The following is a 72089-nucleotide window of genomic DNA, read 5'->3' as shown; positions in this document are numbered from 1 at the left end:
TCTGTATATTCAGCAAGCAGTAAAGGAAACAAAAGAAAAATACGGAGTAGGTATTAAAATCCATGGAGAAGAAATACAAACCTTGAGGTTCGCCGATGACATGGTAATTCTGTCAGAGACTTAGAAGAGCAGTTGAACGGAATGGGTAGTGTCTTGAAAGGAGGATATAAGATGAACATCAACAAAAGTAAAACGAGGATAATGTAATGTAGTCGAATTAAGTCGGGTGATCCTGAGGGAATTATATTAGGAAATGAGACACTTAAAGTAGTAAAGGAGTTTTGATATTTGGGGAGCAAAATAACTGATGATGGTCGAAGTAGAGAGGATATCAAATGTAAACTGGCAATGGCAAGGAAAGCGTTTCTGAAGAAGAGACATTTGATAACATCGAGTAGAGATGTAAGTGTCGTTTCTGAAAGTATTTGTATGGAGCGTAGCCATGTATGGAAGTGAAACATGGACGATAAATAGTTTGGACAAGAAGAGAATATAAGCTTTCGAAATGTGGTGCTACAGAAGAATGCTGAAGATTAGATGGGTAGATCATATAACTGATGAGGAGGTACTGAATAGCACTGGGGAGAAGAGAAGTTTGTGGCACAACTTGACTAGAAGAAGGGATCGGTTGGTAGGACATGTTCTGAGGCATCAAGGGATCACCAATTTAGTACTGGAGGGCAGCGAGGAGGGTAAAAATCGTAGAGGGAGACCAAGAGATGAATACACTAAGCAGATTCAGAAGGATGTAGGTTGCAGTAGGTACTGGGAGATGAAGAAGCTTGCACAGGATAGAGTAGCATGGAGAGCTGGATCAAACCAGTCTCAGGACTGAAGACCACAACAACAACAACATTGATTCCCGTGTGCTCTGAAGTTGTGAGATTGAAAAAAGACTTTACATTTCCCTCGTTAAACACTGCTGCAAAATACCTCGGAAAAAGAAATTTAACGTACAGTAATGTGGAATACCGTGCGACGTACAATCACATAAATGAAACGCAAGCGTGGTCGCCAGCACCCATCTTACCATAACCTATGACGAAGTAGCTTCGATATGCCCGTTTCACTATCAGCAGACAAAGTCACTATACTGAACACTTCCGCAGAACCTCACGGCACCAAGCGGAAGAAGAGAGTGTAATTTGTCTGTTGACTTTGTGGCGACACTAACTAATTTTGCTGTGTATCTTTCTTATTGGCTGGCTCGTGTCAAGTCCAGTCACCCCCTGAGATGTAGACTCACATCCTCACCCGTAGATAAGCTACCGTAGCAGACAGGGAAGTGGCTGCAGATTTCATTGAGAATGCCTGTCAACGAACGCATGAATACACAGCATGATACGTGTCTGACAGCAGACGACTTCCAACCTTTACATTAAAGATATCCCTGCCCATTTTGACATGTACTTCACGCTGTTATCATTGCTGTCTTTACACAGGGGCTGAAGATGGCGTAACGTAGCACTGAAACTGGTTGCTCAAACAAAATAACAAGTGAAAATTTAGACGGCTGAAATCGTTTTGATTCGACATTTTATACAGAACAACCGAGGTGCCGCAACCATCTGCGTAATGATGGACTTACGGAGACATCCTCCTCATAGATATGAGGGTTTGACGTATTTTTTTTGTTGGTCTAACCGGTCTGAGGTAACGTTTCTGTAAAATCTTCCCGACCTGATAAGATACTTCTTTAATAAAAGAGAAAGAGACAGGGTTCTCCAGCGTTGTGTTTTATTCTTATCCTTCGGCCAACTGTTATATACTTACTTTCGTTTTTCTTTGACAGAAGGCAGTTCAGTAGATAAGTTTTATCTGTGAAATGATTATCTCTGTTTATCACGTGTGAATTTCTACCGTGCCCCCATTTTCGCAGAATCTACGTCACTGTCCAACGTCCGATCCGTTCATCTGCTGGACTCAGCGGAACCAGAAGCAGATATGAAGATGCCCAGCGCAGCTTTTGTTGAAACGCCAGTAACGAAATACTGTAATGAACCATGGCCATACAACCGAAAGGTTTTCCAGTAGATCTGGAGATGTCCAGCGCAGCTTTGGATGAAACACCAGGAACGAAATACTGTAATGGACCAACACCATTCAACCGAGAGTTTTACCAGTAGTCGTTATTAACAAGAAAGGTTTTGTTTGTGGATCCACAAAATTTATAAAATTGTAATTAAACCTTTTAAGTAAATAACTTCGGTAATTTACATAAAATGTGGTCTACAGTTATATTAGCCAAATAAGTAAAACAAAACAAAAATCTAGTTTTACAGGATTGAACAGGTAAGACAGCGACGAAAAGCACTCAGACCAGGATCTCTGTACAAACGACCACTAGATAATCCTACACATATAAAGATACTGAAAACCGTATTAGTAAGAAAAATAATTAGTTAGCCACATTTGCATTCAGAGTGGTATTTCAAACTATCTTTCTATCATGGACCACTACTTACGAAGGTACGAACACAGAACGGAAAAAAAAAAATAGTATACCGATGGCAGACACACAAACAGCTGTGCGGCGAAGTCTAAGGACAAGGCAGTATTATAGTATTTAAACATCCACACCTTCACCGAAAAAGTCCGCCGGCGTCAAACTTGCAATTCGCGACCAGACGACAGTATCGATGAAGAAGGCCGGACTTAATTTATTTCATTTGCTGCCATTTACAAATGTCCTGCCACCTTGTGGCTAAGACAGGTCGTACTTTCACAATACGAAACTGTACATGTACAGAATGTGATTATTGTTTGTCACTTCTTACTTTTAATGGGGATTAATAATATTTCAGTTTTAAATAGTTACAAACTTAAGAGTAATTAAGAAACGAAAATCTTAAAATTGACAATTTACAAACAGAAGATAGGCAATAAAGAAGACAGAGAAGATTTATGACATATTATTACTTGTATCATAATTCGGAAAACAATTTCTAAAATATACAAGATTCTTGCGTTTAAGAAGGAGAAATAAAAGGTAATACATACTTATGAAATTAATAAAATTTTGGAGAGTCGAAATATAAGCCATAACCATATTTTAAGAAGGATAAGAACAGAAGATAGAAGGATGATAGTGGAGGGATGTCCCTTCACCATGTGTCTATGACGGTGTGTGTCTTGGAATTGTCCATCAAGTCGAGGACCACTAATCACAGCTCTTCATCTAAGTCTAGATTTCCAAATAACTAAACCTGAATCTGTAAAATTGTGTTTACAATTTGTTGTCAGTATATACACTCCCGGAAATGGAAAAAAGAACACATTGACACCGGTGTGTCAGACCCACCATACTTGCTCCGGACACTGCGAGAGGGCTGTACAAGTAATGATCACACGCACGGCACAGCGGACACACCAGGAACCGCAGAGTTGGCCGTCGAATGGCGCTAGCTGCGCAGCATTTGTGCACCGCCGCCGTCAGTGTCAGCCAGTTTGCCGTGGCATACGGAGCTCCATCGCAGTCTTTAACACTGGTAGCATGCCGCGACAGCGTGGACGTCAACCGTATGTGCAGTTGACGGACTTTGGGCGAGGGCGTATAGTAGGCATGCGGGAGGCCGGGTGGACGTACCGCCGAATTGCTCAACACGTGGGGCGTGAGGTCTCCACAGTACATCGATGTTGTCGCCAGTGGTCGGCGGAAGGTGCACGTGCCCGTCGACCTGGGACCGGACCGCAGCGACGCACGGATGCACGCCAAGACCGTAGGATCCTACGCAGTGCCGCCACTTCCCAGCAAATTAGGGACACTGTTGCTCCTGGGGTATCGGCGAGGACCATTCGCAACCGTCTCCATGAAGCTGGGCTACGGTCCCGCACACCGTTAGGCCGTCTTCCGCTCACGCCCCAACATCGTGCAGCCCGCCTCCAGTGGTGTCGCGACAGGCGTGAATGGAGGGACGAATGGAGACGTGTCGTCTTCAGCGATGAGAGTCGCTTCTGCCTTGGTGCCAATGATGGTCGTATGCGTGTTTGGCGCCGTGCAGGTGAGCGCCACAATCAGGACTGCATACGACCGAGGCACACAGGGCCAACACCCGGCATCATGGTGTGGGGAGCGATCTCCTACACTGGCCGTACACCACTGGTGATCGTCGAGGGGACACTGAATAGTGCACGGTACATCCAAACCGTCATCGAACCCATCGTTCTACCATTCCTAGACCGGCAAGGGAACTTGCTGTTCCAACAGGACAATGCACGTCCGCATGTATCCCGTGCCACCCAACGTGCTCTAGAAGGTGTAAGTCAACTACCCTGGCCAGCAAGATCTCCGGATCTGTCCCCCATTGAGCATGTTTGGGACTGGATGAAGCGTCGTCTCACGCGGTCTGCACGTCCAGCACGAACGCTGGTCCAACTGAGGCGCCAGGTGGAAATGGCAGGGCAAGCCGTTCCACAGAACTACATCCAGCATCTCTACGATCGTCTCCATGGGAGAATAGCAGCCTGCATTGCTGCGAAAGGTGGATATACACTGTACTAGTGCCGACATTGTGCATGCTCTTTTGCCTGTGTCTATGTGCCTGTGGTTCTGTCAGTGTGATCATGTGATGTATCTGACCCCAGGAATGTGTCAATAAAGTTTCCCCTTCCTGGGACAATGAATTCACGGTGTTCTTATTTCTATTTCCAGGAGTGTACTTTCTGAGCTTGGGTACAGAGTAGTGAGATTAATATTATTTTTTAGCTATTGTGTTGTCCATTTAGGGTAGTTCTTCATTTTCATTTACGGTCGTGTCGAGATCAGTATCATCACGTGAATCCGTGTCGGAATCAGTGCTGTTTTCTACCCTGTGGATTCCTTCTGGCCGCCCGTGGTGGCCGTGCGGTTCTAGGCGCTTCGGTCCGGAACCGCGAGACTGCTACGGTCGCAGGTTCGAATCCTGCCTCGGGCATGGATTTTTGTGATGTCCTTAGGTTAGTTAGGTTTAAGTAGTTCTAAGTTGTAGGGGACTGATGACCTCAGATGTTACGTCCCATAGTGCTCAGAGCCATTTGAATCATTTGATTCCTTCTTGTCTCTGCATATTCGGACTGTAAAGCAACTGGTTCAGCAGTTGAAAATGGTTGCTTCTTGACCAATTGCTCAACCGCCACCCTAGACCTTATGAAACTTTTCTCGCTGTCGGTGAACGCTCGCTGTACAGTCACCCAATACAGACACCCCTGTCTCGATTTGTCCTAACAGCTGAGTCGTCTGTGACACCAAGCGACGCGGCAACAAGGCGATGACAGCGCAATCGTTAAAATATGTTTTAAGATCCAGCACACTGGTTGCCAAATGAATTATTGATTACCCTGCAAAGACTATAAAAAAACAGTAGTAGTGAAATAGGACTTGTGAATTCAACCAAATATTCTGTATGAAAAAGTGCGCGAAAGAAGGCTTGGACTGCAAAACAGTGATTTTTGTAACACCGTGATTTTACAAGACGGCCACCTATTTCAGTTTCTGATGGAATTTGTAGCAGGAAAAATCAGATCCCATTATAGAGGTTGTATCTGCCTTAGATCCACATATCAGAGACAAAAACTACTCACTGGACAAACACTAGGCGTACTGAATTTTCCTAAAATTTCTCTTTTGTCGAAAAGAGATGCGTTTACCGAGGAAAAACTACCAGGCTGAGACCTTCCAAAGTTGCCAATACATTGTAGTAGCATTACACTCATTACTGCCTGTAATTTCAAGATACTACGATCGACATCCACGAAGGGCTACCATTCGCCTCGCTCCGGCAGGGAAACGAGGCGATAAAGTGATGTCTTGCATCAGTGAAGCACTGTGATTTGTCATGCAGCGTTAAACGGTAGCAGACAGTGACAAGTAGCAAAACCGTTCCGCACTACCCTCCAGTAGTACACACACACACACACACACACACACACATATACAGGCGCGCCCGCGCGCGCTCACGCACGCACGTAACACGCTGATTCAGAGCATTCTTCAGGGTAAACCTACTATCAATCATTTTGCAACTGAACTGATGTACCATACTCCGCTTTCAATCTCCGTAAAATACCATACTGTGTGCATGCCACTCTCATGTCGCTGCCATTCTCACAAGGGAACCTCCCCATCGCACCCCCCTCAGATTTAGTTATAAGTTGGCACAGTGGATAGGCCTTGAAAAACTGAACAAAGATCAATCGAGAAAACAGGAAGAAGTTGTGTGGAACTACGAAAAAATAAGCAAAATATAGAAACTGAGTAGTCCATGCGCAACATATATAACATCAAGGAGAACGTTAGTCGAGTATCGCCGTGGTCCCGTGGTTAGCGTGAGCAGCTACGGAGCGAGAGGTCCTTGGTTCTAGTATTCCCTCGATTGAAAATTTTAATTTCTTTATTTTCGCGAATTTATGATCTGTCCGTTCGTTCATTGACGTCACTGTTTACTGTAATAAGTTTAGTGTCTGTGTTTTGCGACCGCACCGCAAAACCGTGCGATTAGTAGACGAAAGGACGTGCCTCTCCAATGGGAACCGAAAACATTTGATCACAAGGTCACAGATCAACCGATTCCTCCACAGAAAAACATGTCTGATATATTCTATACGACACTGGTGACGGCATGTGTGGTGTCACCGCCAGACACCACACTTGCTAAGTGGTAGCTTAAATCGGCCGCGGTCCATTAGTACATGTCGGACCCGCGTGTCGCCACTGTCAGGATCACAGACCGAGCGCCATCACAAGGCAGGTCTCGAGAGACGTACTAGCACTCGCCCCAGTTGTACGACGACGTTGCTAGCGACTACACTGACGAAGCCTTTCTCTCATTTGCCGAGAGACAGTTAGAATAGCCTTCAGCTAAGTCCATGGCTACGACCTAGCAAGGCGCCATTAGTTACTTCATGAATCTAAAGAGTCTCACTTGTATCATCAAGAAAGCTGTATACCAAAGGACGATATAAAAGTTAAGTGTTCTAGTAGCTACGTTCTTTTCTTTATCACATTCATTACGAATCCTGTTCCAGACTTCGCGCCAGTCGGCGTGTGTGTACGTGTGCCCTTTCGGCTACTTCACTGTGGACTGGCTGCCTTAACAGTCCACTACAGCATGTGCGTCACATGACAGGAATTTGTTGTCGACCCACCTAACTTGTACACTTGGCGAATGGGTAAAAAGATTCTTCTACCTTGCCCGATTTAGGTTTTCTTGTGGATGTGATAATGACTCCCAAAAAACTGATGAAAACATAATAGTTTGTCACATAAACTGAAAATAAAAAATTAAAGTTTTCACTCAAGGGAAGACTTGAACCAAGGACCTCTCGTTTCGCAACTGCTCACGCTAACCAGCGGACCACGACGCTGCGGTGCGGGTGTTATCCTTGATGTTGCATATCTTGCGCATGGACTACTCAGTTTATATATTTTGCTTATTTTTTTCATAGTTCCACACAACTTCTTCCTGTTTTCTCTATTAATGTGTGTTCAGTTTCTCAAGGCCTATCCACTGTGCCAACTTATAACTAAATCTGAGGGGGGTGCGATGGGGAGGTTCCCTTGTCAGAAACAAATAATGTTTCTATAGAATAGTACGTGAACTACTGTTCTCGCTCTTGGCGCTGATACTGATTTATAGCTGCTACGGTGATGTGAAACTAACGTAGTTGCTTTTACCTAAGAAACCTCCGTCTGAACAGGCCTCACAAAAACCAACGTCACCGACTGGCTGCCGTGTCATCCTCATCCGACAGGCGTCACTGGATACGGATATGGAGGTGTGCGGTCACCAGACTGGTCTCGCAGCCGTTGTAAGTTTTCGCGACCGGAACCGCTACTTCTCACTCCAGTAGCTCCTCATTTGGCCTCACAAGCGCTGAGTGCACGCCTGTTGCCAACAGCACTCGGCACGTCCCGGCGGTCATCCACCCAAGTGCTGACCAAGCCCAAAAGCGCTTAATTTCTGTTATCTGACTGGAACAGGTGTTAGCGCTGCGGCAAGACCACTGGCCTTTAACTAAATAACATATTTGCAAATCTTCAACTGGAGTTTCGATACCTAGGACAGAACCTTATCTCTCAAGTGAGATACTGTATCTGAGCATAGTACACTGTGTAACTGATTACCCTTTACCAGTATTGCTGATGAGTGCTCACTCCAAAACCATAGGCATCCAGTTACTTACAGCAATGAGGTTAGTTACTGATTGCGTCTAGTCTGCTCCATTGTACATGTTGCCAACACACAGCCGTATAGTCCTACCCCCCTGTGCGAAGATATGAAACATTCATAAAGGAACACAAGAAAAATCGTCAACGATGCTGAACTGTCAATCCACAAGGACGTAGCTCGCCTGGAAAGGAATGGGTCACGATCTCGAAACCCATTCCTGTGTCTTGCTCGGGCTTCAGATTCAGTGCCCAATGGTTCCAAGTGTGGAAGCAAAACCACCACCACTATTTCCGTGATGGAATATATCCGTCACAAATGAGCAGTGGTTTCGATATTCGTCGTCATATATGGAAGAACTTAAACAGAATTTGCGCGAAATACAGTATTTGCGCAGAAAAACCGGTACAAGAGGGGAAAACTTCCAAACAGGAAACTGCGAATGTGGAGCTCCAAGGCAATCCGTCTGTCACCTTGTCGAGGAATGTCAGCTGAGATCATACCCTTGGTGATTCAATTCAGTACTTGTTTTCAGTGCCCATGTTTTTCGAGTGGAGAGCTGCAGCCAGTCATAGTACATACATTTTAGATATTCTTTCTCTTTAAATTCCTTGTAATACCTGAGTGAAAGTGAAGAGGACTTACATTATCTACTGAACTGAATGAACAGTCTAATGAGTACAGACTGTGGATTGAGAGTAAATCGAGGAAGGACGAATGAAATGAGAAGTAGCAGAAATGAGAACAGCGAGGAACTTAAGGTCAGGATTGATGGTCACGAAGTAGATGAAGATAGGGAATTCTGCCACCTAGGCAGCAAAATTATTTTGTAGTTCCTTTTTCGTGAGGATACTGGAGTGATGTGTTGGAAAGACAGACTTGCAATTACCATACTTACCATACTGGGGCGGTGTGGCGATGCAAATGTCTCTGTGACCTCTTTTGTTGGCAGGAGGCAGTGTGTGAATCCCAATGGGTCAAAATGGCCTCCTCTGGGGATGCAGGGAGTTTTGCGCAAGTTGTGAAGCGGCCCACTCCGCGGCTGTTCGGTGGTGGACTGATGCCAACTCCCTTTTTGAATGCCACGATCACGCCTCAGGCCCCAGAGAATAACTGAGCATGATCTTTTCGCCTTCCTGCATATACTACGGCACCATCTGACCAGCATGGGAGAGTAAATTGCGTTCGCTCTAAAAATTTGGTTCAGCCAACACAACTGCATCACCCACGACGGCGTTCTTGGTGCATAAGGATGACCTATATGGAGAAACTGCTTCACTCCAGTACCAGCTTCGTTTTCGAAAATATTTTTCTTGAATGGAAAAGGAGAGATGTTACATCCATTTTCCCCCCTTCTTCATGAAGTTGGCAAAAGTTCTCAACCATCACAATGACAACAGCAAGTTTTCACCTCCAATTAGATTTTTGGCAACTCCAGCGTCGAGGGCTGTGAACTTTTATTCTGGGCACTGTGCTCCGGGCTGCTGCAGAGAGGGAGACATCTCCATCTCTGGTGCTGACCAGCGCTCGCCAGCTATTTAGGTGAATATTGGTGCCACTATTATTTTAGGATTATTCATATTCTGAGCATGTCCTTACCTACCTGCTTTGCCACGCAACTTGTCTTGCTTAATCCATACAAATTATAAAAATGGATCTATGTATGTATACAGGGTGTTACCGTAAAAGCGAGCAAAAATGTAGCGGGATATAGAGAATGCTCCACTTACCGATTTGAGGTAGGGAACCTGGGGTCGGAGGAGCCACCTTAAGAGGTATGGAAGTAAAGTTGTCTAGTGCCCGCCCGGCTAGCCGCGCGATCTAACGCACTGCTTTTCGGGCGGGAATGCGTGCCGGTCCCCGGCACGAATCCGCCCGGCGGATTAGTGTCGAGGTCCGGTGTACCAGCCAGCCTGTGAATGGTTTTTAAGGCAGTTTTAGACCTCAGCGAATGCGGGCTGGTTCCCTTTATTCCGCCTCTGTTACACTATGTCTGTGGTTGCTACGAGAGGGGGGGGGGGGGATGGGGGGAGTGGGGCTCCACTGGGAGCACAACCGCACAATTACCCTGGGTACAGTGTGTGCGTGGGGGAGGGGGGGGTGGACTGCTGTTGCCTGTTGTAGTGTTGTGAACCACTGAGGGCTACGGCGGGACGAAGCCTCTCCATCGTTTCTAGGTCCCCGGTTTAATATACAATACACACAAATTTGTCTATCGCTTTGTCTACCATTACAGTTTTCCAGCTTATTTACAAATGGTTCATATGGCTCTGAGCACTATGGGGCTTAACATCTGAGGTCATCAGTCCTCTAGAACTTAGGACTACTTAAACCTAACTAACCTAAGGACATCACCCACATCCATGCCCGAGGCAAGGTTCGAACATGTGTCAGTAGCGGTCACGCGGTTCCAGACTGAAGTGCCTAGAACCGCTCGGCCACATCTGCCGACGTTATTTACAAAAATGGTTCAAATGGCTCTGAGCACTATGGGACTCAACTGCTGAGGTCATTAGTCCCCTAGAACTTAGAACTAGTTAAACCTAACTAACCTAAGGACATCACAAACATCCATGCCCGAGGCAGGATTCGAACCTGCGACCGTAGCGGTCTTGCGGTTCCAGGCTGCAGCGCCTTTAACCGTTATTTACAACTGGCATGTGTACTAGTATACACAATTGTACATATCCATTCCTTGATTCCCACAAGGAAACAAGGAGGACGAGCCTGATTACTAGGGAGTCATGATACAGGGCCGGCCGCGGTGGCCGAGTGGTTCTAGGCGCTTCTGTCCGGAACCGCGTGACTGCTACGGTCGCAGGTTCGAATCCTGCCTCGGGCATAGATGTGTATGATGTCATTAGGTTAGTTAGGTTTAAGTAGTTCTATGGGACTGATGACCTCAGATGTTAAGTCCCATAGTGCTCAGAGCCATTTGAACCATGATGCAGGTTTTGTTTAATTTAGTTGTTCTTAAGGTGCCTCTGTTGTATGGTATTTACATTGTCCGATGACAGAACGTGCTATGAATCAACGACAGACCCATTCATTGCTCAGTGCTATTCAGAGACGTAAATAGGATGGAACAGAACTCACTGTCAAGCGCCTTGCGTATGTGGAGGTATCTTGCAATGCTCTCGCTACTGAAAGACTGTACAGGGAATAAAGTCACTTGCGTATGAGACCCCACTGGATATAGAGACGGAATTAGTTGCCAGAAGTGTAGCTGCCTGGTATGAGATTCGAAACACACCACGGATATTTGTCAGGGTGCGTTAGAATCTTATTCGCCGATTCCATGTTTGCATTGGGGTCGATGGCCTTCAGTTTCAGCACATTTTGGAAGATGCAATACAAATGGAACGTTCATTGCGTCAGTGATGGTCTTTGCAGTTAACTATAACTTATGTAAATAGAAAGTACACAGTTATGTGGTTTTATCTCCTTAAGCTGGCTTCTCCGACCTCAGGTTCCGTACCTCAAATTGTTCAGTGGAGCATCCTCATGTCCTCTTAAATTTTTCACGCTCTTGAGGAAACACCCTGTATTCTAAGCCACTGGACCGACTTCAACCAGACTTGGTACACATATCATTTACTGCCTACAAAGAATCAATATGGAGTAAGAACTACCTACCTATCATAGGGGTGAAGGTGTGGATGGAAAAGCAGTGTAGCCGACGGCGCGAGACTACTCAATCCTTAGTCATTCACTATTTGAGGATGAGAGTACGTAATTACTTGCAACAAACTTTACACGGAACTTCAAACCATTAAAAAACTAATTCTTACTGAGGACCCCACAAAATTATGAAAGAAAACCAGTTTGTCTCTTACTACACTTTTGTTGATCATGCAGTTAAACTACCACATGCAGCATGACGTTTGAATTTATTATTCTTTTACTACTGACTGTATTCGTGACACATTTTTCAGACAGTGTTAACATATACCACTGAATGTAGTAGAAAAATTACATCATTTTACGACAATGAGTTCAGGAGATACGACGTCATGAACACTGAGAAGGCGTGCTAAACTGAGATATGCATAACATTTTAAATTACTACTGGCTGTACATAACACATTTCGCAAACAGTAGCCACGGATACCGCTAGACGCTCCTGAAAAACTGTATTATTGCACGACATGTAGTTCATAAGGTACGATGTCATAAACATCGAGCTGCGTAACAATGAAATTTCATCACGAAATTCGCTAGCGATACAGGTGAAATATGTTTACAAGTACCTGTGAAATATGTTAAGTATGTGTGATATATATTTGGCATGTGTATATGCGGCAATGCCACGGGTAAAAAGGCCATCCTAAGCCCCTGGAACGATTTCAACCAAATTTACTACACATGTTAGTTCGATCTGAAAAGAAATACTGTGGGGATTAGATCCACTAGCCTCCTACTGAGGTAATGGCGATAACGTGGAGAGAGAAATAGGGAGGAGAAGATGGATATACAGAAAGGGGGAAAGAGTAGATGGACACAGATGGGGCGGAGGAGGAGATGAAAGAGGGGGGGGGGGGGAAGGACAGAGTGAAGGGACAGGAGGAGATGGATAGAGAAAGAAAAGTAGGGGGAGATCCACAGAGATAAAGGGGAGCAACAGATGGGCAGAGAAATAGAGAGTGAGGAGGATTTGGACGGAGAGAGTGAGTAGCAGCAGATGGATGGAGGGTTGGGAGGAGGTGGAGAGAAGGAGGAGAGCAGATGGAGAGAGTAGTGGGAAGAGATTGACAGTGAGACCAGCAGGAGGACATGGACAGAGAAAGAAGCGGGAAAAAGTGGACAGAGAGAGAGAGGTGGACGGAGTGTACAGAGAGAGCTGGTGGAGGATATGGACAGAAGGTGGGGTTGCGGGTAAGGAGGAAATGAACAGATAGCACGTGAAGTAGGAGATGGACTAATAGCACATAGGAGTAAACACATAACCAGGAACGCCGCGCACTTAGGTAGTTTGGGTCTAATTTGTGTCTTCTTGTAGCAACGTTAACTTTGATATTACAAGCTGCCCAGATAAGCATATCTTTTTGTGCTTAATGCTCACTTCACTGCTTGTTTTTATTCACTCACTGCGCTACTTTTCCGATTCCTCCCATCGTCACTGATAAGAAACTGACGTTAGAATCCCAGATGGGTCTTGCTTTATATACCGCTACCAATACCAATAGATAGCCCCACCAGTGGCGAATTTCAGATCATACCAAAAAGGCTTCGAACGGTCCACAGTGTTCCACAACATTCCTCAACATTCGACTGTGTTCTGGAATATTCCACAATGATCTGCATTATTCCGCGACGTTCCGGAACACTCTGGGATCTTGTGGAATGGTCTCGAATACTCTGAAATGTTCTGGAATGTTCTCGAATGCTCTAGAATGTTTTAGAAATTTCTAGAGGGCGAAACGTCCCAGCCATTACATCTTCAAGAGCACGCCCTTCTGGTCAAAACGGGAACATTCTTCTTGCATGTGGGATAGAGAGCTACCACACCACATAACTCCCTTGATCGTACCGGAACTCGTTTCTGAGATTTAGCGGCGTGCACAATGCACAGTTACTTTTATAATATATGTTGATTACATATCCAAAGGGTTCACTTCGCTGCGTCGGCAATGTCTTTGTGTACAGCGGCCAACTATAAGGATAATTTGCTGTCTCTTTCGTGAAAGCAACAAGCATTGCACTCGCTGATGTTTTATTACTACAAAGTTGTTTCATTAACAAACGGTCGAGTACTTTCAACTGGGTAAAGGTCATCGAAAAAGAAGAAGAACGTACGGCGTTATCAATTTCTGTTGAGTAATTCTTAGACTGACCTCGTAAATGTCCTGTGAATCTTCCAGTAGCCACACTATCTTAGGGGGCCACACAGAAGTGTGAATCACTCTATATGTTTAGCAGCCAGAACGGCACATCGTGGTCGACGTCGGGGTCGCTTATGACGAGAGACGAGTTAAAACGTCGAGCGACAGCGCAAATTTTAATTATTGCACTCAAGCCTCAATTACGTAATAGCGGCGTTGTGTCAGCCACGGAACAATTCAAATAACCCCGCTGCGAAATTTAACGAAATATCTCATTTTCATATGGTAATCAGAAATATTAGGGCGAATTTTTATTATCGGCCGGTGGCGTGTAGCACACATCCGCCAGCGCTGTAGATGGAATCGTTCCCAGGTTTTTGCTCACATATTGAACTGCAGTGGTTATTTAAATTGCGCTGTATCATCGGGATGTGTGGCAATAAACTGAATTAAACGGATGTGGTATGCGCTTATTTGTTTGCCCAAAAGAGTGGACATCTGCAGTCAGTATTTACTTTTCATTTATTTTCTTAACAAAAATAAAAAAAATAGAAAAAATATGTTTACCTTGCGGTAGAACTCACATTTTTCCGTACTGTGCAAGCACACTGATTTGGCGAACTGGCTTGACAGCCTGTGACTGCTGAAAGAAATATCCGACTGTAATGAGAAGTATCACAACTTGAGGGGTACGTAGTTATAATCGTGTTACGCAGTTATTCCCTGTACTTCCAAAATTAATGTTTCAGTCTGCATTTGAGTGTGCTGGGCTTGCACCAGGGTGAAATTTTAAGCCCACACTTGTATACTCTTTTTACACGTGATTTAGAACGAACGGTAACTCCTTCCAAAAACGTTTTACAGCATGTAGGCTATGTATGTGTTTATTCAAAGACAGACTCGTATCTTCAGCCCAATTGCTCACTACTATAGAACACATCGGTGAATGGCTGTCTAACACTAGACTGGAGGCATCGGCTGAGAAACTGGTGATCGTCATCTCTTTCAAAGAGATCGTGTTGTTTCTCACTCCACATGTAGAAAGTATACTTTCCCGATCAAATCTCATGCTCGATTTCTGACCATATTTGACCCTTGGATCAGCTGGGTGTTACAAAATCTGTCGTTAATAAATGGGAACAAAGATTACATATAATTCGCTCATCCCCACTTGTGTAGTAGAGAGGGCATCAAAGTATTGTACTCACAACGTACCGAGGTATTATCCGATTTATGTTGGACTACGGATGCATACGGCATCATAATGTGACTAAGATTTATCTCACAAAATTAGATATTCAACACTACAAAGCCATACCTACCTTCCTTGGAGGGATGCGTACGACGCCCGACTCGTAGAAACGCCCTTTTAGCGGAGCCTGAATCGATGTCGTCAAACCATTAGACGTCAAATGCTGGGCGCTAAATTTTTCATTGAAGGTATGGCCTTGGTATACAGTCCCGTCTAGAGAAGCATATACCTATTACTAACAGCCTACGACAGAAGAACTGAAATTCCGGCCAACTGCACCAGCTTTGGCTCTTGGTCGCATATCACACAGTCTATCCGATATTGTTTGCATTAGCCTTTATTTGAATGTGATAGTCACGCATTCATTTGCCATATTCCAGTCTGTAGCTGCAATAAGACAAGCTCAGTGAGTGCCATTGGAAACCGCCGTTTTAATCATCTCAATGAACCTCAGTGTTCTATGGGTGCATATGGTCCACCTCGGTAGGATCAGCGTGGCTGGATGCAATCGAAGTGGCCCGGTTTCAACACCCCGCTCAGGGACTGGGTGTTGTGTTGCTCCCAGCGTCATTTCATAATCACCGACACCCAAGTCGCTAAGTGTTGTCAACATAATATACCAAACGAAAAAACACCGTCAGAACAGGCCGTGAAGGTCCAACGATATCGACCGACCGCCGTGTCATCCTCAACCGACAGGCATTACTGGACGCAGATACGGAGGGGCACGTGGTCAGCACAACGCTCTCCGGCTGTTGGCAGTTTTCGTGACCTGTGCCGGTACTTCTCAATGAGATAGTTTCCCTTACAAGGGCTGCTTGGCAATAGCACTCGGCAGATCCAGAAGGTGACCCATCCAAGTACTAGCCAAACCTGACAGCACTTGACATGGAAGCAATGAGGCCTTTGTAGGTCATTGGAGAGAGCTGGCACCACATCTGTAACTCGCTACTGTGTTCCTCGGCCTCCACTGGAAAGGCTTTTTCGCAACCGGCAACCAGCAACAAGGCCCTATGGGATTCGTGCAAAGGATTGCCCTTTAGAGATGGGTGTGGCCGGTTTTAATGTTTCACGTCGAGGTTTGAGCAGATATCCACCTTGGCTCCTCCAGAGGCCCACACTGATTTTAGATTTGGCAAATTTTAAGAAAGACAGTACATCAGATTTTACTTTCAAATCTTTGTTTTTTAACATTTTAGACAGGCATCATGATTTTACAGTACTCTACACTGATGGATCCCAACAGGGGGGTCTTCTTGGCTGCTCAGTCGTGTTCCCCGACCGTGTCATCAGGATTCGCCTTCCCCAGGAATACACTGTTTTTTCCGCAGAACTTCACGCGGTCCTGAAGGCATTGGAGCAGATACGGTTTACTCGGGGCAAACACTTCCTAATTTGCTCTGACTCACCGAGCGCATTACAGTCACTGCAGAACCTGTACCCAGCGGAGAAGTTGGAACAGCTGATTTACGACCAACTGTACATCCTCCAACGACAGGGCAAGCAAGTGTCCTTTTGCTGGGTGCCAGGGCATGTGGGCATACGGGGAAATGAACAAGCTGACAGAGCTGCCAAGGACGCCTGCAGGTTACCGGATGTGACACAATGTTCTATTCCTTTGCAAGGTGTCGTTTCTGTGCTGCGGCGGAAGTATATGCAATTGTGGGAGGAGGAATGGCTGGCGGTGAGGAAAATAAGCTGCGGTTGGTGAAACCCACCATCCAGCCGTGGTGTTCCTCCTGCCGGTCACCTAGGCGTGACGAAGAGACCCTTACACGTCTTCGCATAGGGCACTCTTACGCATGCCTTCTTACTACGGCGAGAGGAACCCCCTCTGTGTGATGCCTGTGGCGTACGAATCACTGTACGCCACATTGTAGTTGAGTGTGATTTATATCGTTTTGTCAGGGCGGAAGTTAATATTCGTGGGGATCTGCCCTCGATTTTAGCCGATGACGAGGCGAGTGTCAAGAAAGTTTTAAGGTACTGTGATGTTTCTGGGCTTCAGCGTAGAATTTTAGGTTGGAATTTTTAGTGTGTTGCCGAGTGGCTTACCACTCCTTTTTTATTCTTGTAATAGGCCAGTTCCAAATATGCGCTATGTCTTTCATTTTACCCCTTCCCCTCCGTTCTCTTGCAGTTCTCCTCATTATATGCTGCTTTCCTCTTTGCTACTGTTGACGTGCAAACTGCCTCTGTAGACTTTCACCTATAATTTTAATCCTATTTCTGCACTTCTTGCATTTTAGTGACACTCGTCCGTTGTTGTTTCCGTTCGGGCGCTAAAGACTACACTGTTGAGCGCCCATAACACCATATCCATCCATCCACACTGTGTTCCTCGAACCACTCCTAACCTTGTGACATTGTGAATTATCTGTTGCAAAATGTCACTGCCGTCGGAAAACACGATCGTCATGGAGGGGTGTACGTGGTGTGCAACAAGTGTACGACGCTCCTTGGCCGTCGTGGTGCCTTGCACGGGCTCCACTGTAGCCATAGATGCCCACATGAATGTTCCCAGAGCATAATGGAGCCGCCGCCAACTTGTGTCCGCCCCGCGGTACAGGTGTCAAAGAGCTGTTGTCCTGGAAGACGACGGATTCGAGCTCTGCGATCGGCTTGATGAAGACGGTATCTGGATTAATCAGACCATGCAATGCTCTGCCACTGTGCCAACGTCCACTGCCGGTGATCACGTGCCCGTTTCAGTTGCATCTGCCGACGTCGTGGTGTTAACATGCATGGGTCGTCTTGCACTCTGGCCAGCATTAAAGTCTGATGTTACTTCCGTCACAGTTCGCCGCCTGTCCTGTTTCAGAAGTCTGCTCAGGCTACGACGTCCGACATTTGTACTGAGAGGTGGCTGCCAAACCGCACGACGTCTGAACGTGGTTTCGCCACGTGTTCAAGACACTCACCAAAGCACTCCTCGAACAACCTATAAATCGCGTAGTTTCCGAAATGCTCGTGCCGAGCCTCCGGGCCATCACAATCTACACTGCTGGCCACCGTAAATGCAACACCCTGATGGAAGCATCCGAATCAAGTGAAATTTACACCATGGGTTTACAGCGATGAGATATGCAACTGATTAGAATTTCAGCGCAGACGCACATCACGCGCGCCTGTGGCGCCACCTCATAGCGCCATTTAAGGCTTGGCGATTTCGACGAGTGTACGTTCGGCACGTGTGTTTACCTTGTGGTTGTTTCACAAGACGATCAGTTATGCCTCGTAGACAACAGCGAACATCTTTTGATCAAGTATCCAAGTTCGACAGAGGAAGGATAGTGGCTTACCGAGATTGTGGATTATCATACAGAGAAATCGCTAGTCGTGTTGGACGAAACCAAACAACTGTAATGCGGATATGTGACCGTTGGATGCAGGAGGACGTAGTCGATCGCATTCACCTCGGTGCACCGCTGCACGTGCTGATAGGCAAATTGTGCGCATGGCAGTGACGGATCGCTCAGTGACATCCCGAACCATAGCACAGTACATTGCGTCTGTAACGCATCATCCAGTGTCTGCGCGTACGATTCGACGCCGTTTACAGCAGAGTGGTCTGTCCGCAAGACGTCTATTGCTTCGTCTACCATTGACGCAGAACCACAGACGTCTCCGTCGCCAATGGTGTGATGACAGACGGATGTGGGCGGCAGAATGGAATGACGTTGTCTGTACTGACGAGGCACGCTTCTGTCTGCAGCACCACGATTGTCGGATTCGAGTGTGGAGACACCGTGGAGAGAGGGTGCTGGACAGCTGCATTATGCACTGCCACACTGGTCTTGCACCGGGTATTATGGTATGGGGCGGCATTGGATATTACTCTCGCACGCCTCTAGTACGCATTGCCGGTACTTTAAATAGCCGACGCTACATATCCGAGGTGCTGGAGCCAGTTGTCCTTCCTTACCTTCAGGGCTCGGCCACAGCCATATTTCAACAGGATAATGCGCGACCACACGTGGCACGCATTGTCCAAAGGTTCTTCGTCAATAACCAGATTGAATTGCTTCCCTGGCCGGCTCGCTCTCCGGATCTTTCGCCGATAGAAAACATGTGGTCCATGGTTGCTCAACGAGTGACCCAGATTACATCCCCAGCTGCCACACCAGATGATATTTGGCAACGTGTGGAAGCTGCTTGGGCTGCTGTACCCCAGGAACACATCCAACGTCTCTTTGACTCAATGCCGGGACGTGTGGCAGCGGTGATCAACAATGGCGGCTACTCTGGCTACTGATTCTGGCAGGAACCACATGTCACAGACGTCTGTAAACGTAATCATTTGATACTTGGTCAACATGTTATCTACAAAATAAATTTTGTTGTGCTACCTCTTGTCGTTCTTGGTGTTGCATTTACGGTGGCGAGCAGTGTATGTCACATAGATCGCGCGCCTTCCTCATCCTGCACACGGACAGCACACTCACACTACATGCACCTTGCGTGTGTCTGACGAGCTGTCATTCGACGCCAGGTGACGCTGTTGTCGCCAGGACAGATTTATATCGACAGTGTTCTGGCTGACTAGTGTATAATGGTTTTTCTTTTCTGTGCCCTCAGCTTTAAGTATGTAAGTCCTTAAACTACCTAAAAGTCTATCAGATTTTACGGCGGTGACTGTGGCAATTTTGGAAGCAATCAAGTTTGTGACTTCGACCTTCGACTTACAGATTTTAATCGTGCCCGACTCCAAAGACGTTCTTAAAAATATTCAGCGACGGATATGGAACAAAACAACCAAGCGTTATATTCCGGATATAATACTGCTATATGTTCACCGTAAACGGAGAGGGCAGACAATGAATCCGTTTGGGCAAATTCCCGTGCTCGCATCCGCTGTAAAGAGGGAAATGACGTCTTAGTTAAGCAAGTTGCATCTACAGGAACTGTTCTCGGTTTGAAATTGCACTATAGACACTACTTACGAAAAGCTAAGAGCCACGGAAAATAATAATGGCAGGAGACGTAGAATGTGGCACAACAAACGAAAGGTAGTCATTAAGCGGCTCTACAAATTCAAATTCATAAAAATAACACCAAGAAGGAGTTGTGCGACATAAACGAAAGTTAGTAGGTTTGCTTCTACATCTGAAAGATGATGTTTGTTCGATTTTCGAGCCAATCGCATAAGAATGGGGCTAGCATCTGAGTATGCAAATCAGGTTTGCTTCAATTACGCGCTGTAGGGGTAATGGGTGTCACCTGCCTTTGACATTGGAGATAGTGAGTTGATGTTAGTCGAGAATTCCTTTATGGTGACAAAGGTGCCATTACCACTACGTCAGTGGGGGTAAACGGAGTCGTGTAATAGAGCTACAAGAAGCTGTATGTTCCTTCGGCGATATTGCGGGAAGACTTGACAGGAATGTAGCCACTGTATGTGACTGCTGACAGTAGTGGTCACGAGAATGTGTCTGAATTAGGGATACAAAGATTAATAATTCTTTTTATACATTCGCTTGTCGCACCCCAGACCACAAGGCATGGGGTGGGTCAGTGTGCAGCGTCGTACCTGAAAACGGCCATCATTTACACACAGGCAAAATCTGCTTTCATCGCTGAAGACCCCGGTGTGTCATTCCATCTTTGAACTGATCTTCTGACGGCACCAGTCAAGCCGTGCACGTCGTGGCTGTGGCATGAATGAAAGGCATGTTCGTCGTTCTGCTGTTAATAAACGGTTCGCAATATTTCCTGTTTACACGCCTGTGCTCACAAGCCCTCTTATCTGTGCTGTGGTAGCTGTACGATCTGCCACTGCTGCCATTAGATTACGTCGATCCTGTCGGGCGTCTGTGCTGCGTGGACGTCCAGAAATTCGTCTAGGGGTCTGAGAATGTGACCACTGATACCAGCGTCGTTGCACAACTGACGCAGCATGTCCAACTCGTGTGGCAGTTCTCCAAAAGGGCCGTCCCACGACGCGGATGGCAACAATTGGATCACTTTGAAACTCGCTCGGTTGGCTGTAGGAAGCATGAGTTCGTCTCCATTTCATGGTTGCCTCCTTACTTCACACGTGTACATCACACTGAGCCTTCTAGTTGTGAGCATTCCCTATTACAGGATGGACACAGGTACTTATACCACTACGTTATCTGTTGGCGGACGACGCTGAAACCATTTTTTTTTCTTTATTGTGATTTTTATCACCTTACACAAGGCGGGCTGTCAGCAGCTGAGTACGCCGCTCTTCAGCCTTGAGAGTTACAATGAGTAATAAATAGAGGGGACACAGAGAATACAATCAAAATGGCGGGCAAAACAATGTAGACACCAAAAACAAAAAAAACACGGAGCCGTTCACGCCTGACGAGAAAACATCACTGACACTAGTTGACACGGCGCACAAAACAGGGATGATGGCGACGGTACACGTGAACAGTGGCGGCGTTTCGGCGAACAAACACTAAACACAAACGAAGGCACACACACGAGACACTAATGGCGATGACCTCCGGCGCGCGAATGTTCACTGTGCGTGTGCGAGTCCGGGGACCTGCCAAGAGAGGAGGAGGAGGAAGGGGAATGGGAGAGCGAGAGGGGAGAGCAGAGATGCCACGGGCAGGGGAGATAGGGGGAGGGAGAAAGGGGGAGGGGAAGCCCGGGGGAAGAGGGGTGGAGGGAGGGGACGGGGGAAAAGGAAAGAGAAAGGAAGGGAAGGGAGGGAGGGTGCCGAAAGGGAAGGACACCAGAAGTGGGGGAGTGCAGGGTCAAAGTTTATAGGAGGGGTAGATGGAGAGGAGAAGGACATCATCAGTGAGGGGGAGCTGGCGGAAGCCACCTTGGGAGAGGGTAAGGAGGGTGGAGAGATGGAGACCGGGTGCGACGTGGGAATACAGGCGCGGCAGCGGGTGGGGGTGAGAGAGGATCGGGGAGACGAGCAGGTGAGGAGGATCGAGTTTATGGGAGGTGTACAGGATCCGTATCCTTTCAAGGAAAAGAAGGAGGTGGGGGAAGGGGATGAGATCGTACAGGATCCGCGTAGGGGAGGGGAGACGGATGCGAAAGGCGAGGCGGAGAGCATGGCGTTCAAGGATTTGGAGGGATTTATAAAAGGTAGGGGGGGGGGCGGAGATCCAAGCCGGATGGGCATAACAAAGGATAGGGCGGATGAGGGATTTATAGGTGTGGAGGATGGTGGTGGGGTCCAGACCCCACGTACGGCCGGAGAGGAGCTTGAGGAGACTGAGTCGGGAGCGTGCCTTGGCTTGGATTGTCTGGAGGTGGGGAGTCCAGGAGAGGCGACGGTCGAGGGTGACGCCAAGGTACTTAAGCGTGGGAGTGAGGGCGATAGGACGGCCATAGATGGTGATGTAGAAATCAAGGAGGCGGAAGGAAGGGGTGGTTTTGCCTACAATGATCGCCTGGCTGAAACCATTATCAGTACTTCTATTATCCCCCAAGAGCCACATGCCATCATCGAATCAAAATCGACTTCGTCTTTCTAGGTATACTAATTTTCCTTTCCGGAAACGTATGCTATGTACGTATTATACGTGTACGGCGTTAAATACTTAGCAGGCTTATGGTCAATGTTATTTGTGTGGTTATAAAGCTTGAATTGTGTATTTAAAAGTTTCGTTTCTGTTTCACGTCGAGGGAGAGCGCAGTAATACAACGCTGGCGGCATCTAAGGCACTGCCGCCAAACAGGAAACTGTTGCTCACCAAACGAAGGCCATCGCGCGGAAGCAACTTCTGTCGCCATGTTTTGCCTGTGATTTACATCGGATTAAATGGGTTTAATAGTTTCTAACAAGCATAATAATGGACGATCAATGCTGTAAATGGAAAATGTAATGATGATTACTTAGTTCGTGTCCTGACTTCATACGACTAACATGCTTTGATACGGCAGAATTCTACAATACAGAAATACAAAATTTGGCCTCCCGAGCCGGCCGGTGTGGCCGTGCGGTTAAAGGCGCTTCAGTCTGGAACCGCGTGCCCGCTACGGTCGCAGGTTCAAATCCTGCCTCGGGCATGGAACTGTGTAATGTCCTTAGGTTAGTTAGGTTTAAGTAGTTCTAAGTTCTAGGGGACTGATGACCTCAGATGTTAAGTCCCATAGTGCTCAGAGCCATTTGAACCATTTTGAACCCATAGTGCTCAGAGCCATTTGAACCATTTTTTGGCCCCCCGATATGACAACTGTCTCAGTTCTCGCGATGTAGTAAAATATGTTGGTGGAAGTGACGTATCTTGAATTTGTATCTGATTTCATCACTAGAAGACTAATTACTTTATGGTGTAATCTAGTTGAGAATTTTTGAGATGTTCAAGTTTAAAGTGAATCGGCGATCGATAGATAAAAGCAAGGGCAGAGATAATATCTCACTTGTTAATTTAGGGAAGGCACGAAACTTTTGGGGAACTAGTGATATGTAAAATGACTGACATTTTGTCTGCCTCTACCGTCCGCTGTGGCCGAGCTGTTCTAGGCGCTTCAATCCTGAACCGCGCTGCTGTAACAGTCGCAGGTTCGAATCCTGCCTCGGGCATGGATGTGTGTGATGTCCTCAGGTTAGTTAGGTTTAAGCAGTTATAAGTCTAGGGGTCTGATGACCTTAGATGTTAAGTCCCATAGTGCTTGGAGCCATTGAAAATTAGTTAAATTGTCTAATTTCGAGCTTGCGGAAAGTTAATCACTGAAGTAATTCAAATTCTCTGCTGCCCGACACTCTGGCAGCCAAGTCTGAAACGTCCAATTTGAGTTACTACCCGTATCTGATTGAAAGTTTTTGTCATGTCGGTGTTAGGTAACACGGTTAGTGGTGGTATGTGGAAATAATAACATACGAAGTGGTGTGACACTCCAAGGTGCCCTTCCAATAAATATCGCCATATCTGTCGGGCGCTATGAAAGCTCCAAGGCCGGGATAACGAATATGTCAACCTATGGGAAAAAAGGTGGTGTCTTGATGATTCAGCGGCGAAGCCAGCACAGAAATGGATTCGTAAACCAGAGGAATGTTGCAGCGAGTTGTGCGAAAAATATCGAATGGAAGAAATAATCAGAGGCGTGAAATACAGTATGTGGATTCATAGAAAATGTGCAGGACTAGGGTAAGAAGGCAAAAAGATTGTAATGGCTTCAGGTAGTGACGTCAGAATTATAACGTGGAAGACTTCTTAAACATAGGTTAGTGTATGTATCGTAGTTTATAAGGGTCGTAGAATTTGTGCACCTACTGGTACAAATTAGCAAATCAGTTCCTAACTTGTACTACCTGCACGTATTTAAAACAGTGATTAAACAATATTGTAACTTCCTGTTTAGTGTTACATACCTTTAGTTAATATAAGCTTAGGTATGGTAAAAGACAAATAGCCACCATGAAACATGCATTTTCAAACATACGAGCATTAAACTCTTCCATTAACGTCTGATGTTGGCGTATCTGTACCCATAGACGTTGTAGTAAATAAATCACACGTTGTTTTCTACATCTGATACGAAACTTTCCCAGTACTCAGTTATGATACAGTTTTAAAATTGCTTCACGACAGATAACGCACAAAATACAATTCTTTGGGAAATGAAAAGTAGCTAGAAGATCAATGAAAATATAAAGAAAGTATCAGAAGTTATAGTAAAGCAAAGATTAACCTTCATTGGACATGCCTACCGAATGAATGAGAACAGACTAACGAAACAAATCTTGATTCGCTTCTAGAAAAAGAAATCGACAAAAGTGTGGATTTGCAGAAGTAAGGAAGCAACTAGAAAAATCACCACCAAAGACACAGAAAAACGAAAAGGAATATTTTTAAAAATGAAATACAGAATTTCAAGAGAGAAGAAACAGTAAATCGGGAACAACGTGGGCAGAAGGAAGGGAAAGATGTCGTGGGGAGAAGATGAAGGCGTACTGGAAAAATAGCAAACGAGAGAGAAACGAAAGGTATTGACGCTGTCATGTGATCCTAGTTGGTCAATACGAAGATCACAAATCGGCCACGAGGACTGCGGGTTAAGTTCAAATGGCTCTGAGCACTACGCGACTTAACATCTGAGCTCAACAGTCCCCTAGAACTTAGGACTACTTAAACCTAACTTACCTAAGGACATCACACACATCCATGCCCTAGGCAGGATTCGAACCTGCGAACGTAGCGGTCGTGCGGTTCCAGACTGTAGCGCCTAGAAACGCTTGGCCACACTAGCCGTCGCGGGTTAAGTAAAAACTTAGTTATGTGTAAAATTAGTTAATCCATTCCGGGAATAGAGAATCTTACCGATTCATGCCTTTAATCGGCATTGATACTGTCAAAATATGAATATTTTAATTTTAAGTTTGAAGTCGGATAACAAATGGTAAAGAAATGTTTTTTTATCTGTTATAAAATAAAAAATTATCAGTTTTCCGATTTTTTGCTTTACTTGCAATGTGAAACGTTGCTTCTTGACAAATTTCATGATTATAGATACATAGGAAGTACACTATAGGTTTTAATGAGTGAGTTTGTGAGTGTCAAAATATGTCATATAAATGGCCTATCTTTTTATTGCATTCACTTTGAAGCTACACCACAAGGAGACAACAGAACTTAGTATGTGGCATACAATTCAGCTTGATACGTGTACTCGTTCCTGAGCAAAAAGACATCTTGTCGGACGGGCAGACAGACAGACAGTCGGATAACATGTGAAAAAAAAATTATGTGTTATGTGATATATCGCGAACCTTGTTGCATGAAATTGTCACTAAGCACCTGCAGTTCAAGAAATTGTGCGGTAGGTGGCTGCTGAAAAACCTCACACAAAACGAAAGGCTTTGGAGCAGCGCTGAATTTCTGCAGCGGTATCATGATGACGGCGATGAGTTCCTCGATAGGATCGTCACGGGCGATGTGACATGGATTCGTCGCTTGACCTCGGATGGCAAGCAGCTATCAATGCATCGGCACCACAGTGGATGTGTAGTCAAGACGAAATTCAAGCAGATTGTGTTGGTGAAGAAAGTGATGTGCACGGCTTTCTGGGAGAGCACGGGCATTCTGCTCATTGAATTCCTGTGAAGAGGTGAAACAGTGAACGCTGACCGCTACCGTGAAACAATACGATATACCATTCTGAACAAGAGGCGTCGAATGCTTTCTGCAGGAGTTGTGCTGCTCCCTGCCAACGCCCGTCTTCATACGGCTCGGCGCACAGGAAGTGTTTTGTAAAAATTCGGCTGGGAGCTGTGTGATCATCCAGCATACAGTCCTTATCTTGCTGCTAACAGTTTCCATCTTTTCTTGCATCTCAATAAATTGCTGTCCTCCAGCCAGCGTTGTGATAATGGCGGAGAGCTCAAGGCGCCTGTCACACGCTGGTTCCATTCACAGGCGGCAGACTCTACGACACAGAAATACAAAATTTGGTCTTACAATATCACAAATGTCTCATTTCTTTTGGTGACTATGTCGAGAAAAAGCTCAAACATTGCTGTACCTGTTCCCAATAAAGTTTTCATGTAAATATGTTGTCTTCCTTAAAAAAAAAAAAGGGAAACTTACTTTCTGAATGCACCTCGAAATTACAAAGTAATAATTTTGGAATTTTTTCATTTACTTTTATTGACAATTTTCATGATTCTAGATCAAAGGGAAGTACCGTTTAGGTTCTAATAAGTGAACTTTCAGCATTGCACCGCGTCAGTAATCGTAAGTATCGAAATAATTATGAAAAATCCGCAACGATTGCACAAACTACCTGGTGTTTACCTTCTTCAGAAGGGCTAGCCTTTGACTATGCCTATTTAGGCAAGCTGTTTTATGTTTTGTTCTGAAGAAGGCATGGTTACCCACGCTGAAACCTAGGTAAACACCAGGTAGTTTGTGCAATCGAGGCGGATTTTTCATAATTATTCCAATAAGTGAGTTTGCCAGTATCAAAATATACGACGTAAGTGACATTATCTTTTGATAGCATTGACTTAGAAGCTTCCATTTACTACACCACTAAGGCAAAAAAAAAAAAAAATGAAAAAAAGTTCCTGCGAACCAACGTAAATTAACATTTTTCGGATTTTTTCTTTACTTGCACCACAAAGCCTTGCTTCTTGCCAAATTTCGTGTTTCTATGCCAGAGAGAAATACCCCACAGATTTTGTTGCGTGAAGCTTCTCAATTGATTAAAACTGTGCTGGAGCCAGACTCGTACTTGGGGTCTTTGATCATTCACGGATCACGAGCTGGGCTTAGGTAGCTCAGTCACTACAGCACTTGTCCGCGAACAGGAACGGTCTCCAGCTGGAGTCTCGGTCCAGCACACCGTTTAAATCTGCCAAGAAGTTTCATATCAGGGCACTCTCCGCTGCAGAATAAAAATTTCCTTCGTTGAGTGAGTTTGCAATTACTAAAATATTCCCCACCTTTTGATTGCACTGACTTAGAAGTACGCTTTTATCACACTGCCAAGTTATATTACACTTTAGTATGTGACATAAATTTCAGCGTGACACGTGAGACAAAGGTTTCTAGGAGTCGGACCGACAGCCAGACAATGTGATCCTCTGAGGTACAGAACGCTAAAAAAAGAAGCGGGAGTAAGTTGGCTGACGTTTTGTTTAGCAGGATACGGTATTCCGCTCGAGAATCTGCAGGCAGGATGCGGTACGAGGTGCGTGATTCACTCGGCGATACCTGGGCGGCCACCCATGAAGGCCTGCGACACATAGCGCCTCTTACGTGCCCCACAGGCTGAATATATGGCCGGCTAGTCGGAGTTCCAGCAGATGGACATCTGCGGTGGCGGCGACACGGCGCCGGCATGAGAATCGCGGCAGGTAGCAGGTAGGCGGTGGGCGTGGCCAGGCGTGCAGGTGCGTCACGTAGCGGGCAGCGCCGCAGCATCTGGACGGCGGCGGCCTCGGGCGATGGCACGCCGGATAGCGCACGGAGATCAAAGGGCGCCGCCGCGACGCCCCCTCCACCGCCTACTGTGTCCTCGGCGCTTTATCGTTGTGCCACTACCGGGGCCGACAGGTGCTTCCCTCTCTTCGGCCGCCTACTTCTTCACGGTGGTGGTCACAGATGAATCTTCTCGGTTGCCGAGTCGTGTCGATTCGAATCGAGATTCGGCGCTACGGTAAACTTTCACTACAGTGGTCGTCGCGAAACTAAGCTGACCGAGGTCATCTCTCCTACTTATACCATTGCCAGTTAATGATATCTACATCTACATCCACATACATACTCCGCAATCCACCATACAGTGCGTGGCGGAGGGTACCTTGTACCACATCTACATCTTCATGATTACTCCGCAATTCACATTTAAGTGCTTGGCAGAGGGTTCATCGAACCACAATCATAGTATCTCTCTACCATTCCACTCCCGAACAGCGCGCGGGAAAAACGAACACCTAAACCTTTCTGTTCGAGCTCTGATATCTGTTACTTTATTTTGATGATCATTCCTACCTATGTAGGTTGGGCTCAACAAAATATTTTCGCATTCGGAAGAGAAAGTTGGTGACTGGAATTTTGTAAATAGATCTCGCCGCGACGAAAATCGTCTTTGCTTTAATGACTTCCATCCCAACTCGCGTATCATATCTGCCACACTCTCTCCCCTATTACGTGATAATACAAAATGAGCTGCCCTTCTTTGCACCCTTTCGATTTCCTCCATCAATCCCACATGGTAAGGATCCCACACCACGCAGCAATATTCTGACACAGGACGAACGAGTGTAGTGTAAGCTGTCTATTAAGTGGACTTGTTGCATCTTCTACGTTTCCTGCCAATGAAACGCAACATTCGGCTCGCCTTCCCCACAATATTATCTATTTGGTCTTTCCAACTGAAGTTGTCCGTAATTTTAACACCCAGGTACTCAGCTGAATTGACAGCCTTGAGAATTGTACTATATATCGAGTAATCGAATTCCAACGGATTTTTTTTTGGAACTCTTGTGGATCACCTCACACTTTTCGTTATTTAGCGTCAACTGCCACCTGCCACACCATACAGCAATCTATTCTAAATCGCTTTTTACTGGTCTTCGGATGACCTTACTAGACGGTAAATTACAGAATCATCTGCGAACAACCTAAGAGAACTGCTCAGATTGTCACCCAGGTCATTTATATAGATCAGGAACAGCAGAGTTCCCAGGACGCTTCCCTGGGGAACACCTGATATCACTTCAATTTTAATCGATGATTTGCCATCTGTTACTACGAACTGCGACCTTCTTGACAGGAAATCACGAATCCAGTCGCACAACTGAGACGATACCGCATAGGCCCGCAGCTTTGTTAGAAGTCGCTTGTGAGGAACGGTGTCAAAAGCTTTCCGGAAATCTAGAAATACGGAATCAACTTGAGATCCCCTGTCGATAGCGGCCATTACTTCGTGCGAATAAAGAGCTAGCTGCGTTGCACAAGAACGATGTTTTCTGAAACGATGCTGATTACGTATCACTAGATCGTTCCATTCGAGGTCATTCATAATGTTTGAATACAGTATATGCATCTTCTCTCCCTGTTCCACTCCCAAACAGAATGAGGGAAAAATTACTGCCTATATACCTCTGTACGAGCCCTAGTCTCTCTCATCTTTGTGGTCTTTCCGCGGAACATAAGTTGGCGTCAGGAAAACTGTACTGCAGTCAGCCTCAAATGCTGGTTCTCTAAATTCCCTCAGTAGCGACTCACGAGAAGAATCGCCTCCCTTCCTCCAGAGACTCCCACCCGAGTTCCTGAACCATTTCCGTAACACTCGCGTGATGATCGAACCTACCAGTAACAAATCTAGCAGCCCGCCTCTGAATTGCTTCTATGTCCTCCCTCAATCCGACCTGATAGGGATCCCAAACGCTCGAGCAGTACTCAAGAACAGGTCGTATTAGTATTTTATAAGCGGTCTCCTTTACGGGTGAACGACATCTTCCCAAAATTCCACCAATGAACCGAAGACGACTATCCGCCTTCCCCACAACTGCCATTACATGCTTGTTCTACTTCATAACGCTCTGTAATGTTACGCCCAAATATTTAATCGACGCGACTGTCTCAAGTGCTACACTACTAATGGAGTATTCAAACATTACGGGATTCTTTTTCCTGTTCGTCTGCATTAATTTACATTTATCTATATTTAGAGTTAGCTGCCATTCTTTACACCAATCACAAATCCTGTCCAAGTCATCTTGTATCCTTCTACAGTCACTCAACGACGACATCATCAGCAAACAGCCGCACGTTGCTATCCACCCTATCCAAAAGATCATTTATGAAGATAGAAAACAACAGTGGACCTACCACACTTACCAGGGGCACTCCAGATGATACCCTCACCTCCGATGAACGTCGGGAATGTTAGTAAATATGCCGAAAATAATGCTACATAACTGTTCCGAATACTATGAAATACTTTCCAAAAGAAAATTATTATTGCTCGTTACTAATAAATAAATAAAAAGTAACGTTACAGTTAATTTTCAAGAAAAAATATTCCTTTTTCATGGCGAAAAAACCAAAATCACTAAGAACTAAGGACTGAGGAGAAGTACGAACATCCTCAAAGTGTATAGATAAATGCGATACACATTTTATCGCGGGAACGTGAAGCTGTTCCAAAATAAAAAATGAAATATCTCAAAAGGTGTGAAATAATTTCGCCGATGTAACGAAAAATTTCATCACTGATGAATTTACGTTGTGTTGAACTTCATAGTAACATTTGTAAGTAGCCCATTTTTATGTTGGTAGCGCTATAGACTATGTTAATATCGCTGACAGCGCTCAGCGCCATCGTCAAGAGATTCTGTGGTTGGACAGATTGGAATTTAACGAGTGGATAGAGAAGTACGTGGACATGTTTTTCTTAGTAAAGACTCTCTGTTGACAGGATACGCAATGTAATTTGAGATTAAAATTTCTTATAAGAAAACATGCAAGGAAATGTATGATAATGGATGTATGGTTGATAATGTTTGGGTAGTGGAAATATTTACAACTATATAATTTTTGGAACTGAATGTTACATGAATAAGGTAAAATTTTCTAGATATTTTGTTCTCTCTTCAACAAAATCTTTCTTTTGCTAACCATTTGCCTCCCAGTAGTTAGAGTCTATAGTAGTTAGAGTAGTTTCATTTAGATGGCTGTAGCTGCTACGTACTGTAATTGCTGTAGTTCGTGGTATGAACATTTTCTGTGAGGTAAGCGATTTATGAAGAAAAAAAAATAGGGTTTCCACTATCGGGATTCGTGAATGACATGGGTTTAGGCAATTAACAGAGTTACAGACAGTTTGATATTTCTTTAATTTTTTGGATTTGTATAGGATTTCTTGTAGTTCAGGGATATTCTTTTGTGTTAATCTCTTAATTATTGGAAGTCATGTTGTCAATGTATAGCAGTCAGACTGCGTTGAGCTTGAATAATGTGGGTAATAAATGAGTAAGTTAAGTTTGAGTTTTCTCAGACAGCGAAAATTCTGTTGGTCAGTGCTTAGTAAATAATAATAATAATAATAATAATAATAAAATAACAGGATACCCCAGTCAGAATTAGAAAAAAATCAAACAACAGGTACAACAAATACTGGAACAAAAAATGTGCAATCAGAAGAAGAAGAAAATACAGTAATGGACTCAAACATCCCAGAGCAAACAAACAAAGAACAACACACATCAATTAAACAATCAGAGGAAAAGGAAATCTTAAGACAGCCACCAGAGCAAGTGACACACATGTTAGATATAGAAGAAAAATTTCAGCTGACATATACAGATTACAATGGCACAAATAGAGACATTAGACCATTCTTGCATAGACCACCAAATAACCCACGAGTTGAAACAACAATAACAACTATCAACACAATCATACACAACAAAATAAATGAAAATACAACTATGAAAGAGTTACAACTACTGGTTTATATAGGAGCACTCACTACACTAAATATACACACTAGGCAGAAATCAGAACCAACCAACACACAGAAGAAGCCCACAAAACCAGCATGGCAACACAGGCTACAGACCAGAATAGAAAAACCGAGGAAAGACATTGGACAGCTAACACAATTTATAAGAAATGAAATGTCAGACAAAAAACGAAAAACGTTAGGTAAAATCTCACAACAAGAAGCGATAGAGCAATTAGATGAAAAGAAGCAGAAATTACAAGCATTGGCCAAACGACTTAGAAGATACAAAGAAAGTGAAAATAGAAGGATACAAATCCAAACATTCAACACAAACTAAAAGAAATTTTACCAGACAATAGATAACACACACATTAAAATAGACAATACACCAAACATAACAGACATGAAACACTTCTGGAGCAACATATGGTCAAACCGGGTACAGCATAACAGGCATGCACGGTGGATACAAGCAGAAACAGATGCATGCAAGATGGTACCACAAATGCCTGAAGTGATAATTTTGAAACATGAAGTCACCCAAGCAATTAATTCTACTCACAAGATAAAATAGCAAATTTAGGGCTAAAGAAGTTCACCTCAACACATTCATATTTAACTAAATTATTTAACAGTTACATTGCAGAACCATACACATTCCCTGATACACTTACACATGGTATAACTTATCTGAAACCTAAAGATCAAGCAGACACAGCAAACCCAGCTAAATATCGCCCCATAAAATGCCTACCAACAATATACAAAATATGAACTTCAGTCATTACACAGAAATTAATGACACATACAACACAGAACAAAATTATAAATGAAGAACAAAAAGACTGCTGCAAAGGAGCAAGAGGATGTAAAGAGCAACTGATAATAGATGCAGAGGTGACATATCAAGCTAAAACTAAACAAAGGTCGCTACACTATGCATACATTGATTACCAAAAAGCTTTTGATAGTGTACCCCACTCATGGTTACTACAAATATTGGAAATATACAAAGTAGAACCTAAATTGATACACTTACTAAACATAGTAATGAAAAATTGGAAAACCACACTTAATATCCAAACAAATTCAAATAATATCACACCACAGCCAATACAGATTAAGCGTGGAATATACCAAGGAGACTCATTAAGTCCTTTCTGGTTCTGCCTTGCTCTGAACCCACTATCCAACATGCTAAATAATACAAATTATGGATACAATATTACTGGAACATACCAACACAAAATCACACATTTACTATACATGGATGATCTAAAACTACTGGCAGCAACAAATCAACAACTCAACCAATTACTAAAGATAACAGAAGTATTCAGCAATGATATAAATATGGCTTTTGGAACAGACAAATGTAAGAAAAACAGAACAGTCAAGGGAAAACATACTAAACAAGAAGATTGCATATTGGATAACCACAGCGACTGCATAGAAGCGATGGAAAAAACAGATGCCTATAAATATCTAGGATACAGACAAACAATAGGAATAGATAATACAAATATTAAAGAGGAACTAAAAGAAAAATATAGACAAAGACTAACAAGGATACTGAAAACAGAACTGACAGCAAGAAACAAGACAAAAGCTATAAATACTTATGCTATACCAATATTGACCTACTCATTTGGAGTAGTGAAATGGAGTAACACAGACCTAGAAGCACTCAATACACTTACACGATCACAATGCCACAAATATAGAACACATCACATACATTCAGCAACAGAAAGATTCACATTGAGCAGAAAGGAAGGAGGAAGGGGATTTATCGACATAAAAAACCTACATTATGGACAGGTAGACAGTTTAAGAAAATTCTTTCTAGAACGATCAGAAATTAGCAAAATACACAAAGCAATCACTCATATAAATACATTGGCTACACTACTGCAATTTCATAACCACTTCTACAACCCTTTAGATCACATAACATCAACTGATACAAAGAAAGTAAATTGGAAAAAGTAAACACTACATGGCAAGCACCTGTATCATCTAACACAGCCACACATTGATCAAGACGCATCCAACACATGGCTAAGAAAAGGCAATATATACAGTGAGATGGAAGGATTCATGATTGCAATACAGGATCAAACAATAAACACCAGATATTACAGCAAGCATATTATTAAAGGTCCCAATACCACAACAGATAAATGCAGACTTTGCAAACAACAAATAGAAACAGTAGATCACATCACAAGCGGATGTACAATACTAGCAAATACAGAATACCCCAGAAGACATGACAATGTAGCAAAAATAATACGTCAACAACTTGCCATACAACATAAACTAATAAAACAACGTGTTCCCACATACAAGTATGCACCACAAAATGTACTGGAGAATGATGAGAACAAATTATACTGAAACAGAACCATTATAACAGATAAAACAACACCACATAACAAACCTGACATCATACTCACCAATAAAAAGAAGAAATTAACACAACTAATCGAAATATCCATACCCAATACAACAAATATACAGAAGAAAATAGGAGAAAAAATTGAAAAATATATCCAACTGGCTGAGGAAGTCAAGGACATGTGGCATCAGGATAAAGTTGACATCACACCAATTATACCTCAACTACAGGAGGCATACCACAAAATATCCACCAGTACATCAACGCAATACAGCTACATCCTAACTTATATATACAACTACAGAAATCTGTAATTATTGATACATGTTCAATTACCCGAAAGTTCCTAAATGCAATGTAACATATACCGTACAACTAAAAGCAAGTCACGCTTGATCAAGGTCCGTGTCACTTTCCAATTTTGACCAGACATAACGTCTGAGAAAAGAAAGAATAATAATAATAATAATAATAATAATAATAATAATAATAATAATAATTAAAGACTTAGTTTCACATCCAGTGACAAAGTTGTTAGTAAAACTATGAATTTAATTTTGATAATACCTGTTGCATTGTGTCACCCACGAAACCGATTTATTTACAAAAGAGATTTGCGCGAGAGGGCTTGCACTTCACCGACAGGAATCTTGTTCCAACTGCTCACCTTAATAGGGCCGAGAATGTTCCCGTCTCGCGAAAAGATGAAATTTGCAGCTCTTACACACTCTTCGCCACTGCATCTATCGCCAAAAAACGGATATACGGACTGCGAAAGTCCGTGTAAGTGTTTTCATGCCAGCGTTTCACTTGTGATCTTGTCAATCACAGGGTGATTTCGTGTTGATGTTGCGAACTTCCAGGGACTGAAGCGCCTTGAACCACTCGTCCACAGTGGCCGGCCATGAAGAAAATAAACTGCGACATATCACCGAACTGTCACCCACAGAGGCCCCAAGGCGCACAGGCCAAGGTGGTATGAGCATGTTGTCTCAGCCTCCGAGATGCCTCCAGCTGCGCACTTGTTCACCTAATCACCATTGATGGCACAGTGATGCATGGCGTCTGTACCTGTGGTCCAGCAAAGACCTAATTGTCGTACGACTCACCATTGAAAGCACAACTAAAAGGTTCTCAATGTTATACTGATGTCACTTGCCTATGTAAATAAGAGCCAAGTCTCCCTCTGGAAGCGCTATAGAAATCTTTTGCAACGCTTCCCAGAACAGCAAACAATGCATTGTTCCTAGCTATCCTAATGGGACATGAGATGCTTGTAGCTGCATACGTGTTTACCAATGGCTGAAGCATAACTTTCAGAGGTGAGGGTCCATCGGAGGCCTAATTGTCAAGCAAGAGATGTCTGCGTAGCGAATCACTTGTACAGGCACAGATAAATGGCTGTCAGAGCTATACTGATGTTTCATGTCGTTGTAAATAACAGCCAAGTCTCCCTCTGGATGCGCTATAGAAATCTGTTAACGAAAATAGTCCAGAATAACACCAAATGCATTCTTCCTGATCCTCAGAAATAGTTAGTGGTCGCTTTTGTTGTTGTTTGTAGGAGCTTTCGTGTTGTTTCAGCTTGTCTGCATGGAAATCCTGCCCGAACAGGAGCTGTTTCCGAAAATAGCTCAGAATAACACCGAATGCATTCTTCCTGACGGTGCTAACGAGACATCCCATGCTACCCTTCCTGAAAATCGTGACGTCCTGCTTTTAACAAGCGTTTCGAAAGTGGTAAACATTCTCACTGCTATATAGAGGATCATACAGGGTGTTTCAAAAATGACCGGTATATTTGAAACGGCAATAAAAACTAAACGAGCAGCGATAGAAATACACCGTTTGTTGCAATATGCTTGGGACAACAGTACATTTTCAGGCAGACAAACTTTCGAAATTACAGTAGTTACAATTTTCAACAACAGATGGCGCTGCTGTCTGGGAAACTCTATAGTACGATATTTTCCACATATCCACCATGCGTAGCAATAATATGGCGTAGTCTCTGAATGAAATTACCCGAAACCTTAGACAACGTGTCTGGCGGAATGGCTTCACATGCAGATGAGATGTACTGCTTCAGCTGTTCAATTGTTTCTGGATTCTGGCGGTACACCTGGTCTTTCAAGTGTCCCCACAGAAAGAAGTCACAGGGGTTCATGTCTGGCGAATAGGGAGGCCAATCCACGACGCCTCCTGTATGTTTCGGATAGCCCAAAGCAATCACACGATCATCGAAATATTCATTCAGGAAATTAAAGACGTCGGCCGTGCCATGTGGCCGGGCACCATCTTGCATAAACCACGAGGTGTTCGCAGTGTCGTCTAGGGCAGTTTGTACCGCCACAAATTCACGAAGAATGTCCAGATAGCGTGATGCAGTAATCGTTTCGGATCTTAAAAATGGGCCAATGATTCCTTTGGAAGAAATGGCGGCCCAGACCAGTACTTTTTGAGGACGCAGGGACGATGGGACTGCAACATGTGGCTTTTCGGTTCCCCATATGCGCCAGTTCTGTTTATTGACGAAGCCGTCCAGGTAAAAATAAGCTTCGTCAGTAAACCAAATGCTGCCCACATGCATATCGCCGTCATCAATCCTGTGCACTATATCGTTAGCGAATGTCTCTCGTGTAGCAATGGTAGCGGCGCTGAGGGGTTGCCGCGTTTGAATTTTGTATGGATAGAGGTGTAAACTCTGGCGCATGAGACGATACGTGGACGTTGGCGTCATTTGGACCGCAGCTGCAACACGGCGAACGGAAACCCGAGGCCGCTGTTGGATCACCTGCTGCACTAGCTGCGCGTTGCCCTCTGTGGTTGCCGTACGCGGTCGCCCTACCTTTCCAGCACGTTCATCCGTCACGTTCCCAGTCCGTTGAAATTTTTCAAACAGACCCTTTATTGTATCGCTTTTCGGTCCTTTGGTTACATTAAACCTCCGTTGAAAACTTCGTCTTGTTGCAACAACACTGTGTTCCAGGCGGTGGAATTCCAACACCAGAAAAATCCTCTGTTCTAAGGAATAAACCATGTTGTCTACAGCACACTTGCACGTTGTGAACAGCACATGCTTACAGCAGAAAGACGACGTACAGAATGGCGCACCCACAGACTGCATTGTCTTCTATATCTTTCACATCACTTGCAGCGCCATCTGTTGTTGAAAATTGTAACTACTGTAATTTCGAAAGTTTGTCCGCCTGAAAATGTACTGTTGTCCCAAGTATATTGCAACAAACGGTGTATTTCTATCGCTGCTCGTTTAGTTAGTATTGCCGTTTCAAATATACCGGTCATTTTTGAAACACCCTGTACATCCCAGCACAGAGGATGTCTCCTGAAAAAATGGAGCATTCTGATTGGCTCTTAATTTACCCCCCAAACTGATGCTGTTGCCAGTGCGGGAGCACTGTTCGACATCTTTTTCTGCAGACGAGACTTCCAACAGTAAAATTATTTTGTGATGATGATGAGGATAATGTTTGGTTTGTGGGGCGCTCAACTACAGGGTCATCAGGGCCCGTACAAAGTCCCAGTTTTCACACAGCCCATTTTTTTTCCACGCAGACCAGTATAACCATTGTTACGAATGATGATGATGATGATGAAATGATAAGGACAACAAAAACACCCAGTCCCCAGGCAGATAAAAATCCCCTACCCAGGCAGGAATCGAACCCAGGACTCCATGATCGAAAGGCAGCAACGCTAGCCACTAGATCACGTGCTGTTGACAAAACTATTTTCTGCAGATTGCCATATCGTGCTGACAGTTAAACCCTGCAAAAGTGGTCTACAGAATGTCAAATGCGGAAAGACACTTGCTCAATTACACTGTTTTGTCACTGTGGACGAAGATTTGAATATTACAGTGTGAAAACGATCTCCAACTCGGCAGTATATCACCAGGTACCATACAATTTGTATCCTGCACCATACAAAATCGCCCCTTCTGCATCATGCATATAACTGTCAACCGCCAGACTCTCGTACATATACCGCGATGACAGACAGCATACGCACATGCACCGTACATACTCCTTGTCGCACTAGCATTTCCCGCGAGGTGGGGCAGTCATCCAATGCAGTTGACCGTCATAGTCATCCACTTCCACACACAAACTGGCCAAACGTGTGACCAGAGCGCCCTCAGCGGACCAAAGTCACTCTCTGAACTGCTGTCTGCATCGGTTACTCTCAGTACAAAGGCGTTACTGTTTCTGGCCCCAATCTGCTTGCCTGCTTTCTACACTCATCTCCAGACTCTGGAATTACAAGAACATATGTAATTTCACATGGTTTGCGAGAATATCATACTATTTTTGTGATATTTCTCGAAATCAAGCACATAGTAATATCTCTTCCATAGCAGTATCGTTTGCACAGTATGATTCCGAAGATATGGACTGGAAATTATTTCTCTAGAAACCAGAAACTTCAGCGAGCTGGAGCGTGCTGTAAACCACTGAGTAACTAGCAACTTTTCTCGTCTGCAAATACCTTTATGTGAAAACTTGAAAAAAACTATAGGAAACTGATATTTCCACTTGCGAATACCGACGCTGGTGATATAACAGATCACAAATCATCCATATAATTTACAAAAATAACTAACGTGTCCCTCACGTCTACAGAAACAGCAAAAGTGTCTTCCACCCGACGTTCACCTGCTAGGTGCACACAGCACACGCCACAATCGATATCATCTCAACCAAATAAAGACGGGAAATTTGCAGAAGCAGTCAACCGGACAATTTTGAGGTGAGGGAATAATGGTCTAGTGCAAACACAGGTCCATATTAAATCTTCTCAAATTTCCATGGGGAACACACGTGACCACGAAGACTGTCCAACACATCGGAACCCTAGTTCGCCATTCGGCTGTCTAGAGGACTACACCGTTAGGTCAGGTACATTTCTACATCCCAACAGGTCTTTTCATTTGGACAGCTCCTGTCGTTAGCCAGAAACGTGAATCATTCTCGCCACAAACCACCGACGCCGCGTCCTACCCATCCCCAGATGGAATCGTCCTAGGAAACCGGCATCGTATGTATTTTATCACTGTACTTACAATTAAATATTACGATTGTGGTCTCAATTGCACGACATTCGATGAGTGATGCATCGTTACTACACCCTGCTGACGGCTGTGGCTCAGATAATTGAAATATCTGTACTATTCTTAGGACTTGACGTACTCTACCCTTTGCTATCACAATATTCTACGTGATATCCATACCTTGCTCACGATTGGCCATAGTCATTTTCTTTGCAGATGTTGGAACACACACACCCTTATCTTATCAGCCTGATGCTCAAGGCGAACCTAATTACATCCCCTGCTACAAAGTATAAAACTTTGGCAGTAACTGATTACTGGCGATACGAAACAATAATGACTGAAAGTCAATGATGGGTGGACATATAAGTTTTTCTTGTGAGTGATACCACAGAGTCTTTGAAAAGGAAACATAACTGTTTTAAAACGCGCCAGATGTTAAGAACTTGTGACCATCAGCTATGGTGGATGACCACCACACCTTATGGGAAATATCTAGTGCTGTGAGGAGTATATGCAGTGCATGTGCTTATGCTGTCTGTCTTCAGAGTATATGTACGAGTGTCTGGCAGTCGATAGCTACATAGCGTTTTTGTATGGCCCAGGATACGAATTGTGTATTTACTACATCGACACAGTGATATACTGCCGGATTGGCGATTGGTTTCACACTGTAATATTCAAGCTTCCGCTCTCAGTGGCAGAGCAGCGAAATTGAGAAAGTGTCTTTCCATATTTGACGATCTGTAGACCACTTTTGCGGGGTTTAATGTGACGATCTGTACAAAACAGTTGTACTGCTGAAAGTCTCGTCTGCAGAAAGAGATGGTGGACAGTGGTCCCGCACCGGCAGCAGCAGCAGTTTGTCGGGAATATTCAGTAATAGCCAATCAGAATACTCCATTCAAGGCATAGGAGCCTCTACACACTAGTGAGAACATTTACCATTTCAGAGATGCTTGTTGAAAGCAGGATGTAACGATTTCCACGAATAGTAACACAGGATGTCTTGTTAGCACCATCAGAAGAAATGCATTCGGTGTTATTCCGAGCTAATTTCGTTAACAGATTCTGAAAATATTGCAAAAGAGTCGCTACACAGACATCTCTTGCTTGGCAGTTAGGCCTCTGCTGGACCCACACCTCTTAAAGCTATGTGTCAGCCACAGTAAACAAGTGCATGGCTACATGCATCTCGCATGTCCCATTAGGTTCGCTAGGAACAATGGATCCTGTTCTATCCTGGGAAACATTGCAAAAGATTTCTATAATATGTCCACAGGGATACTAGGCTCTTGCTTAGACATGTGACGTCAGTATATAATTGAGAATCTTGCAGCTGCACTTGTGATTGTGAGTCGCTCAGCAGTTAGGTCTTTGCTTGACCGCAGGTACATAGGCTATGCATCATCGCACCAGCAATGGTGATTAGGTGAACACATGTGCAGGTGGAGGCTGAACGGACGTGCTCACACTGCCCTGGCCCTTGTGCCTAGGGGCCTCTTGATACATCACAGTTGACTTTCTTAATGATAGTTCGAAAGCGTTTTTATATGCGATAATTGTTTGTGCACTGCTTTATTTCAGCTGTTTAAGCGTTGTGAGCATGTTTGCAGAGTGTATACACGCATTATTTCGCCAGTTTTATGCACAGTGAATGCGTCTGTTGCATCAGTGTACTGCATTACTCTGTGAACAAGCCTCATAGGCTGTGCAGTGTATTATTTCGACAGTTTATAATTAGTGAGAGTGTTTTCAGAGCTTTTTACATGCACTACTTTTAAAATTTGCGAGTTGTTCGCATGTCTGTACATCAGTGTACTACACTATTTTGGTGATTTACGAGTAGTTTTCACGTCTGTAGGCTATTTACTGCGACGCTATTAATGTCAGGGTGAATGTTTCGTATCATTGTAATAAATAAACTATGTGAAATCAGTCCCTAAATAAATTGTTCCAAAATAAATAAAGTACACTCCCTCCTCTCTCCAGAAGCCCAGAACAGATTAAGTCCTTTTCCTGCCATTTCTCCCCAGACCGCCATGGGATGACAGCACCCTCTGGTGGCAGTACTGTGTACTAGTTCAGCTGGATTCTGGACTTAATGGTGAGCACACTGGATGGAGCTACTGCCTAGGACAACTCAAATTGTTTAAATAAACACTGCATGCAAAATAAAGATTTAATCTATCCTATCCAGCAGCCTAGCACAGCCTTTGTCCTTTTCCAGCCAATTTCGAGGAAGAGGTGTTGGTTGGATGACTTAGGTTAGGCGAGGTAGCCCTAGAGACCTATATTCCCGCCATTTTCTTGGGTTAGTGGAGGTAGCGCAAGTGACCTTTTTTCCTGCTATGATTTAAACTTCCCGACATTTTCTTGCGTAGGGTCAGTGAGGTGGGGAGGGTGTAGGCGATGGAGAAGGATAAGGGGTTAGGTTAGTGGTGGTAGAATCAACCTATTTTCCGCCAAAATTTAAGATTCCTCCCATGACGTCATTGCGATGTTGCTACATCTATCGCCGTCATCTTGGACCGCCATCTTGAATAAATTTAGCGACAATGCAACTTGGAGTGGCGTGCTTGTTGCCCCACTAGGTCCGTATATGAATGTATACTGTCTACTCTATTGGATGATGTGACATTTTTGGTGACTACGTGATGCTCAGCACTCTTGTCTGTAGTCCACGAGAGATTTTAGCCAGTGGATGTGTACTGTAAATATTATTGGATGACGTGCCAGTTTTGGTGACTCTCTGCAAACTTATCAGTGGTTCTCGAGTATTTTACTTGATGAGTGTGTTATTGATTTTGCTCTTTTCAAAACTCAAGTACAGATTCCTCAGGAGCTTTATTTAACTGACAATGTAGCTTTACAGCTGATGCCTGGCTCAAAATTTGTACTGAGGCAACTTTTTTCGCCCCCAGATGTCTGATGAAGCTTTTGTGAGAGTGAAATGCGTCACAAATTGAATAAATATATAGAACCATTTTGCAATCGAGACGGCCTATTCTTTCTTTAACTTCTCAAGAGATATTGCCATGCCACGAGCCGAAGGATGGTGTGACTTTCAGTCCCAGTTTTGCGTACAGCATCATGATGGACATATCCAGGTGTGGCGGGTACCGGGTGAAGGAATGTTTACTGGTCGTCATTCGTTATCGTCGCACTGACCGAACACTTGGCGTGACGTTACGGGCTGACACTCGGTGCACAAACGCGTCACTTCTGGTAAAATATTCTGCTTTTGTGGGGATAAAAGTGAAAGTGATCTTGGAGATTCGTGTTGGTGGAACGAGCAATATTAAACTATTTTTACGGTGTCGTCCGCATCATCACCGGTGAGTATGTGGCATAACTTAGCTACTAAGCGTCTTTCTCCTAGCATGCCTTTTCTGTATAAAAAATAACATTATCTCAAAAACGGACACCGCTGAAAAGAGCGAGAGAAAAGAGGGAGAGTTATATGCTTCAATACGCTGCCGGTATTGCTCTAATAGCTGGCAATGAATGTGAATTAAAAGCTCTTACAATTACTAAATCCCACGGAAGGGACATTTCTTCAGTCAGTTACAGGTAAACTTCGTTTTACCTCAACTCAGAAATGCTCTAATAGCTGGCAATGAATATGAATTAAAAGCTCTTACAATTACTAAATCCCACGGAAGGAACATTTCTTCAGTCATTTACAGGTAAACTTCGTTTTACCTCAACTCAGAAAATAATAATGTTTTACAAAGTCCGTTACATTTAAACAATAAATGATGAAAATAGCGTGGAATGAAAAGTAAGAAAATATAAAGAGTGACGAGAGCTGTACAATTACATTAACTTCGTCGAAGTGCTGAAGAAGAGAAGATAGAACTGGGAAGGCCATATCGCAAAAATAACAGAAAATATACGTACAATGGCATTCGGCAGGACAATAGGTGGAAAGAGAGGAAGACCCAGAATTAGGTGGTGAGATAATGTCTGGGAGAGCACAGCTTGGACGAACATCAGTACCGAATGGACAAACAATACACTCGACAGAAAGAAATGGAAGAGGCTCGTAGAGCAGGCGTATGGTCGATAATACCCTTGCCACGTCTAAAGTAAATGTACTGCATGTTTGGTACCGTGTTAAACATTAACAACTCCATTTAAGAAGAAATGTAATCACGAATTCAAATACTAACAGATACCCTATTATTTTTAAAAGCAATACACTTCCTAGGAAATTAAGTGAATTTTGAGCTCAAAATCTTAAGCGAAATAGTAATGACTGATAAAGTGTATAATTTATGCATAAAATCATACATGGCAGTAAAAATTACAGGCAACGGCCACTGAATCTCCAAAGAAGATGGTATAGGTATGCGTATTCAAACACAGAGATATGTAAACGGGCAGAATACGGCCCTGCTGTCGGCAACTCCTAAATAAGACAACAAGTGTCTGGCGCAGTTGTTAGATCGGTTACTGCTGCTACAATGGCAGATTGTCAAGATTTTAAGTGTTTGAACGTGGTGTTCCAGTCGACGCACGAGCGATAGGACACAGCATCTCCGACGTAGCGATGAGGTGGGGATTTTTCCGTACTACCATTTCACGAGTGTGCCGTGAATATCAGGAATTCGGTAAAACATCAAATCTCCGAGAAAGATCCTGCAAGAACGGTACCAACGACGACTGAGGAGAATCGTTCAGCGTGACAGAATTGCAAAAGTTCAGCAAATTGCTGCAGATTTCACTGCTGGGCCACCAACAAGTGTCAGCGTGCGAACCATTCAACGAAACATCATCGTTATGGGCTTTCGGAGCCGAAGGCCCACTCATGTACCCTTGATGACAGCACGACACAAGGCTTTACGCCTCTCCTGGATCCGTCAGCACCGACATACGACTGTTGATGACTGGAATCATGTTGCCTGATCGGACGAGTTTCGTTTCAGATTGTATCGAGTGGATGGACGTGTATGGGGATGGACACAACCTCATGAATCCATGGACCCTGCATGTCAACAGGGGACTGTTCAAGCTAGTGGAGGTCCTGTACTGGTGTGGGGCTTGCGCGAGAGTGAAATGGGACCCCTGATACGTCTAGATATGACTCTGACAAATCACAAGTACTTAAGCATTCTGTCTGATGGTGCAAATGGCTCTGAGTACTATGGGACTCAACTGCTGTGGTCATTAGTCCCCTAGAACTTAGAACTACTTAAACCTAACTAACCTAAGGACATCACACACATCCATGCCCGAGGCAGGATTCGAACCTGCGACCGTAGCAGTCGCACGGTTCCGGACTGCGCGCCTAGAACCGCGAGACCACCGCGGCCGGCTTCTGTCTGATCACTTGCATCAATTCATGTCTATTGTGCATTCCGACTGACTTGGGCAATTCCAGCAGGACAATGTGACACTCTACACGTCCAGAATTGCTACAGAGTGGCTCCAGGAACACTCGTGCGAGTTGAAACACTTCCGCTGTCCACCAAACCCTAGAAATGAATATTATTGATAATATCTGGAATGCCTTGCAACGTGATGTTCAGAAGAGATCTCCACTCCCTCTTACTCTTACGGATTTATGGACATCATTGCAGGATTGATGGTGTCAGTTCCCTCCAGCACTAATTCATACATGAGTCGAACCCATGCTACGTCGTGCTGCGGCAGCTCTGCGTGCTCTCGGGGGTCCTACACGATATTAGGCAAGTATAGCAGTTTCTTTGGCTCTTCGGTGTATAACAGTATATAGGTTGTGTGATTGGAGCACCACCAAATAGGACGTCAATAGATTGACAGCTCTTCCATTGGAGGAAAACCTCTAGAATGCCCACGTAGAATATATTTCAACACTGTGCGAAATGTTTGGCATAAAGACAGTGTATTGACGCGAGAGCATAGAACGAACATTCTCATTATAGTTCATTTTACAGCGAATAGTCTGTAAAGTTTAATAATACTTACCATGATGATATAAAGATTCAGTTTCTACGTATCTCTATAAAAAGCAATCCCACGATGACTTCATATTATCGTTTCATCTCGATCTGTAATGCGTGACTGGAAATATCCATCGTTAATTAAACAATAAATTTAGGCAACATTGCCCTTGGAGCGCAGTAGTAGTAACTTTGATTTTAACAGCAGTCGAGATCGCAATTACATTTGTTTGTGTTGACCGTGTTTATTTATTATGACAGTGGACGATCGTGGTATCACGTGAGAAACCGAGGATCCGCCAGCAACAGCCATAGGGGACCCAAAAAATTTGAGGATGCTTTAACGTAAGCCGAAACTGGTTATAACAAACAAATGTAATTGCGATCTCAATTGTCATTTTAATCAAAGTTAAACAAACCCGGAATACTCTCCGCCACATTTGTTTGGGTATTTTTCTGATTAAAGATGACAAATGAAGTTGCGTGAAGCACGGATAATACTCCAACTTTAAAACGTTCCAGTGCATAGGTTACAGTTCAAATTGTCTTCAACAAAGGGGAATCGAAATCCATGTCTTTTGCAGTGTATAAGAGAACTAGACATCTATTCTGCTGTGAAGTGGCTACTCTTTAGTGACCTTGCGCTGACCTACGACGAACAGTTCTTGTGTCACAGACCTGTCGTTGAAACTTTGAACTCGTGTCACATTCCACGCCATTTATGCAGAGGGATATGTATGATCTGATTCAAAACACCCAAGATCCATAACGGTGTCTTTATGACATTATGTGGTAATCAAAGATCAACGCAATTCCCATCCCGAAAATGTTAATTCGAGTGAGACATTCGTGAGTGTAATGTATTGTCATTCTACAAACAAGATGTCTTTGGAGGAATGGTCAGTATTCAGAGATATGACAGTAATGATATTTCTAAGTAAAACGTCTAATAAACGTGGGTTTTAAATGCATACTATTAGAGCTATGAGAGAAGAGATTCTGACTCTAAGCTAGAAACAGAAGTGGTGATACTTTCTGCAGGACCTGAACATCATTTTTCTTGAAATTGCTCAAGCACGTACAGTGCAAGCCGTTACTGATTTGTTTGACTGATGGGGCTGCTAAGTGCTATACCACCTACTGCACTCCCCTGACTTAAGCCGTCGTGAGTTCAACTCGATTTCTAAACTGAAGGAAACGCTTCACAGCATTCGCTTTAGAACTGCTACAAATTCGTCGGGCAATAGACCGCGCCGCTCGAACTGTCAACGCAACTTGCACTGCTAAGAGTATGCTACGACTTCCACATCGCTGGAAACGGGTTATACACAAAGCTGGTGACTACTATGAAGGCAGTAAAACATTGAAACACGTATCTATTTTGTACGATCTGTAAATAAATAGTTGGCTCAGTAGATATAAAAAACCAAATTCTGCCGGTATGTAATGTACTGCGACGAAGCTTAGTACGAAAGGAAAGCTTCTTCTTTCAGACACGTACTTCTTACATTAATGTAAGATGAAAAAGGAACTTCGTGTTCACTAAAATGCATTTAAGGAATTTAGAATGAATTGTTTTGACCACTTAGAATCAATTCAGCGAACCTAAATATACATCCTGGAAAAAAATAACTAAAATTGTTATAACTGGATTCATATATGTCTGAAATAGACTACCAAAACCTTGCTTTAGTTGGCGTTGCTGTATAATCGTCATCTTCAGGTTCTTGTGTGCAGAGGATCCCGATATTACGAGATGATTCCACTTACTACAGAAAACATGTATAAGAGGTGACCTGATGATGGTCCGAATTAGGAACAGCCAGTACTAGTCGCAAGAGGGTGAAGCTGCAGAGAAAGTCGTTCACATCGAAGTAAGCAAACAAGCCCGAAATACGCCGAAAAGGAGAAAAGAAGAAATAAAATCTACAATTTTGCGGGCTACAATGACCAAAAAGGAATATACATAGTATACTGGTCCTCATCTTGCGATACTCGGGTAGAAACATCCCAATGCTACTCATAACACTACATAAAACTTGTATACAATGAACTGCTACGTAGCGTAGCGCAGCGGATAGACGGGTAGGGGTCAAGGTACCATCAGATTAGTTGGGTTGGGCGTACCTTGACTTGGATGGGAATAAAGCAGTCTGCCCTTACGGCTGACATGGTGCGTCAGCTTGACTGTCTGGCCAACGGGCAAACACGGGCGGGTTAAAAGCGGAATGTGTGCTCACCTCTGATAGGAATAGCTGAAACTGGATGAGATTTCTACCGTTGTCGATGGTACCGCGATACCTTCAACATTGCGCTGTTCTCTACAACAGTTACGGAGCACCTGCGTGGCTCCTGCTGCTCGTCTGCCAACGCATCCACAGACTACCCCCAGTGCTGGGCGGGATTTTTCTCTAATTTGCCCTTCCCTGTCATTTCCACTGGCGGTCGCACCGCTTCTTGCTGCTCCGAGCCCGGTAAATCTCCCAGAACCGCTGTCCCAGAGTCCCAGCCCCAGGTTCGTGTTGTTATTATTGTCATTTGCTGCAGCCCGAGGGCAGAGCCGAGCTGGCACTTAATGGGCGCCGGCGACTGCGTGCTCCCCAAATGACGAGGCTCTGCCGGGCCATTGTTCTACGATTGAATTAGCAGCCGGCGCCTTCTGGCCAGACCTGCGGGTGTTGACGACGCAGCGACAGGTCCCTGGCGCGACGCAGACACCTGCCGCACATTGTCGGGAAACAAGTGGGGGGTCCGCCCAGCCACCACCCCTTCTCAGACACGCAGCCCACCGCTCTGTATGTCGTCCGAAGGAGCAGCGGTGGCGTCACAGCCAGTTGTGCACTCAGTTATGAGCCGCTAAAGAAGGCCTATGCCGTGAATATAATGTACTCAATGTATAGTGCCTACTAAGAAAGAATGTTTTCTCAAGTTTATTCAAAATTAATCATATACAGGGTGTTCAACCTTAAAAAAGGCCCCATCAGTTTATTCTAAAGCAATGTTTTATTGGTAAATTTCCATAATAAGTTATTATACAGGGTGGTCCATTGATAGTGAGTGAGCCAAATATCTCACGAAATTAGCATCAAACGAAAAAACTAAAAAGAACGAAACTCGTCTAGCTTGAGGGGGGAAACCAGATAGCGCTATGGCTGGCCCGCTAAATGGCGCTGCCATAGGTCAAACGGATATCAACTGCGTTTTTTAAAATAGGAACCCCCATTTTTATTACATATTCGTGTAGTACGTAAAGAAATATGAATGTTTTAGTTGAGCCACTTTTTTCGCTTTATGATAATTCAATACAAATTAAGATGAAGCAGTGAAAAGAATTACTTTCTTAACCGATTTGCTTGGGAACTTACATGTCTAGCACAGAGATCGGGAGGTGTCTACTCACACTGCGTGGAATAGAGGAGATCGTAAACAAGCCACAAGAGGAAAGAAAAGAAAAAGGACAAAAATGCTACGAGTATGGCAGAGCACGGGACAAATCAAGCAAAAAGTGCTGTGTTAGGCGTGATAAATGGACCTGCCCTTATCATTTGAAAGTACGTTGTGTCAACTGTTTGTATACTGCGCGCTGAAATAATAATCTGTCAAAAAGTGATTTTGGAAATCTTGGTTTAACTGTTGTGTTAGTGAGGCTCATACACTGGTAGTGCAGTGTATGGTTCACAAACCACTGCAGTATAAGTTCATAACCGAAGAGCCAAAGAAACAGGTGCACCTGTCTAATATCGTGTAGCACACCTCCCCCCTCTCCCCCCACAGGACGCAGAACTGCCGCAGCACGACGTGGCATGGGCTCGACTAATGTTTGAAGCAGTGCTGGAGGGAACTCACACCATCAATCCTGCAGGACTGTGCATAAATCCGTACGAGCGAAGAGTTGGAGACCTCTTCTGAACAGAACGTTGCAAGGCATTCCAGATATGCTCAATAATGTTCATGTCTGGGGAGTTTGGTGGCCAACGGTAGTGTTCGAACTCAGAAGAGTGTTCCTGCAGACACGCTGTAGAAATTCTGGACGTACAGGATGTCGCATCGCCCTGCTGGAATTGCCCAAGTCCATCGAAAATGTACATGAATGGATGAAAGTGGTCAGACAGGTTTCCTACGTACATGTTACCTGTCTGAGTCGTGTCTATACGTGAGTCCCATATCACTCCAACTACTCACGCCCACACCGTTACAGAGCGTCCACCAGCTTGAACAGTTCCCTGCTAATATGCAGGGTCCGTTGTCTCCATACTCGTACACGTCCATCCGCTCAGTACAATTTGAAAGGAGACTCGTCCGATGAGGTAACTTGTCTCCAGTCATCAGTAGTCCAACACGAGTGTTGACGGGTCCAGGAGAGGCGTAAAGCTTGGTGTCGTGCTGTCATCTATATGAGTGGGTCTTCTGCTCCGAGAGCCCATATCGATGATGTTTCGTTGAATGTTTCGCACGCTGACACTTGTTGTTGGCCCAGCATTAAGAGCTGCACTTCTGTGACGTTGAACGATTCTCTTCAGTCGTCGTTGGTTCTTGCGGAATCTGTTTCCAGCAGCAGTGATGTCAGAGACTGGATGTTTTACCGGATTCCTGATACTCACGGTACACTCGTGAAATGGTCGTCCGGATAAATCCCCACTTCTTCGCTACCTCAGAGAGGCTGTGTCCCATCACTATAACGTCACGTTCAAACTCACTTAGATCTTGATAACGTGCCATTGTAGCAGCAGTAACCGCTCTAAAAACTGCACCAGACACTTGTCTTATAGGCGTTGCCGACCGCAGCACCATGTTCTGCCTGTTTACATATCTTTGCATTTTAATACGCACGCCTGTATCAGTTTCTTTGGCGGTTCAGTGTAACCGACAATAAAATAGGTTATGCGTGGATATTATAATACATGTAGCGCGTTCTCTTTTTGAACTGAGTAATTAAGTGAAGCCGACATCATTATGGATGTATATATTCCATTTTATATCATTGTTGTTAAAATAAGATTGAAAATGGTGGGTGACAACGGTCACCCACCCGACCGATAATGTATCAGAAATTCACGCGACTACAGCACGATTAATAGAATCTGTGTAGGAAACCATTTCCAGTTTGTTATCAAACTACTTGCCTTATAATCCTTTAATCCAGCCATTAATGTCAAGGTTTTCCCAGTAAACAGCGACGCGGTTGACGTTTTTGGTTTTCCTCTCAGTGGTGAGATGGTGAGATGGGGTGAGGGGGGGGGGGGGCGGAGTGTCGGACAATATTTAGCCTACTGCGGTATTTTGCCACAAACTAACTCGGTTCAAATTCCGATGGAAAGAGCGTAAACGTGGGGTGGAAACGAAAATATTGCCCCCCTTCCCCACTTGCCCCTGGCCAGCCTACCCAGCATTGTTGTTTTACGCGTGGTACGTGCGTGCGATATCTCGTGGAAAGCAATTAAAGCAGCCAGCGGGGCATTTGCGGAAAACAAACCTAATATCGGCCCCGGTCGCTCCTCACTCCAGTCCAGATTGAGGTCCTGTGTCGGCAGGTGCAGTAGAATTCCGCGCGCCGACGCTTTGTTTACTCTGGAGGGGAGCGGCGGTGAGGGGGAGGGAGGAAATTAATATTCAGTCCCGGCTCGTGCCGCTAGCGCAACGCAGCGTGTGTTTTTTCGCGCTTTTTACCTCTTTTTTGTCTTTTGTTCATATATGCTGGAAAGCTGGAAACGTTCATCGCGTTAACTCTACTCCAGCCTCACTCTCATCAGGTCGTCGACGGGTCCATACTGGCTTTATTTGGCAAGCGACTTAGCTGCCCTGGCAACTGTTCCGCACGTAGTTAGGGATGTTCTCCAGTTCCAGCACGCGCAGCATCATCTCTTCGCTTAACTCGTTTCATTATCTCGGATACCAGTTGAAAATACGAATTAGTGAAACGACTGACATTTACTAACAACCCTCAACGTTTTTAGTAGGATTATTTCTTTTTCCAGTTAATTAGGCGTAGACGAGCTGTATGTACATCTGTTTATGGGCAACCTTTCAGTGGTCCCAGCCAGCTTCACCGTTGTATTTACTCTACAACCCGAATTAGGCAGTGATTTATGTGTCGATTTGTGCTCAGGTGGGTTTGTGGAAGTTGACCATTAAATACAAAAGTAACCAAAATCTGCGCATGTGAATACCGGATTTTTTAAATTCCAAATTAAACAGAGATCAGTAGGAAACCGCCTCGATAACTGCAAGCGTTACCACACCATTACCGGGATTCAGGTTTACGTATGGCCCCGGACTTAATCCGCCCGTGGGTTTGACGAGGATTGCTTTCCGGGAAACCTAGATATGGTTTTAGTCGGTATCCCGCATACCGCCACAATTACAGGTTACGCAAACATTTAGCACTACGTTCGCAAGCTATCACATGCTATTACTCTACGCAGACAGTTGCGGCGCACACGTTCCGTCTCGGGGCGAGGGGAGAGAGTGATGGAAGATAGATAAGGGAAGGAGGACAAGGCAAGAAGGCCATTCGGCCACGCTCTGTCACTAATATTGCCAAATCAAGTAATCAGCATGTCGACCAGATGAAGATATGGGATAAAGTCAAGGAAAAATAAGAAAAACCGGAGATTAGTACACAATCGCCGGCCGCGGTGGTCTTGCGGTTCTAGGCGCGCAGTCCGGAACCGCGCGACTGCTACGGTCGCAGGTTCGAATCCTGCCTCGGGCGTGGCTGTGTGTGATGTCCTTAGGTTAGTTAGGTTTAAGTAGTTCTAAGTTCTAGGGGACTAATGACCACAGTAGTTAAGTCCCATAGTGCTCAGAGCCATTTGAACCATTTGAGTACAAAATCTGTGCTTAGTTCAGTTTCTGGAAGTTGCCCACTAAGTCTGACCAAAATTAGATAATTCGGACAACACCGAGTGATTCGGTGGATAAACCAGTACGTAAATATTTGTAACAAAACTTTGAGCCGTGCGCCTTTTCAGTAAAAAATCGAGGTCAAAGGGAAGAAATTGAGCAACATGTAACCAAATGTAAATGAAGTATCTTCATTCGGTACCCGTCACTACGCTGCTCAGTTACGCCAGGGGATCCTTCTTTTTTACTTTTCTATTTATTTATTTATGTATTTATTGCGGGAAAAAGGCGAACACAAGGCATTGCCTCAGTGTATAGGTACAAATTTTTATTTATTTATTAATTTTTTTTTAATTTTCTGATTTGAGACTGCGCGATCTCGTATCTGGTATCTGGTTCCTTAATCACTATACATCATATGCAGCAAGTCTTATTAAACAACTGTGCAATTTTTTTAACACTTACACGTACAATCGTTTTTATCAATTCCACTTTTAGAGTTGTATTTTGTCTTCAAACGTTTATTCTGTTTATGGAGCGCAGGCATTTGCTCGCAGATGAACAGCGACCGTTAAAAATTAAAACTGTAGAGAAGCCGCATACAGGTCGCATGTAACTCTTTCTTTATTGTTACATACTGCAACCAATCAACACGAGCGTATTAGTAACGTGCAGCTCTCGGCTATGTGCGACTGTGTTTAAGTAGTGTCTTTCCAGGGAAACGTATTGGTTTTGGAGGTTCTGTTCCATGACCTGCCCATGCAGCTTCAACACAACATCACATTTCATCAAGAGTAGTGACTGGTGTATTGTGACGAGCCAGTTGCTCGGCCACCATTGACCAGACGTTTTCATTTGGTGAGAGATCTGGAGAATGTGCTGGCCAGGGCAGCAGTCGAACATTTTCTGTATCCAGAAAGGCCCGTACAGGACCTGCAACATGCGGTCGTGTATTATCCTGCTGAAATGTAGGGTTTCGCAGGGATCGAATGAAGGGTAGAGCCACGGGTCGTAACACATCTGAAATGTAAGTCCACTGTTTAAACAGCCGTCAATGCGAACAAGAGGTGACCGAGACGTGTAACCAATGGCACCCCATACCATCACGCCGAGTGATACGCCAGTTTGGCGATGACGAATACTCGCTTCCAATGTGCGTTCACCGAGATCAAGATGCTGTAAACAGAATCTGGATTCATCCGAAAAAATGATGTTTTGCCATTCGTGCACCCAGGTTCGTCGTTGAGTACGCCATCTCAGGCGCTCCTGTCTGTGATGCAGCGTCAAAGGTAACCGCAGCCATGGTCTCCGAGATGATACTCCATGCTGCTGCAAACGTCGTCGAACTGTTCGTGCAGATTGTTGTCTTGCTATTCTATTGTCTTTATGTGATCTGTGAAGTGACTCACCCAACCAGTTATAGAGAGTCCCACAGTTTGACGTGGAATCCGACCGATGGTCCAAGTCAGTGTTTTTTACATCAACGAAAGTTGCCAGAGGTGAACGAAAGGTGACAGCTAAAAATTCTTGGTTTTACCTGGGGGTCTGTAGTCTGGCGTTCCCACTCTGAGCCACCGAGACCCAGTATTGTGTTTAAATGATTAATAATCGGCAAAGCTGTTTTTGACATACCCGAATAATAATCTTTATGGTGAACGTTAGAGAGACCGTAGTTGAAGGACATGTTAAGTTTCAGAAACAACGTGTACTACCGAATTATCAGGAAGCGAAAAAACAGAAAATTTCAGAAGCTTACACGGAGATCCGGAACAGAACTCACGAGCTATAGATTTCTGACACAAAGCTCTACATAGTGCAGTGTGTGGGAAGCGAATCACGAGTACTGAATAAGGGTAAATGACATACATTTGATTACCCTGTTCCCAAACTGCATGTCACTGACGTTTACTTTCTACCGACATTATTCCAGCGACGAAATTTTATCGGTGACATTTTTGCGCCGCTACTATGCAAGCAGTCACGATGTGGCGTCTGAGCGTGAGAATTACCGTTCACTGCTAATCATTTATACCTTATTAACTGAAATAAATCCGCCTGATGACAGAGGTGTAATACTCCGGAACACATAGGAAGAAGAACACTAACTGTCATTTGTTACAGTAATCTGCATTTTCATCTACGAAAGTAAGTCCAGTCGGTCGAGAAGTGGAATGTACTGAGAAAATCAAAATGTTTTTATTTGCAACCGGTAGCTACACCTTCCAGCTACTCATTACGTAATCTATTTTAACTATATATGACCATGCAGCTTTGCTAGAATTGAAATGATAATTAAATGAACACCCTAGCTGCAAGCAGGCGTTGATACACTTCGTTGGGGACATGTTGAAAATGTGTGAGTGTGTGGGAAGCGAATCACGAGTACTGAATAAGGGTAAATGACATACATTTGATTACCCTGTTCCCAAACTGCATGTCACTGACGTTTACTTTCTACCGACATTATTCCAGCGACGAAATTTTATCGGTGACATTTTTGCGCCGCTACTATGCAAGCAGTCACGATGTGGCGTCTGAGCGTGAGAATTACCGTTCACTGCTAATCATTTATACCTTATTAACTGAAATAAATCCGCCTGATGACAGAGGTGTAATACTCCGGAACACATAGGAAGAAGAACACTAACTGTCATTTGTTACAGTAATCTGCATTTTCATCTACGAAAGTAAGTCCAGTCGGTCGAGAAGTGGAATGTACTGAGAAAATCAAAATGTTTTTATTTGCAACCGGTAGCTACACCTTCCAGCTACTCATTACGTAATCTATTTTAACTATATATGACCATGCAGCTTTGCTAGAATTGAAATGATAATTAAATGAACACCCTAGCTGCAAGCAGGCGTTGATACACTTCGTTGGGGACATGTTGAAAATGTGTGCCCCGACCGGGACTCGAACCCGGGATCTCCTGCTTACATGGCAGACGCTCTATCCATCTGAGCTGCAAAGCTGCATGGTCATATATAGTTAAAATAAATATGGGTTCCCGGCCTTTGACCTTCTTGTGTGCGAACGCACACGCTATGCCCGAACTCGTACGGGACTTGGTAGATTAATCTGCCACGAGTAATGAGTATGATGGGCAAACATCTAATAGGCGCACTACGAATGTAGTGTTGTGGACATGTTGCGAATGTGGATCTCACGGGGAGCGTGCAAGGGATAAGTCCCTGCAGACGCACTATCCTCTGTGCCCGCGGTGGCTCAGATGGATAGAGCGTCTGCCATGTAAGCAGGAGATCCCGGGTTCGAGTCCCGGTCGGGGCACACATTTTCAACATGTCCCCAACGAAGTGTATCAACGCCTGCTTGCAGCTAGGGTGTTCATTTAATTATCATTTCAATTCTAGCAAAGCTGCATGGTCATATATAGTTAAAATAAATATGGGTTCCCGGCCTTTGACCTTCTTGTGTGCGAACGCACACGCTATGCCCGAACTCGTACGGGACTTGGTAGATTAATCTGCCACGAGTAATGAGTATGATGGGCAAACATCTAATAGGCGCACTACGAATGTAGTGTTGTGGACATGTTGGGAATGTGGATCTCACGGGGAGCGTGCAAGGGATAAGTCCCTGCAGACGCACTATCCTCTGTGCCCGCGGTGGCTCAGATGGATAGAGCGTCTGCCATGTAAGCAGGAGATCCCGGGTTCGAGTCCCGGTCGGGGCACACATTTTCAACATGTCCCCAACGAAGTGTATCAACGCCTGCTTGCAGCTAGGGTGTTCATTTAATTATCATTTCATTACGTAATCGCCACTCCTACTTATTTGTCGTAGCGTTGACCCAACTTTCGAATACCCTCGTCATAGAAGGCATTCGCCTGCGATTTCCACCAGTTCCTTCCCCTGGTCTACAGCTCGTTGTTTCTGCCAAAACGTTGTCTCCATAGCCAGCGGTTCATGGAAGCAGATACGAAACTCAGGGGGAACGATTTATGGGGTGTGTTGTCGGTGATCAAACACCGCCCATCTAAAACGCTGCAAAAGCGTCTTCAGTGCACCTGCAGAGTGAGGCCGAGAACTGTCATGAAGAAAGAAACGCATTATAGTTATATGGTTTGCATGACATCAGGCGAAATTTCTATCCACACCCTCATACTTCGTAGGAGACTCTGTTTTCTAGGAATGTGTACGTGCCACTGGGCGCTTAGAACTGAAAAGACCGACGTCATACGATTAATCAGATTTCTAGAGACAGTGCCCAATACATCTATACAATGTTCAATGCGATTTTCACCGTGCTTTTCATTTCGCAACTGTTCGAAACTTACTTTCCGAATAGCCCTCGTACACCTATGCTATGCAGTACCATTGTATATCTGTTAGATTTTCTGCCGGTTACATTGCACTTTCTACATCTGGTTAGATTATAAAATCATGCAACATGTGTTATGCTCGCGACTTATTACGTGCTTGGAGAACGAAGCTCTGCGATATAGAAACCAACCTGGATTCTTTAAACAGGGATCTTGAGAAACTCGGCTCGCTCGGCTCAAGAGACGCAGAACTCTGCAGATATAGGCGTTCAAGAAAATGCTGTGTTCTTTGATTTCCTCCAGGCATTTAGTACCGTTCCTCACTGTTGTTTAGTGAGAAAAATACGAGTTTACAGAATAAGAAAACAGGTTTGTGATTAGGTACTGGACCGCCTTGCGTCTTTCACCTAATGGAATAAAATGTACAGATGTAAATGTATTTTACAGATTATCTCAAGGGAGCGTCATTTGTGTTAATGATGCAGTGGATGACGCTCGAGGCACAGTGATGGTATTCGGGGACGATGCTACTGTCTTTAGGAAGGTTGAAAGACCAAAAGACTGTAGGGAAAAGCAGGACGACTTGCAGAGGATCCATCCACGACTTGTGAAAGGACTGGGAGCTGACCCTGAACGCAAATAAATGTAACGTACCGCATATGAATAGGCGGATAGGTCCGCTAATGTTAGACCACCATATAGACGACAAACTACTGGGAACGATTCCTACCGTAAAATACGGCTAACAAGATACTCGTTTTGCCCTCTCTTGAGTTCTGTGCATTAATAACAGACCCTTAGCAAACGCTGTGAACAGAAGAGACAGAGAAGATCCAACACAGAATGGCTCGTTTCGCCACGGGATCGTTTACTCGTGTTGAGAACTTTACGGAGATGTTCTACAAAATCCAGTGGTTATAGCTACAAGAGAGGCATCGTGCACCATTGCAATGTCTACTGTTGGAATTTTGAGTGGTCACGCTTCAAGAAGAGGTGGGAAATGTAGTACTTCTTCCTACATCGAGCATTATAGGGACTTTGTCATGTGGAGCTTTACTAAGAATCTTTTTCTTCCCCGAGAATGGTGAATTGAATAGGGAAGGGAAAAAATACAATGATACCAAAAGTACACTCCACAACGCACCGCAAGATTGCTTGCTTAGTATAGATGCACATCTAACCATACAGTCACATTTGGGGCACTGCAGGAATGACACTTTAAAAGTCTCTCAAGGAGCTTAGTAAACAGATGTACAATTACTGTCATTTATCGCTAATCGATATTGTTATATTTTCTACCTCTATTTGGTGGTTATTTTGTTGACAGTACTGGACATGTCGGTTTGAGAGGAAGTCCCTGTGTTTCTTACACTCCTGGTGTGGTCTGAGGAACTTATTGTCGGCAGAAGGCAGCCAGTGAATCTCATAAGAAGAGGCGAGCCCACCTGGGAAAGGGACAGTTTACATGGAAGTGAGGCTGTAACGGCGTAAAAAGAGGCTGACCAATCGCAGAGACGCTGCTCTCGGCCAGAAGCAAGAAGGCGACCACGTCACATAACCGCTGCAACTACGACGAAATTTAATAGCACTGCGAGACACACAATCTCACGCTGTACAGTCTCAATGTGGGGCGGGAGTGGGAGGGGGCGGGCTCTCTTGCACGACTAGCAGTATGTAGCGTTTCTTTCAAACCTGCAGCTGGACCACGATCTCCGCTGAGAGCAGATACAGTCTAAATACTGATTCTGAACGTACCCTCATAAGGCAACAGGTGGGAACACGTAGGCACTCCGGAATATTACCAGACATAATTGTTTTGTTGGTGCTGGTTTTATGGTGAGGGGAGGCATAATGGTGCGCCTTTTCGGGGATCATTCGGCTGTGACCATTTCTAGGGATGACTACGCTCGACTGCATCAAAGGACTCAGGTGGAGGAGCTCTTGGACTAGCCAGCCTTTTCCCACGGCTTACATATCGAGCGCTTGTGGGATGCGGTGAGTAGACAGACGTATTGTGGCTCGTCCAAATGCACCAACGACCACCCAACAGTGGATCGTGCCGGTTGAGGAATAGAACGACCTACCGCAAGAACTCCTTACCAAACTTATGACCAGTACTGGAGCACGTTGCAGAGCGGCTGTTGCTGCTGATCATACAACCTATGAAGAATCATCTCCCACCTTTTGTAGTGTCGAGGGGACCATCATAAATCGCAGTGACTTCAGTGAAATTATTATCTCTGACTACGACGGTAATTACATACTTCTTTCAGTTACCTACAGTATTATACTATAGCAGTTCTTTATAGGTATGGTCGAAATCTGAGTGAGTTATGCTACTTGACAGTAACACATCATGCGGAAGTTACTGTCGTCCTTACGTTTTGCGCACCAGTGTGTTTCCAGTCACCACGGCGTTCGTACTACGGGAGCCGTAGTGTTACCTAAATTGTTCGCATAATACTTGTTCTTGACTATTTGTAATTGGGATTGCGCGGGATTGGTGGAGTCCATTTTCAAGCGCCTGCGAAGTGATGTAGTACAGATGGTCTGTCACTTCTGAGTCAAACCAACCTATGACTACTCGTTCCGCATTTCTTCAAGTTACGTAATATTACTACCTGTCTTGGATAGCGCACACATGAGCAACAAAGCAGGAGTAGGCATACGAGCGTTTTGTACGGACTCTCCAACGTAGGCTGTGTTCTTTCACTTTCCCTCCAATTAAAGCGAGTCTACCACCTGTTTTATGTGCGACTCAGCCTATGTGAACATTCCACGTCACACAATTTTCTCAGTATGAGATTATTGAAGGGCGATCTGTTTTAATTGTTAAAAACCATTCAAAAGCCAAGATCGCACAAAATATTTTTTACGCAAGACAACCGGTTTCAACAGTCTTTTCTGTTATCTTCAAGTGTTAAACATGTTTTTTATATCAAAATTGGTTCATTTTACACTGACCCCAGGCACAAGATGTCAAGTGTATAAAACTCAGCACATTATAAATGTTTCTCATCGCTAAAATATTTAGAAACACAAAGCATCTTGTTGTCTAGTTGATTTGGGGGGACAGTGGGGGGGGGGGGGGGGGGGCACGAGACCAAACAGCGACGTCATCAGTTCGACTGGATGAGGCAAGGATGGGTAAGGAAATCGGCCGTGCCCTATCAAGGGAACCATCTGGGAATTTGCCTGAAGTCACGGAAAACCTAGACCAGGATGGTCGGATACGGGTTTGAACTGTCGTCCTCTCGAATGCGAGTCCAGTGCACTTGTAAGATGGCAAGAACTATGCCCATTACATGAGGTCATTAGAGATCACCTAACTCACGTTGAGCGAACAGTAGGGCTGAACAATATGACTGACAACATACAATGCATCTTGTAGAGGGTATAGTATGGACGTATTCGAATAATTAATGTCGGGTGATGGTTTTAAAGTAATTCACACGACATGAAAACTTTGTGGAAACGAGTCGCTTTACTGGACTCTAGTTTACCCCAGGGAAGCATTTAGAGTCGACCGTGGCCGGCTGGGGAACGGCGAAGGCAAGCAACAACAGGCAGCTTAGGGCGGCTCAAGCTCTGAGAAAGCGGTAACGCGGCGCGGCCTCCAGCCGCCTTAAGATGAGTGACAGTGAGTGGGTGGTTGACCCCGACTTCATGCTGGTGTACCAGGAAACAGACGGAGAACTTGTACACCTGTTGATAAATGTCCGTTCTCCTGTTTTCAGGGAAACATGCCAGAAAGCCGCGCAAAGCTATGGTGGAGCAGTCAACAGAGGTCAAAATATGCGTGTTTGTGACTATAGCAACTTCACGCTGAATTCACGGTCCGCAGAGTCTGAAGTAAATCAGGTGAAGAGCGACAGAATGAAATACGCCAGCCTCCAATGGGAACGTAGGACTGAGGAATTTGAAGTACTCCACTGGGAGTCAGATGGGTGGCCTGAGAGGAACTAAATAGAAGAAGTTGAGAGGAAGGGAAATTTTGGGGAATTTGTTCACTTCCCAGAGCAGGCATTGGTCGGCGCTGGGAAGCGACCCGTAATTAATGCGACTTGCGCTGCAATTGGCGTAAGTGATTTTGCTGGAGGGGAAACCGAGGCGAAGAGCGGACTGGGAGAAGTCCCCGTAGAGGTCTTCCCAGCTTGCCTAGAGTGCAGACGTGGCATTCTGTACTCAGTTTGCCTGGGAAAGAGTGAGCATCTCTGCAGTTTAGGACTTAGGAAATGGGACGAATGAGCTTGGAGATAGGAAGTTTTGGTTCAGCTGTATACTGAGCAAGATAGCTAGGAGTGAATAGATGAGCGCAGCCTTGCAGCACCACGAGGTCGGCCGATGTCTGCACAAGGACGCCGCTGCGGTGATATTGCGCCCTCTCCGGCCACTGATTAATTTGTTGGATCACGTCGGGAAAGTATCCATGAGGGTTTCATGGGCTATGTATTGTAGAATTCTTCTCGCACTTCGCATTACGCCTGGGTCAATAGATATGAATTACTTTTGAGTTATCGCGCTTTACTGCACGCAAACGCAAATTATTACCACTGCCTGATAGGAGAGTCTTGTAATGTGATGATTGAAAGTCGGGAGTTAAAATAAATTTGTGCTAATTGACTGCTTCTGTTTTCAATCAAGTAGTTGAAATCCGAAGTCACTTTCTTAATTAATTTTATGTTCAACATTGGCATCTGGTGTTCAATAGCTGAATATAACATCAATGCGCGCCCCTTTTTAATTAAAAGTGATCAATTCTGAATAAATTAATGTCAACACTGCCACCGCAGTTCAATCAGGAGTCACAGGGCCATATTACTTTTTTGTGTTATCAGATATTGCGGCAGTTTTGCACTCTCTGTTGATCTGTTAGTCAATTAGTTGGGGTGAACACACGCCAAAACCAGCAAAGTGATGGGTGGAGTGTTACAAACCATTCAAAAACCAAGACCGCACAAAATACTTTTTTACGCAAGTCAACCGGTTTCAACAGTCTTTTCTGTTATCTTCAGGTGTTAAACATTTTTTTTTTGTATCAAAATATGTTCATTTTACGCTGACCCAATGCACAAGATGTCAAGTGTATAAAACTTAGCACATTACAAATGTTACTCATCGCTAAAATATTTAGAAACACAAAGCATCTTGTTGTCTGGTTGATTTGAGGGGACGGTGGGGGGGTGGGGGGTGGGGTGGGGGGGCAGGAGACCAAACAGCGACGTCATCGGTTCGATTGGATGAGACAAGGATGGGTAAGGAAATCGGCCGTGCCCTATCAAGGGAACCATCCGGGAATTTTCCTCAAGTCACGGGAAACCTAGATCAGGATGGTCGGATACGGGTTTGAACCGTCATCCTCTCGAATGCTTTTTAACAATTCCATGTCATGTCTGCAACTATTTGTTAGACCCAAGTATTTGTGTGAGATGACGATTGCAATGCTGTCACACTGACAATACCTTTCTTTCTTTTTTTTTTTTTTCGTCAGTCCGAAATGTTTCGAGAATGGATTTACATGGAATAAAGAACAATTGAGATGGTGGTTTTAATGCTGGAGGTGTTTCACGTAGTCGTCATAAGCACCTCGCCTCACGCACACGTTTATAAAGTTCACCGGACGTTCATACAACAATGTGTCACTTTGAAAAAAGTTCCTCTTTGGGATGTTGTTCAACGCGCTCCTCACATTCGCTTTATTGCCTATTATGTCGTGAAAGCGTTGACCCTCTATGCGAATTTCTGCAGTTTGTCGTTTTGTGGTAGCTTAGTATTAGTAACACCAAGTCTCGTTACCTATGATTTTTCTCGAAAGTAACTGTCCCCGTTTAGCATTTCAGTCAAGATACTGTAGGCGTCCACGCGTTGCTGTATTTGTTCGAGGGTCAGGATGTACTGGACAAACGCTACACACACTTCTCTCTTCTTCAAAAAATTCTGGAGAACATCTTTAACACTTGACTTAGAGATGTTGCTCCTTTGCGATTTGCGACACGGCAACGTTGACACCCTGTACCCGCTCGCGTTCACTACTTAACACTGCTTGCTCGCAAGTGACTGGCCAAATGCACACTTGTTCTTTGTTGTGTTTAGTTCAAGCTGCGGTCGCAGTTATTGTGCTGATGTCGCTTATACTCCAGGAAGATAATCATTCTCGGATATCTCCGGACGGTCAGTCTATAACGTAACATTCATGTTCATGTAGAGTAAGTTACCCATCTGAGTGCTTCTTTGAATTCTTGAGAAGATCTGATTGCATCTATGGGCTGTACTTCATAGACAATACTTCATTATAGACAAGTGCATTACCTGCAGGAGATGCCATGGTACTAATAAATAGGTCCTTAATGTACGACGTGATCAGTAAGGATCTTGTCACACTCCCCGAAGTTTATTTTTTATCTGTCTGAATCAGTACTAGACAGTCATTTTTGCTGTTATACATTTAATTTGTTTGAGTTTGATAGATTTTAGGATTATTCTCTTCAGTACATGGAGCAAGAGGAAATTCGAGTTTGATGCCATGTACGAAGATAACAGTTTTGAGGTGTCTTTTGGCAGTCACAGTATTCGGCCTCCTCCCTCCCCCCCCCCTCCCGACAACGCCCATAAGCCACTAGATTTTTGCCCTGTTTGATAACGACGTCTGTATTGTGCTTCCTTATGCTAATCTCGAGGCAATCCTGACCCTACGACCTATCTTAGAAGACACTTAAGGAAAGGCGGAACTACGTTATGGCATTTGCAGATTTGGAGAAAGCTTTTGCCAGTGTTGACTGGAATACTCTCTTCGAAATTCAGACGGTAGCAGGAGTAAAATATAGGGAGCGAAAGGCTACATCTAACTTAGTCAGAAACCAGACGGCACTAGTAAGAGCCGGGGGGCATGAAAGGTTCAAAATGGTTCAAATGGCTCTGAGCACTATGGGACTCAACTTCTGAGGTCATAAGACCCCTAGAACTTAGAACAACTTAAACCTAACTAACCTAAGGACATCACACACATCCATGCCCGAGACAGGATTCGAACCTGCGAACGTAGCGGTCTCGCGGTTCCAGACTGTAGCGCCTAGAACCGCATGGCCACTCCGGCCGGCGGCATGAAAGGGAAGCAGCAATTAAGAAGGGAGTGAGACAGGGTTGTAGCCTATCCCCGATGTTATTCAGTATGTACACTGAATAAGCAGTAAATGAGACCAAATAGTACGAATTAAATTTGAGGGAAGAGAAATAAAAACTTGGAGGTTTGCCGATGATATTGTAATTCTACCAGAGACAGAAAAGGATTTGGAAGAGCAGTCGTTCTTCATACCCTCTTCTCAGCTGCAGACGATATTAACGTACACTTCATCCTTTACATATTTTTGTGTTGTTCAGTCCGAAGAATGATTTGATATACACTTAAGAGTCAAAGGAACTGGCACACCGCCGGCCGTGGTGGCCGAGCGGTTCTAGGCGCTTCAGTCTGGAACCGCGCGACCGCTACGGTCGCAGGTTCGAATCCTGCCTCGGGCATGGATGTGTGTGATTTCCTTAGGTTAGTTAGGTTTAAGTAGTTCTAAGTTCTAGGCGACTGATGACCTCAGAAGTTATGTCCCATAGTGCTCAGAGCCATTTGAACCATTTGAACTGGCACACCTGACTAATATCGTGTAGGGCCCCGTCAAACACGTAGAAGTGGCATGGACTCGACTAATGTCTGAAGTAGTGCTGGAGGGAATTGACGCCATCAGTCCTGCAGGGGAGTCCATAAATCCGTAAGAGTACGAGGGGTGGAAATCTCACTTGAACAGAACGTTACAGGACATCCCAGGTATACTCAATAATGTCATGTCTGGGGAGTCCGGTGGCCAGCGGAAGTGTTTATACTCAGAAGAGTGTTCCTGGAACCACTCTGTAGCAATTCTGAACGTGTGGGGTGTTCCGCGGAAATTGTCCAAGTCCGTCGGAATGCGCAATGGACATGAATGGATGCAGCTGATCAGAGAGGATGCTTACGAAAGTATGACCTGTCAGAGTCGTATCTAGACATATCGGGGGTCCCATATCACTCCAACTGCACAGGGCCCCACCATTGCTGAGTCTCCACCATCTTGAACAGTCCCCTGCTGACATGCTGCGGTCAGGGCTTCATGAGGTTGTCTCCATACCCATACTCGCTAAATTACAATTTGAAGTGGGACTCTTCAGACTAGGCAACACGTTTCTTGTCATCAACAGTCCAATGCTGACGGGCCCAGGCGAGGCGTAAAGTCTTGTGTTGTGCAGTCATCAACAGGTACACGAGTGGGTCTTCTGCTCCCACAGCCCATATCGATAATGTTTCGTTGAATGCTTTGCACGATGATGGCCCAGCATTGATATCTGGAGCAATTTGCGGAAGGGTTGCATTTCTGTCACGTTGAACGATTCTCTTCACTCGTCGTTGGTCCCGTTCTTACAGGATCTTTTTCCGGCCGCAGCGATGTCGGAGATTTGATGTTCTGCCGGATTTCTGGTATTCTTGGTACACTCGTGAAATGGTCGTGTGGGAAAAGCCCCTCTTCATCAGCCGGCCTGGGTGGCCGAGCGGTTCTAGGCGTTACAATTTGGAACCGCGAGACCTCTACGGTCGTAGGTTCGAATCCTGCCTCGGGCATGGATGTGTGTGATGGTTAGTTATGTTTAAGTAGTTCTGAGTTCTAGGGGACTGATGACCTCAGAAGTTAAGTCCCATAGTGATCAGAGTCATTTGAACCCTCTTCATCGCTACCACGGAGATTCTGTGTCCCATCGCTCGTATGCCGACTATAATACAACGTTAAAACTCACTACAATCCTGACAACCTGCCATTTTAGCAGTAGTGACCGATCTGCGCCAGACACTTGTTGTCTTACATAGGCGTTGCCGACCGCAGCGCCGTATTCTGCCTGTTTACGTATCTCTGTATTTGAATACACATGCTTATACTAGTTTCTTTGGCCATTCAGTGTAAGATGAACATCAACAAAAACAAAACTAGGATAATGAAATGGAGTCGAATTAAATCAGGTGATGCTGAGGGAGTTAAATTACGAAACGAGGCCCTTAAAGCAGTAGATGAGTTTTGCTATTTGGGCAGGAAAATAACTGATTATGGCCGAAGTAGAGAGGATTTAAAATGTAGATTGGCAATAGGAAGAAAAGCATTACTGAAGAAGAGAAATTTATTAACATCGAATATAGATTACAGTTTTAGGAAGGCTTTTCTTAAAGTACTTGTATGGAGTGTAGCCATGTATGGAAGTGAAACATGGAAGATAAACAGTTTAGACAAAAAGAGACTACAGACTTTAGAAATGTGGTGTCACAGAAGAATGTTGAAGATTAGATGGGTAGATCACGTAACTAATGAAGAGGTACCGAATACCATTGGGGAAAGCAGGAATCTATGACACGTTCTTAGATATCAAGGGATCACCACTTTAGTATTGGAGAGAAATGTGGGGGATAAAAATCGTGGAGGGAGACCAATAGATGAATGTAATAAGCAGATTCAGAAGGATGTCGGTTGCAATGTTTATTCGGATAGGATAGAGGAGCATGCGTCAAACCAGTCTTCGGAGAGCAAGAACATGTAAAGGATGAAGTGGAACGATAGTGCTGCATGCTGATATCGTCTGCAGAAGTTAAGAAGATGGTGTGCAGGACTTTTGTTCAGGCAGGTTCTATGCCACAGTCCGGCGCAAAGTCTCTCTTTGAAGATCCGAGAAAGTTAACCTTTCTCTGCGAAAGTTTCTGGCACCGCTGAATTTTATAGCTTGAAGGTGAGAAGTAGCAGCCAATGTAATAATGTGATACCCCTTTCGCAGCACTCTCATCAGGACAGATACGCCCAGAAAACTCTCTCTCTCTGTCTCTCTCTCTCTCTCTCCCTCTCTCTGGGCGAGGTACTGCAAGAAAATGCAAGTTGTTAAAGAAGAGGACGTGGGCAGCGAAACGGTTTTCCAGAACAGGAGTGCCTTGAGGGGAAGAAGCGAGAGATCGGACGGAGCAGCTTCCGTAAATCTCTGCGTGCAGCGGAGGAGAGAGAAACGACGCCACTGCCAAGGAGCGGCGTTTCTCGGTCGACCATGACCGCCGAACTGGCGCCAGTGGTGGATAGATGGCCGTAGAGTAGGTGTGTGTGTGTGTGTGTGTGTGTGTATGAGAGAGGGAGAGAGAGAGAGAGAGAGAGAGAGAGAGAGAGAGAGTGTAGGAAGGGGAGTTGAGATGCAGCTATTGTAACGTATCAGGAAACCGGCTAAATTTACAATATGAAGAGACCAATACAATATGCAGTTTTTACTAAACGAAATTGTTTTCAATTAGAGGGTTGCGATACATGCTTGCAGACGAATTACGCGATACAATTGGGATAACGTAGAAACAACGTTGCTCTGACTTGTCATTAATTAATGTGGGTGTTGCTGTCAGAACAGAAGATAAACATGGTACTTTCCAAGAAAAGTTTGCCATCCCTTCATTCCTTTTGGAACAGTACAAGGTATACATAAGAGACATTAAAGCAATTAACATTTGATTTTCCTTTTGTAAACTCTATTAAAAACTTAATAAGGAACATGTAGATTATTAGTGCCAGTCTAAAGTTTATTGTTGAATGTTTAATTACATATGCCGTAACTTCAAAATTTGTTTCGTCAGATCAGTTTTGTTTTAAAAAATTAGGTTGTGATGTAAACAACACGTGCAGTTCGCCATCCCTCTCTCGTAATAGCGACTATAAACTAAAAAATAAATATCACTGTTTTGTGGGATTTCAATTGTAGATTCAAAAATTATAAATGTTGTCTCTGATTCGTTACTACTTTGTAATTCGTCAAACATACGAGAAGGTTGTTCTTCTACAATATTCTCACACGAAAACAAAATCTATTTAAGGACGGACAGCGCGCCAATTGTACGTCAGCTTTTCGGTAGCTTTCAAAATTTCTACATGTATGTCATTTCTTATTCAGATTTGAAATGCCAAAAGACATGTATCTTTTGTTTTTTGTCACGTGATGCGTAAAAAGTACCTTGTCGTGTGTTGTATGGTAATGGTGGGTATTTTGTGGAGCATGCTTTAAATAAGAAAATGTGACTGGATTGAACAATAAATTATTGAATCCGTGGCAATTAGTGTTTGATTTCGCACAATTAATAATTTAGCAACCACTGTATATCAACTATATAACTGTACTTGCAAATGAAATTGGATTTTCATACACTGAAATTAACTATTCTAACTAAATGTTGTTATAACTCTAACTTTCCACTACGTATCATTATGTGCTTTAATTCCTGCAAATAATGCTACAAAATGAGAAAGAAGTAACGATCAATGTAGCTTGTTTGTAAATTTGAGATGTTATATTGTACTTAGTTATTTTGTTTATGACAAGCGAACCCCTGTCCGTAGATGGTCAAATCCACAACTACCCCTGGTATACATGGTACCGATCTTGTGGTCGTTCATTTGTCCAAGGTTTTAGGTCCTCAACTTCATTTTATGGTTGAGGTGACCTTCGGTACACACACACCATCAGATTATTTGACCTGTCGCTCTAACGAAGTAGGCGAGTGTCAGCTATATGTCTCGTGGCCTTATCGTGGCGTGTTTATCTTCTGCCGTTAGGTCAGACGATAGAAATGCCACTTGCACGCTTAGAGTAGCAGATTGACGGTGACCAACTTTAAACAGAACTTGATTAATTTTCACACACATTTATTAAAATAATAACAAGCCTAAAAACTACTTAACTTGGTTCTGGACGCTATTTACAATTGACAATCTGAAGTTCCTTTGGTCTTGGTACATTAGTCGACATTTATTCTCACACATCACTGATACTTGACAAAGTGTCTATACATTTCTCTTCATGGCTATGCACAGGAATATGATAATCTCATTAGGCGCAGACTGAAACTTGACTACAAACTAATGCAGACTAATGCAGACTGATGCAGACTGACTAATCGGAGGTCCGTACACTCGTTATAATACCTCGAGCGTTCAGGTATCACTGCGCGAGTGTGATACGCGAGGAGAAAAGGTTCTATGTTAGCAGCAACCTCATTGGCTGCGTTACATATTAATACGCGGATCGGCGGAAGTAGAATTTGGTCCGTCTCTAAGACAGCGCCATCTCGTAATGCGGAGGCGGCCGAGCGCTGCGCCTGCGCTGTTGTGCTTAGCGGGGCGCGCTCTAGTGGGAAAGTTGTGTATGTGCTGCCTACGCGGAACTATGTACACATCACAGATCTACATACAACTAACTAAGACTCTGAAATTTACTTTTTCACCTTAGTATTAACCAACTAAGATCACGTAGCAATTTCAGTCCTCCTTCTGTCTTTGTTGCTATTTATTTTTGCAGTACTCTTTCATCTTCTCCTCATGCGGTCTTTTCCTTTCTTCTGTCCACTTTGTTCCTGGTTTCTTATTTTTTTCTGTCTTGTAAGCCTTCTAAATTTAGGATGCTATTCCTAAAAAGATTTCTTTCTGTTATTCCGTTTCTTTGCTGTCTTTTAGTTATTTTCTTGTTTGTGTCATCCCTGCTATTGTCGATTAATTTTTTGAGAAATACAGCAATCTTTGTTTCGTTTGCCTGTTCTCATTCATTCGATGCATGTCACCAAAGACAATTAATCATCACTGTGTCATTACTTCTGACATTTTCTCTGTGCATCCGTAAATCTCCTCGCTACTTCTCATTTTCCAATCATATGTTGTCTGCATTGCGCTCATTATTCTTCCAATGAACCGCCTGTCGACTACCGCTGACGTGTGGTATTTTACTTTTGTTTTTCTAGATATTTGTTTCTGATTGTGGATTTTTTTTCTGACCACGTGCTCTTTTCATCTTATTAACTCTTACACCTACTGCATAATTTTCTAGTCCATTCTGCCCTGTAGTTTCTGCAACAAATTTACTAAATCGTCCTATTTTACTAATTCGTGTTTCTACATGTTTTGGTACACTTTTCATATTGCTGTGAATTTCTTTTTCAGCTGAGGTAGTCAGTATTGCAATCACACCATTTAATAAACTTGAAATCTCAAAATCGATGGCCTGACTGACTCAACACTTTTTTGCAGTTGCAACATTTTGTTGACAGGAAATCAGTAGCTTAATTAAATTTCTTAAAGCGTTTATTAACGACTCTGCCGAGAGTGGCTGTAATTACCTTTAGTGACTACTTTCAAACCGTACAAGTTAATTTTCAAGCCTGGTCTACAGAGGCTGCATTGAAAGTGCCTGACGTTAATAATAAATACCAAAGTGGCAACGCATGCTTTGAAAATGTATCAGGATGAATGTCTCAGTCCACACATGCCTCTTACTAAATCAAGGTTTATAAACGTTTCCAGAATGAATGTCACAATTCACACATAGGCTACCTCTTAACTGGACTTGGTAAGAGCCATGTGTGGACTGCGACATTCAGTCTGCAAACATTTATAACGCATATGTTGTCATTTTGATATTTATTGTGATGACTAAGCATTTTCATTGCAGCATCAGTAGGTCAGGCTTAAGTCCCTCCAGAACTGGCCACGGCTGCCCCCCTTCCGACGAAATCGCCTTCTGTTTATTATGGTGGCATCGGAAATCGTACCTATTGCGTTAAGCGAGCCCTAACCCGTGATTAGTAGATGTCTTATAACTCAAGTCAACATTTAGTACTTTATATGAGTGTGTTTACAATTTTAAATGACACTGAAGGCCAGTTTTCGGTATGGTTCAATGGCTCCTAATAGTATTCAGGTTGTCGGTTCCGTTATCTATATAATACATTGACTGAACAAGGTTGACATGGAGACAAGAAGGTCTAAAATATTAGGAAAACCAAAAAACACTACGAACATGATAAACATAAAAACTACGGAGAATTTGGATCATTTAAATACGAAAAAATTGTGTGTTAATAGTAGATAACAAATCTGTACACAGTATCCTGTCGATTATCAGTATATTTGTATCAGTGTTTTAGTTAATTAATTTTAATTACAACACTGGCATTTCGATTAAACGAATTAGTTGTATCGAAGTATTTCCACCCTGTAATTCGGCTGTGCCACTTCTGTTAGTTCGGTATGCTTTTTCCGCCCCGATAGCTGAGTGGTCAGCGCGACGGATTGCCGCCCTAAGGGCCCTGGTTCGATCCCCGGCTGGGTCGGAGATTTTCTCCGCTCTGGGACTGGGTGTTGTGTTGTCTTCATCATCATTTCATCCCCCTCCGGCGCGCAGGTCGCCCAATGTGGCGTCGAATGTAATAAGACCTGCACCAAGGCGGCCGGACCTGCCCCGCAAGGGGCCTCCCGGCCAATGACGCCAAACGCTCATTTCATTTCCAGTATGCTTTTCAAAGAAACTATCAGTAAGTCGAGCGGTGCTCTCATATCACGTTGTGCAGAATTAGTCCATGGAAGCGAATCCCCACAAAACCTATTACGTTACTGGGTATAAGAGATGATTCTAACTTCCAACACATTTTTATAATACCCTGGAGATAATTTCTGAAACAGAAATCAAGAATGAAAATCGAATCACATGAAGGTATCTGATGACGTAAATACATTCAAGTAAGAAGATCGATATGGGGAGGGGTAATATGAAGAAATATTAGGAGGAGCGGAAAGTATCTGCTGCGTTGCAACAGAAGAAAGATAAATTTAGAATATGATGAACAAAGGGCTTTCTTCCAGATACACTGTATTAGGAATGGTTTAAGCGACTACTGGGTACATCGAGAATCCAGTGGAATTACATCACAACTTGATAAAGCATCATAGCAATGGCGGTGTCTGACTTACATGAACATGCGTTTGCCAAAAGTCGGTGGGCCGAGTGTTCCACATGAGTAGACAACTAACAGTTGGTCACGGTACTGAATGGAACATCATGCGCTTTTAAATTTTATTTTTATTGGATTCCACAGCGTCAACGCGTTATGAAAATGAAAACTTCGTCCAAGCAGGCTGTAGTTTTTGACATTTCTGTTCAGCTAGTCAATTTTAACCGTGGGTCATTTTCTAGCAGTGGAAGCTTACGAAATCTGCTTGAAAATAACGTACGGCTGAAGTGGCCAGTTGCACAGAAGATAAAAAGAAATACAGCTTACCTGGTCTAAGTTTTCATTCTCGAAGTATCAAAAAAAATGGTTCAAATGGCTCTGACCACTATGGGACTTAACATCTGAGGTCATCACTCCCCTAGAACTTAGAACTACTTAAACCTAACTAACCTAAGGACATCACACACATCCATGCCCGAGGCAGGATTCGAACCAGCGACCGTTGCGGTTGCGCGTTTCCGGACTGGAGCGGCTAGAACCGCTTGGCCACACCGGCCGGCTCTCGAAGTATCATGCAAGTTTCTTCACAGAAAGAAAAGAACACTGACTGTCGTTACGAGTATATAGTTCCATCAGTAAACAACACACT

The 72089-nt window shown here is 44.1% G+C and overlaps 2 non-coding genes across 2 annotated transcripts; both read left to right on the top strand.

Annotated features, from left to right (window-relative positions):
- The first annotated feature begins 55570 nt into the window (after nt 1–55570).
- Trnat-ugu (transfer RNA threonine (anticodon UGU)) lies at nt 55571–55645 on the top strand. Its single transcript has one exon. It is a non-coding gene; the product is annotated as a tRNA-Thr (tRNA).
- Nucleotides 55646–55976: 331 nt separating this feature from the next.
- On the top strand, nt 55977–56051 carry Trnat-ugu (transfer RNA threonine (anticodon UGU)). The gene has a single exon. It is a non-coding gene; the product is annotated as a tRNA-Thr (tRNA).
- The last annotated feature ends 16038 nt before the right edge of the window (nt 56052–72089 follow it).

Source organism: Schistocerca nitens, chromosome 1, assembly GCF_023898315.1.
Source record: "Schistocerca nitens isolate TAMUIC-IGC-003100 chromosome 1, iqSchNite1.1, whole genome shotgun sequence".
Classification (NCBI taxonomy): Eukaryota; Metazoa; Arthropoda; class Insecta; order Orthoptera; family Acrididae; genus Schistocerca; species Schistocerca nitens.
The sequence above is the reverse complement of the archived record's forward strand: the minus strand, read 5'-3'. Positions and strand labels throughout refer to the sequence as shown.